Below are 60,948 nucleotides of genomic sequence, written 5' to 3'. Positions count from 1 at the left end.
AGAACACAGTCTGTAGTGCTGCTGGTGTATAATGTACATCTTTAAGTCTGGAAACATTCAATAGTTACAAACTATTCCGTTCATAAGAACACTGCAGCAAGAGTTCTGTTGTGTGACAGAAGTGAAGCTGAAGAAGATGTTTCTCTCACCTCTACACCCATCACCCTGCATGCACACACACAAGCACACGAGCGTGATGGCTCTCTGAGTTTATATACATTCATATACAGAGTAAAGCTCTCACATCTGAATGACTTCGGTCATCTCCTGATTTATCATCTTGCTCCACATGTCCAACGCTTACAGCTCTGAGAACATGAAACAGAACCAATAACCTACTCATTATCATGCTAACTGTACACATGCTAAGCTAATGTTCAGCCTGTACTAGTAAAGCCGCTATGATCAATATTTTTCCATCAACACGACTACTTGGGTTGGCTCGCGGTGATGAGCCTCCTCTCAGCTCTACAGAGCTTTATGGCCTTTTATTTGATGACAGTACGTCTTCAAACTGTTTGTGTGGTTTAACAGCCCACTATTCAAATGTGCCGTTGACGTTCCCTCTCATCCGTGTTGTTCTCAGTCGTGAGCTGAGCACGGCCGGTCATGACGACACGTTCCCTTTCGACAGCATTGAAGAGCCAAACATGTCGGAAAGATGAACACCTGAACATAAATCAGCGTGAGAAACCATCTTTGGGAAGAATGTATATCTCTTAGCTCGGCCCCTGACCCATCCGCTATGAGGGAGGGGGCTCCAGGGGACGATCAAGATGTTTTCGGCTTCACTTTTGGAGAGCTGTCATGTCGTCCATCTTTACAAATAGTCTTTGGCTGAGACCAAAAGCAGAGCCAAAAGAGAGTCATTATTCCATTCACCATGAGTCTACTGGATATTTAAATGGGAGGCTGTTTGCTAAAGACTGTGTGTGTAATAGTTGTTGTAGTCTCTTACTGATGAACACATCTTTTCAGAGTCACGTAATGGTTGATCTCAGCATGCTTTGGGCCAGAAAGCAGTGAGGTCATCTGTCCGTCACGAGGCCCGCCGAGTGTTGAAGAAGAAAAGTTTGTTTTGGACTGCACTGTTTAATCAGCCGTGACGTGTCAATAGCTGTTATTGAAAGCAAAACGCTTCCCACCCAGATGTGTATACGCTCTGTAAATGACAGCATGTGACCTTTAGACATGGAAAGCATCTTAACATGATTTATTCCAAACCAATCAGAGTCAGACAGATAATTAGATCATGAGACAAAGATGGCATTCAGAAGCATCCCAACCAGCGGAGAAGAAGACGGCGTCTCGGAATTTCACCCAATCGGATCCCTCGCTCTTCCTGAAGGCCGACGCCTTGTTTATGTTGGAGGGAGATGGAGCAGGCATGACCTCTCAACCCATTTCCTCTGTGGATTTGTTTTGTGCTTGAGGGAACATGCCCGACCCCCTGCCACACACACACGCACACACACACGCACACGCACACGCACACGCACACGCACACACGAAGAGGAAGCTAACTTGTCTCATGGTTAACAAGCAGAAGCAGAGCAATTTGTTTTTATTGGACAGAGGAACAGGAGCTGCTGTCTCTTAATTTGAGTGATATAATTATCTGGGGGGGGGGGGACACACAACATGAGACAACTCGAGCTCTGTAGGCTGTAACTGTTGGTTAAATTCAGTATATTCTATTCTACAGCAATCACTTGGGTATACAGCAACAATTTGATCAGGTCATTGAGTGTGAAAGTCAGATTTCCACTTGTTTCATTGTACGGATGCTGAAGTTCAACTGGAAGTTAACTTCACTGGTAACAACGTCACAAACGCATGTTACAGCACTGCACTCACGTTCATGGTGATCCTTTTCCCTGAATATAAAATCTGATATATAAACAACATATAAGATATCTAAAATATTCAAATTATTGAATACATTAGTGCAGCCATAAAACAACTCGAATGAAGTCACGGATTCAAAGACAAAACACGAAGCTCTGACTAATAGTGTTGGAATGAGCAGAAGGACAGAGTGTTGAAAGAGATTTCAAAAATACATTCAGATGAATTGGTTGAATCTAAAGTGGAGAATGTGAGTCAGTTATGAGGTTATGAACAAAATATCAGAGACGAGGGACATGAGTCACTCCTGTTGGTTGAAACTGAGTATTTCTTTTGAGATTCAATGCGACTTTAAACGAACTTGTTGGATGTGCATTCAGTTGATGGATTCATGATTTATGTGCCTTGCTTGTTGGCTGTCCTTTGACCACAAGGTGGCGGCATAATACAGCTCAATCCATCTCTCTGCAGCTTAACGAAGGTTCAGAAGCTTCTCCAGAGTTTGGATCACATTGAGTTATGTTGAGTGCATCGCCCCGTCATGACATATTCATCTTGACACATTGGAAGACATGCGGCATGTTTTCTTCTTCTTCCCTGAACCAAAATGTAGTGATGACACTGACAGTTAAAAGAGTCCCAAACTGTCACGCGATAATTGGACCACACACTGCCCGACCGTAATTACCTTTACGCACGACATTGAGCACGACGTCTCAGCCCGCAGTACAATGTCTGTCCCTCCTCACTGACGCCTTAATTATAAGCCTGAGGCATCTCTACATTGTAAAGAATCCTTCGTTAGAGTAACCTGAACGGTCCACTTGTACGTTTACAATAAGCATGCATTGCCATGTTTGTAGCAGACATTTGTGTTGAAATTTCAATTATTTGCTTGAGCGAAGTGTAACTCTTTCTGCTTAAGTCTCTTAAAATGATTGTAACAAGCTGATTAACACGGGAAAACACATATGAGCTGTTCTTCAGCTAGAACTGCCCACCTGTTCAAAAAAGGAAGACTTACAGACTTGAATTCTTCACTCAAAATGTGATGAGGATAAACGTGACACATTAAGCCTGGATCAGGGGTTTAACCGACAGACGTCAGGAGCTCATAAAGACTAAAGCGCAGGGGGCATAAACTGAGAGGAGCAGCTGTAGGCCCCTGTTGACATGCCGATGTTGTTCCCTTCCTCTCACAGCACGTGTATCTGCAACACCGAGGAGGTTTGATAAAGCTGTTATATCCCACGTTGTCCCAAAGGCAACGTTGAGTTCAACGTAAAATAATCTGTGAATGCCATACTCGGCCTTTACGCACAAATATATTAAGATTGAATCCGTTTGTGCATCAGACCACACTTAAAAAAACCATGCACAACAGACTTTAAACATCTTATTGTCAAAACTCACAACAATTCTTCGCGGGAATGACCAGGACGCACGAGGACAAATTTCAATAAAAGTTTGTTTTATTCTCAAAATAAAATTTTCTATCAAAGTGGAAATTATACATATTTACAATCTCGTAAATTTTCATATACAAATGTACAATATATGTACACCAATAATTATATAAATACACTTTACGCGCCAATGCAACCCGTATGAGACAGTATTAAGCATTGATTAATAATGTTGGTGTAAATCCGTCTTGCAGAGGTCATCCCAGCGATGACCTCATTTCACGCAGAGCAGTCCCATTGTGACGCTTATATGTTTAAGACACTGCGGTTCTTTACAGTAAGGAGAAGAGGAGCCTCACATACCATGTAACCTATCGACGAGGGGGATCTTGTCAGCTGCGCGCATTCAATTAAGCCCAGATAAGCCTCTGCATTCTCCCTGCAAAGGTACATTGTTCCGCTGCTGACAGTCTCATTATTTAAAGAGAAGCCATTAGGCGCTCATTAATGTGCTAATTACAACACGCTGATGGACAATCCCGACACAATTAGTCCCCCCCCCCCCATTCAAACCCATGGACGTCATTTGGATAAGGCAAGGAAGTGCTTTCCTTGAATCCAAACGGATCTTATAACCTTTAGAAGCAGAATGAAGCATAAATGACCACAATTGTTTCAAACAAAGTTCACATTAGGAGAGTGCTCGTGACCAAAGTTGTATCTCAGCTGGCTTTCAATAATTCACCAAATAAAACGTCATTTTTTCGCCACTTTGTCCCCCAAGAGAGCTGATATGCGCTGGTTTTTAAGTCTTTAGTGTCAAATAACATAAGATGCATTTGAGCGGATGACCCCCCCCCCCCCCCAGTTCAAACCCGGGACAGTGGCATCTGTTTGGGGCAGGAGACAGAGCTGGCAGTCCCGGACCTCCAAGTCAGCCCCGTGCTCACGTCACTGTACATGGAGCCCGCGGAGGCTTTACTGCCCCAGCAGCAGCGCGTGCAAAAAGTCCTCCAGGAGTCCAGGGTTTTCCCGGACCAGATCCAGGCCCCCGACGTGATGCCTACCAGGAGACACATGAAGTATTTCAGCATGAACACGGCGTAGTCCGGCCTTTGCCTGCTCGGGTCCGTCATGCACGTGCAGTTGTGCGTAATTTCCCACGTCTGTCTGTTATGCTGCTCGTAAAAGTAACACGCCACTATGACGGTGGCCGGGACGGTGTACAGAACCGTGAAAACCCCTATCCGGATCATCAGCCTCTCCAGTTTGTCCGTCTTGGTGCCCCCTTGCTTGATTACACTCCTGATCCTGAACAGGGAGACGAACCCGGCCAGCAGAAACATGGTGCCGATGAACAGGTAGATAACCAGCGGTGCCAACACAAAACCTCGCAGGTTATCCAAATTCTGGTTGCCCACGTAGCAGATCCCAGCCACGGAGTCCCCGTCCACGGAGCTCAAAGCCAGCACTGCTATGGACTTCATGCTGGGGATGAGCCAGGCGGCCAAATGAAAGTACTGTGCGTAACTGGCGATGGCCTCGTTCCCCCACTTCATGCCGGCGGCGAGAAACCAAGTGAGGGAGAGTATCACCCACCAGATCGAGCTGGCCATGCCGAAGAAGTAAATGAGCAGGAACACGATGGTGCAGAGCGCAGGACCCGTGGTCTCGTAGTGGATGTGCTCCGCGCCGTTTTCCCGGTTGCACGCCACTTCCTCGTGCCCGGCGATCAGCCTGACGATGTATCCAATGGACACGAACATGTAGCAGGCGGAGAGGAAGATGATGGGCCGCTCTGGGTACTTGAACCTCTCCATGTCGATTAGAAAGGTCGCCACGGTTGCGAAGGTGGAGATGAAACACAGGACGGACCACAGGCCGATCCAGAAGGCGGTGAAAGTCCTCTCCTCCTGGGTGAAGTAGGGGTTGTGGCACGGCATAGCGCAGTTCACGATCTGTCCTGTCTTGACGCGGTTGTGCAGCGGGTGACCGTCGCCGGTCACCGGTATCATGGGCGCGCGGCAGAAGCATCCCGGCTCACACGGGGACGCCGCCGGTTTGTGCTTCCCGGGGATGCCGCGACCGTAGCCGCTCTTCTTCCTGGGGTTGTACGGCTTCAGGGCTCGGTTGGTCGGCTTCGCCAACACGGGGGAAGCCGTGGTGGTCTGGCTCCGGTTGTAGTCCATGCACAGCATGTCATGGTTGCCTTGCTCGGGCAGCAGGTTGCACCTCATCCGGTCCGGCCACGGGAACCCGTACTGCCTCATGAGCGGAGCGCAGCCAGCTTTGGCCCGCTCACACACGCTCCTGCATGGTGGCAGCGGCTTCTTGTAGTCTTCCAGGCAGATCGGCGTGTACATGCTGCAGAGGAAGAAGCGCAAGTCCGGGGAGCACTTGATCTCCACCAGCGGCCAAAACTGGTGCACCTCCAGGCCGGCTTCGTCCTGCGTGTCGTGGTTGAACTGGTTGGGCATGTAGGTGTAGTTGTAGCCGATCCCCTTGCACAGAGGCACGGAGATCTCCTGGCACTGGAGTTCCTTGGCCGCCATGCAGCCCGTGCCGTGCAGGACGAGGGCCACCAGCGCGCACCATCCCGGGATGCTCCTCTCCATCGCTGTTTCCCGTGCGCGTTTTCCGTCCTCGACAAAAGTGCCAGCGAACTTGCTTTTTAGCAAGTCGGCTGCGAGTGCGATTAATCCAGGGATGCTGCAGAAGTCATGCTAGAGACAGCAGCGATAGTTTGTGAAGGTCTGCAGCGTCTGGAATATCCAAAAACAAGCGCTTTACTTTCACACAGTCTGGGACACCGCCAGTCTCCTCTCTCTCTCTTTGTCTCGGTGTTGCACAGCGGCTGTCTTTGCATGCTCTGCCGCTGGTGGGTGCGTTGGGTTTTATACGGGAGGAGCGAGGACACTCCCCCAGCATGGCAGGGAGGGGGGAGAAGGGGGGAGAACAAGTCAATCAAGCGCTCCTTCTATTTGTTTAAAATGTTCACCCTGGAGGAAGGGTTATAATCACTTTGTCTTTGTTAACACACACACACACACACACACACACACACACACACACACACACACACACACACACACACACACACACACACACACACACACACACACACACACACACACCTTTAAAAACAACAAGGAGAGGGGTAGTTATCATACAATAGATACATTAGGGAGAATTATCATACAGACAGTGGCGAGTAAACTAGCATTAAGTCTACCGCACTCCTTATTAGTGTGCACGATATACAGGATGTACCTGAATGCATCGTAGCATCATGATGCAAATTAAAATAATAAATGCACTCCTGACTGCTCTGCTTTTCCTTCATCTAAATGGTTTGCTAACAACTAGAGGTCATACTTCACCATTTACCACCACATACTTGACATTAAATATTTCTCTGTCCTCCAACACATTTGTGTTCAACTGTTTCAAGAATATCCATTTCCAATCATGCAACTGTAACATGCTAAACATTGAATCTCTGCACTCCAGTCTGTCTGGATATAAGCATTGGTTACATTTCTTAACGTTCAACGCAAAATACTGCAGCTTGTGTCTGAAGTTTACTTGAAATATGTCAAAAAACAAACTCGTGCTTTGCTCTGTTTAAGAGAGACACTGTTTGAAGTTCCTCATGTCCTTTGTTTGTCTTCTTTGAGTTGATCTGGTGGTTTATTCTCTTCAAATGATCTTTAACGCTGATGCAGGTCGTTCAACATTTCACCCCGCAAAGAAAGCAAGATGCAATAAGGATACGTGTCATTGTTACGGTGTACAGTCCAGATCCTTATCTGGTTGTACGTCGTAGTGAGCAAAACATCTTGTTCTGCCACTCAGTCCTTAAAGCGGTGGCCAAACTCTTTTGATTGTGAGTAAATGTTTCGTTTTCAGCCAGTAGCACTGCAACAAAACCAGTGTTTCTACCAGGCAGAGAAAATGAATGTTCTCTCAAAACATTTGACATTAGAGTAGTTTATTGGTGTGCACGTATTACAGAAAGTCTTTCTCTAAATGTAATTCAATGTATTCAATACTTTTAAACTCTAATACAGTACATGGCCTCTGTGCCCACATACATATTATCATGTCATGTGTAAAACTGTAAATAAGTGAAGTTACAACAGGAAGACATTTACAGATATTGGCTTCTGTTCCTTACGCCCACTGGAAATATTGTGATGCTTGTAAACGTTCGATTTAATCTGTCCAACAGACAAATGTAACAAACAGAAAAGGCAGAAATGGTAAGACAGAGATAATGTCACTGAATTTAGTCGACAACAAGTGTTTAAACCATGTGCAATACAGTGTAAACTATTACGTTCAAGCCACATTCTTCTTTATTTTTGAAAAGAAATCACTGTAGGCCATTTTAAGAAAAGTATTTTTGGCTGATGGTTAAATTTGCTGTGACGTTTATGAAAAGCCAGCGGATCAATTGTTCATCTGTAAATGGTCCTGACAGCCACGAGGGAGCACTGGTCTGGTACTGCCCGTCATCCACGGCCCAGTGCAGCAAATGACTTCCCGTCTCCTCCGAATCCGCCTCAGAGCTGGATGTGAAGGAACGAGAGACAAAAGTCATGCGTCTCTGCATGCTTGTGTGTGCAGCATGAGAATATGTCTGTTTGCATGCAGGGGGAATAGAGGGAGGATGTGTGTGTGTGTGTGTGTGTGTGTGGTAAGGGAGGTTAATGTGGTCTTGTTAGCTCACAGCGGGGGGTCGTCTTGGTCTAAAGGGAGGGAGGGGCTGTTTGTGTAAACGCTGGTGCCAATGTTTCACTCAGAGCATGCTGGGCCGGCGATTACTGCGATGCACCACTGGGCCCCACAAACAGGACGGAGTGTGTGTGTGTGTGTGTGTGTCAACACGTTCAGAGCTCAGCCTAAAGAACATAAGCCAGATACAGCATTGTGATAGCACTAATTAAAGTCATTCGCACGTCTTATTGGATTCATCGGCTTCAAATGGAGCTGAGACTGTTTGTCAGACGGGTGGCGTGTTTCCAATGCGCAGGTTTTTAAATCAGAACTAATTAGCCCCAAACTCCAATATTGGCTGAAGGATGCTTGTTTGAGCTCGGTTTGGGGTCTCATGGTGGGTGGGGGTGTTTTGTGAAAAGATCATTTTGAGGGTGCTGGTTAAGCTGGTAATCACAATAAAACCTTTCCAGATGAATTGCGTTTCAGATACTTTCTTGTAACTTCTTTGCACTCATTCTCCTGTTTGGCAGACAATTCTCATCAGGCTGAATAAAAGGCCAGACAACACAATCACAAACACGTTTTGTATCCATTAACGAACAGACCTGAAGTCCCTTTCCATCTGGATTAACCCCCCCCCCCCCCCCACTAACATCTGGCTTTTGTCTTTCGTGGGAAAGGTTACGATCGTCATTCATTCCCAGGTCAAATGACTCTGCAGCAGTCACAGGTGTTTATCGGCTCCAGCTCGATCGGCAGTGATGGAAACAAGACACCCGAGTGGATTTTGCATTTTCACCCCAATTTTTAGGTTGCAAAGCTGTGACGCACGTTGAAGTGTCGCATACAATACATCAAATCAACAGCGATACAAACAATTACAATGAACATGCTCTTCTGAAAGACGCCATCGACAGAAATGTAATTTGAACCTCACCGATCATCTGAAACTTCATACAAAATAAAACTCATCTTTGTTTGTCTTTCCAACAATCATCAGCTCTGGTTTGAGAGTTTGAAAAAGTACCAGACTTAAAAAAGAACTAACATTTTCACTGTTTACTAACAGTGCTTGTGACACACCAGGGAAAAATCCCCCACAAAGGTCAGTGCAACCACATGGCCTCCTGGCAGAGGGAGAGGAGCGAAACCTATTTCTTTTACAGGTTTTCATGCGTTTAAAAAACCTCCATACACTCTAATTTGGGTTGAAAAAAGTGTGTATGCAGCCAGGAGTCACACATTTATCTCAGAGGGCTGTACGGTCTATGTGCATTATACAACCCACAGTTCAGATCAGGGAAAAATACACACAAGATTCCTTTAATGTGCCAATCAGTGCCACCTTCAGTGCACTTCAGTCAGAGATTGAACCAGCATCCTGTTAACGAGTCCACATGGCAACCACCGCACCAAACCACCAACCAAGACCCTAAGCTGAAGCCAGTGTGTATAATTCTCCATCAGGGTGTTCTGACATCCCTCTCTGGCTCCAGTGTAGGAACCGACTGCACCAGTGTGGACTGTGTGGATGCCAACATCTGCCCATGCAACAGGTGCCTCCTCCTCCTCCTCCTCCTCCTCCTCTTCCTCCCCCCCCCCCCCCCCCCATCGGGGCGCACAGAATAGCAGGCCGAGCATCGGTTACAGCGATCGCTGTCTGTCAGAGTGGAACCCGTATTGATTAACAAGGCTGATAGACTTGGCGGCCCCAGCCACCAACTGTCGACTACGCCTCCCGCCTTCTGTGTGCAACGGCGATAGCGGGTCTAGGGTTACGCGCTGGCCCCCTGCATACCAAATGTAAAGGGGTGGAAATGGAATTACTGCATCTGTTTAGAAGTCAATTTCTGCATTCTCCGGGCTGCCCACCCCGCCGCTCCTTCATCTGACCTCCCTTCTTGCCTCTCTCTTCTCCCCACGACTCTCCCAGGGCTCTCAAAGTTCACCACGGCAAAGGAAAAGGCGAGGGAGGAGAGGGGGGGGGGTTCTCAGAGAGCTACTGAGGCGTGCTGTGAAGCTGTTTGTCTTTGTAACCGCCTCATGGGAAGTTTGAACTCTCAAACTCTCACCCGCCCTAAAATATAATGTGCTAAACTTGAGTAACGTTGATGAACGTGAGCTTGGGCCATCGTGGGCGACACACAACCCCAAATACATCCCGCCTCTACGGCTGCCAGCCAATGAGAGCAGTTGGTAAGAAGGTAAGTGAAGCTCATGCGTGGTTGTCAGTCATTTTAAACAGGGCGCTGCAGGGACACTCAGCAGACACTGGCCAGCGACCAGCGTTTCTTGATGCGTGTCATTGCTGTTGGTCCGAGCGGCCCTTCCCAGTTTGGAGCGACCCTCCTTTTTGTCGGCATCTGTTTCATTGTCATGGTGAATGTGATGAACTGGGACTCGTGTTCCAGCTCATGGGCTCGTCTGTGCCGGTCTTGTTTTGATTCAGTGCAGCGGTGACGCGCTCGTACAATCTGAGGAGACAAGACGTAAAGTGTCTTCAGATTCTCTTCATACCTGGAGAAAACTGTATTGGTATTGCTGCCGGTTTTCTTTGTTTCTTAGAATGGTTTGTTTGAGCCAGGAGGTGTGTGTGTGGCGCTTAAGTGTTGTTTGCTGGCTGTTAGAAGTGCAACCATCCTCTCATCTTCCCCACAGTGACTCACCTGCTGGAGGTTAATGGAAGATACTGTCGGAGATCCTGCTCCATTCAGCTTGTTGCCCAATTTTGTACCACTTTACAAAAATGAACCCCTGAAGAGATTTTTAAGCGAGTACATTCCAAACGTGCCACATGTTCCTGCACACACACGGAACAGAACGTTGTCTTTATCTTCCCAGCGTCTCATTCTGCATTTGCTAACAATCAACCTGACCCAGTTCCATTGAACCCCACAACTGCTCCTGAATGTCTCTTTGACGCTGGCAATGAAAAACATTCTTAAATAAAGAGTGGGCTCGCTCCCCTGGGTGATATACTTGATTTGAAGCTTCATGCGTGTATCGGAGGAGAGGCCTGAGTGTAATTAGATCTGATGTATGACTCTGAGATAAGATGCCGAGCCCCCCCCCCCCCACCAGACTTCTGAAGATGTTTACTTTCTTTAAGTTTGGACGCAGTCTTTTCGACGCCACTCTTGATCTCCGAGGGAACGTCGCTGTCACGGAGTTCTCACCGGCCGGATAAATAATCAGTGTATAAATAACGACCACGGGTTTCAGAAAAAGCTTCCATTTGGGAAAATAAATACGATTCCTTATAAAGATGACCCAGACATTGGAAAACGTCATTTGGTCGAATGATAACTCACGTAACACAGCTTGTAACGACTACACTGAGTTATTCGTATTTTTCTGCTGATATTTCCAAGAAACTTCATTTTCTTTAAAAACCAGAAGACACTGAAGGAGAAACTCAGGCTTTTTTATTCATTCATCTATTTAAACTTTTGAGTGTGTTTTTATTGAGTGGAAGTCTTTAATTTGCCGGCGACCAGAGGAAATTGAAGTTCCCGGTCATGTGTGTCCATTTCGCCGCTGCTGGTCAATGATGGATGAAGGATTCCTCCCTTCCTTCCTTCCACAGGTTAGATTCCTCCGCAGTTTACTCAAAGACCCGACGACTAATCAGCCTGAGGTGGGATGTTAGGCTTAAAGCAGTCACCCTTGACAGCATGCACGCACACACACACACGCGCACGCACACACACACACCCCTCTGACAGTGTCCCTCTGTTGACAGAGTGTGTGTGTTGTATTGGCTCACCTTCCTTCCGCTCATTAACCAGAGCAAACAGTGACACAAAACCCTCCCATCCAATCAGTCTATACTGCTGGGCAGGATCATGACAGCCAGGTCCGTTAACCAACCTCCTGAGACCAGACACACACACACACACACACACACACACACACACACTCACTAAGCTGATAGATAAGAGCTAAGATATAAAATAGGCTTATATGTTCTGAAGATCCCTCAGAACTAACACCAACAGCCAGTTTCACACATATTAGTTGAAGGGAGAGACACTCTCTGGTTCATTCGACCAAAGGAGAGGAAGACAACACTACACTGTGTATCGGCTGCAGTCCAGTGAAACAGGCAGGAGATAAGACGAGAGGAAGGTAATATGAGGCCTGACACGTTTGTTGCTGAATGAAAAATGTAGCCTGGAGATCAAAGGGCCCCGAGAAACATTTTCAAGGCTATTAGATCATTTAAGGAATATATATTTCTGTAACGCAAAAAACTATTTTCCTGAATTTGCTGAAGTGTGCAGATGAAAGTGAGAAAGCAGTTAGAGTGAGGTTGATTTCTGCCTTCAGCTCTTCCTCATAGATCAGGTTATTAACTAAAAACACTGCCACCCCCCCTCTGCAGCAACAGACCAGTGACGGGCATTTTACCTGCTCAGCCTCACCTGAACTGGAAGCGACCACCTCCTCAGGTGTGACTTATAAAAGGTGCAAGCCTTCAAAGAATACACAAATAAAACAATGTAAAGGGGAATTCCAGTTTCACATCATTGGGGTCATACTGTTGTAGTTTAGGCCGTCATTTCTGTCACAGCACAGACAATCATTTCAACAAACACCTGGTGAGCCAAACCGATTTGGAGTTCACGTTTCATTTCCCCCAAAATCAAACGGTTGCAAAAAGTTTGTGAAACCAAATCAAATACGAATAAAACCTAAAGTTCAAAGGAGACACGTAACGAGCGGAGACTCTACTTTTCCTGTGAACACAAACATCTATTGTGGAAAGACGATTTGCATGAAACGAGGGGAAACCGACACAACGTCTCCGTCACTTTTACAACTGACGCTAGAGGGTACCTGGAGCCTCAGGGTGTGAAGCGTGGGGCCAATCAAGTGGTATATGATATTGTATATATGGTATCATGATATGGAAGAGTTGGCCTGTCGTGAGTTCAGGGAGAATTATTGATTCAACACAACAAAGGGCCGATAATGTTGGAAACAGGGCCTCATAGAGAGGGAAGGTAGCCGTGTGGCGAGTTATCGTATTAAAGTGTTTTCTTTTCTCAAGGGGTGACACCAGCTGCCAAAGTCTGACCATTTGTCTGCACAATCCCTCCGTGCTGTAGTTTAAAGGAGGCGGGTGACAGCCCTGCGTTGAGGGTGTTACAGCGCAGCGCCTCGGAATTGCCACTTGTTCCGCTGGCGTCATTAAGACCCCGGAGCGACAGGAGGCCCGTTCTTCCATCGCTGCCCCTGTTTATAATTACACTCTTTCTTCAGGAGTCAATGACGTCTTCTCCGCGGTGGACGCGCTCACTCGGGCTGCTCCAGCTCTGCACAGACCCGAGGATTCATTAAAGAGCTGCGACGACTGCCTCGCAGCTCGGTTTACTCTCAAAAGTCGTTGGCCGCGTTTTATGAGGCGCTCTCACCTCAGAGGGAGCTCGTCACCGAGGCCGCTCGGAGGGCAGAAACAGTGAGGAGGTGGGAAGTGGAGCCATGTTGAAAGGCATTGGTGTTCCATTGGTGTTTGCAGTGAGCTGTGGCAAACAGCGCACACACTGCAGCTCTGCACATCTCACTGCTGGGCCATGTGTGTCACAGGTCATTGAAAACAAACTGTTTACGATTGAGCAGCATGTAATTACACAAAATGAAAGTTGCTTTGCAGTCTTTGGTAATTGACAATATGTCCTTTACAACATCGCAATAAACTTCATAACACCATCAGCATTACGCTTTCATGATCTATTGTTTTACTCAACCGAACCAGGTTTGTGTTGCTTGAAACGAAATGGAATTTAAAAATGCAGTTTTGAAATTCCAAAAGTGCCGTGAGTCGTAAAAACATTATAACATCGATACGCACGCATGTAGAAACAAACAGAAACATATAGTTGGTTCAGAAACACGCATTATGTTGACATGAAGCATGTTTTGGGTCCATGAATGGAGATTGAACGTATCAAGAATGACGTAGTTTACAGATATGTACAATGCCAACGTTTTATTCCGGTGACTAAGTTATTTGGTTGTTCGCTAGTATCGCTGTATTCTCCACAGATAGTTTGGAGGCAGCTAATCAAATGAAGAGCCAGAAGAGCTGACATCACATGCACAAGATATAAAACGCTTTGACTGAAAATGAAGGTAATTTTCCTTTTACGCAGCTCTGAATTAGAGATGTGCTCGAAGCCTTGGAGGTTTATCTGTGCACCTCTTTGTTACATTTACCCCGGATGCCTTGAAAACATCCACCTTCCACCACTTCATCAAATGGAGCCTTGAACATTTGGGAAGATCAACTTCCGTGAAGTGCTGAAGCCGTGAGTGTAAATGTTTGAAGAAGAGATAAGTAGCCTAGCATCTCTGTAGTGCCTGGGCCTCGTCCCCTCAGGGAATTGGGGATTTGGCAGGTTTCCCTCATCTTAGTGGAGCTGGCCTTGTCTTTTCTCTTTTTTTTCTTTTCTTTATACCGCTGGTAAACCTGTTGGCCCCTTTTTACCGCTGTCCTTCTACCTCAGAGTACTCAGAGCAGTGAAGCTGGAAAAGCCATTTAGGACGGATATCAGATGATGTGTAATTTGGGCTTAAAATAACATGTACGCAGCGTGTGAGTCTGAAGGCTTGACTGATTTCCTGCAGGGTTTAAGTGGCCTCGTTTCAATCATTTGGTAAAAATCATGACGAACATACACATTTGTACAGACAGGTTAATAAACACTCAGACACACACACACACACACACACTCAGGAAGACGCACACTCAGAAAGACATCCCACAAATACACACATCTGCAGAGAGGGTAAACATTCTCTCTCTCCCTCTCTCTCTCTCTCTCTCCCCCCCTCTCTCCCTCTCTCTCTCTCTCTCTCCCCCTCTCTCTCTCTGCTAATATTTACCCATGTTAGCCCCCTAACAGCTTCTCCTGCATTCACTCAGACTGTGACGTGTGTGCTCAGATACACAAATGCAACCACATTTATGATAATTGACAATTTAAGACCTTTGCGCGTGATTGTTTGTATGTGGTCTTGTAGATTATATGCAGGTGTTTCTGTAGAAAGAGTGAAAATATGCACAGTATTAAAAAATATCGTTGCTATATCTACGAATTAACTTTACTGAAAATGTAACTCACAAGGTAATTAGCAACGTATCCTCATGCAATAGTTCGTACATCTCAAAAATGTGTCCTCATTTTTGATGCGCTGTCCTCCAAATGTCCAGCAACACGTATCAATTTACGCTCGTTACGTGAATACAGGCTTTTCAAAATAAACTTTCGTCTTCACAGGAAACAAAAATACTTTGTACGGTTCAGGAAAACGACGGCGGTTTGGGTTTTAGTAAGTACAGAAGCTACGTGACAAATAAGCACATTTCTGGATTGAAATAACGACTGAAGCGGTGGTACTGGAGCACATATGTTACGTGACAAATAACTCAACATTGACTTCTGGCTTCACAGGGGACACGAACAGCAATCTTCTGGGTGAAAGTCCTGTGTTTTTGGACCCCCCCCCCTCTACGCTGAAGTGGAAATCGCAGTGCATCACTGCTCGTAGGTAGATCTACGAGCAGTGCACGAGAGCAGCTTGACCCTGAACATTTCTTTGTCGATGTTTCTGTGTCAGCGTAACATATAATATTCGATTTTGTGAATTTCTTCCATTCCACCGTCAACATATGCGAGGGTGTTGTCTGCTTTGTGAAGGCAGTGTACATACATGCGTTTGTACCTGCAGGATCGACACATTCCACACAAAGGTGATGAGGCAACCTTGACCCAGACGAAGCCCGGCAACAGCCTCCACCCACCCAGTCGACCCCCCACGCCCATTGTCAACCCAAATCCTTCAGTCCACACACGCACACGGTAAACTGAGAGCGGCCAGAGAACAGACAGACGTGAATTATTGGGGTGAATGTGGGTCGATGTGGGAGTGAGGGAGGAGGAGGCGGTTGGACAGTCTAAAGATAAAAAGGTGGGTGTGAGAAGGGAGAAGAAGAACAGAGACAGAGGGGTGAAATCAGTGATAGACCGACAGTCAGTCAGACATAAACAAGAAAATAATCCGTTTGATTTCCTAAGCGGAAGTGGCATTACACATGATTCAGTGTATGTTGTCAGTAAAACCTGGAGCAACAGTGAACTACCGCTTTTGATGGTGTTGGTATTATGTGTACTGTATATTATATTATATTCATTGTGGCTGATTTAGATTGTTTATGTGCTTTTATCTTTCAGAAATTAAGTTGAAAAAATACATTGTTTTAAGTTAAAAAAGCACTGAAATAAGTCAGTCAAAGTATAATACCTAGCCTCATGGACTGGAATTTATTTTTGCATTTTATGTTTCTGCAAACCATGGATACGGTGAATGTTGATGTTTTTCCTATACATCAATAATATGTAGCACTACAATGCCTGCACTTCTACGACATCTGTATTTAACTGGATGCTACTGTCTCACAGTAAATGATGATATCACAAGTGAAGACGAAGCATGCTTTTTACAACAGTTCACTTATCTCTGGAACAGCTCGACACCCACTGAATGGCATTCCTGATGCGCTGGAAGTGCAGCCCCCGTACAAACTCCAGGTATGTCACTCAGCGATGATAAAGCACCCAGCGGAGCGAAATTAACCTGATCTCACCTCAAATATAGGTCTGACAACAGGTGCGTTCAGTGCGGTGGTGGACATGGATTGCAGCTGCAAGAGCCCTCATTTGCGAGATAGTGCTGTCAAAGGCTAACCAATCAGAGGAGAGATGGCTGTGAATGTTCAGACACCCATAAAAATGTCAATCTGAACGGCCGACTAATGGCATTTAGTCTGCAAATGAGGGCGGTAGTGTTATCTGTTTTCAGGTCCTGCTTTAAACTAACTCCTGCTTTAAACTTGCCTTGTAAAGACGAGACAAATTGAGTGTTTAAATTCATTGAACGGTGTGATTTCGCCAGAAATGGTGCATTTTTCCAATCCTGTCACCAGAATAACATTTTGGCCACTGGATGTTTCTGCAAAATACCGAACACGTTGAACCCCTACGTTTCATATCACCATTTCTACATACGTGTATATCAACGTGCCACTGTTTGTTTAGTAAACAAAACTTCTCGGTGAGGTTTAGTATCTTTTGGGTTAAAATAAGTAATCTATCCCGCTTTCGCTTTCACACGGGACACGAACATTGGCGTCCCGGGTCAAAGTTTTATGCAGACTCTAAATTTGATGAAACACGTCAAATACAAATGTAATCTGGGCGAAAACATGTTCCCTTAAAACATAGTTGAAGTCGTAGTTTTGTTGTCTGGGAATGGAATTTTTAGGAGACCAGGCGGATTTTTACCAAAGTGAATGGAATGAATTAACTGTCGAGAATGTGGTGTCTTTCTATCAGTTGCCAAGATTGAGCAAAGACGCCGTCAGCAGGGATTCATTCCCAGTCAATCACCTGCAGCACACTGCCGATGGCTCTGTTCCGAGTGGAAGCTTGATGTATTGGTCTCAACTGTTTTTCTACAAACGTTCTGCTCCTTGTTGGTGGACTTTTTGTTGTTGTTGTTGTTGTTGCAGTGTGAAGAACAGAATTCGGCCCCTGAACTCCACTCCGACAGGTCACAGACGTTGACGCAGCGAGACACTCCTTCCCTTTCTGTCAAAGAGCCTCGAGCGCTTATGGCACAGACGCTCCAAATTTAGAGACACAACCCGAAATACGGAAATCTTTTTAAACCGCACGGCGCGCAAACATCTCGTGCTGTCCAGACAACAGCCCACTAATCTCGGCAGAGCTGAAGGTAACTGTCTCGTTACCATGGTAAGGCTGTGTGTTGTGGCGGCATTAAGACTGTAAGGATTTAAATAACTGTTTACATTGCAGGAAATAGATGAGTAGTATTTGACACGGGCCGTTAAAATGATGTCGGCTCAGAGCCTTCTGGGCCCTTCACGGACGACAGACGCTGCAGAAGCCGTCTGGGAGGTGAACTGACCATTGCACGGTATGTTCTCATGGTGAGCCGTAGAGCAAGAGATTACTCTTCTGCTCGCTGAGCGCCAGCTTTTGCATCCGTCGCTGAACGCACAATTGAAGGCAGCACCATGTCTTCTGTGCCTTTGCCAGCAATGCAGTGGGCTTAAAAAATACACACATTTCACTTCTGCAGGCAAGTGCTTACATTTTTTCCAATGACTCTGACTCTTTGCTTTCTTTCAAGCAAAAGATTGATGAGAATAGTTTTATGATGCCTTATCAAAAGTATGACTCCCAAAATAGATTTTGGTACATTTCCAATCAAAGAGTTTAAAATGTGGTTGCATGTGCCGCACAGCTCTGATTTGTACCGCTTACTCTTATTATTTGGATTATTTCCATTTTCCAACAGCAGCAGAGGCTCATCGGTATCCAAAGATTTGAAACCATCTGCTATACCCAACAGAAAGGAGGTGAAACAATGTTGAAGTCAAACTGACGGCCGTAACGTAACCCTTTGAATTGTTCAGTAGACACTGAGGGAATAACGCTGAAAGTCAGACGAAAAGACTGCTTTGTGGTAAAGACTCAAGTTCGGCATTTTGTCCGTCACCATCTTGGTTTTGTGGAACCTGAAGTGACACAAGAGGGTTTAGCTATAAGAACAACCGAACGCTGAACTCCCAGACCAGACAAGGCTGTGGTAGAGACCTGTCAATCACTGTGTAGCCCCGCCCTAAAGCAAACCCTGCTTTATGATCTGTTTGACTCTAAATGGGATCATCATTTACTGAATGAACATCATGCTCTATTGAAAAACACTTTTCAGAACCAGAGGTTGCCGCCTGATCTGCACTGTAAATGTGAAGCCTCAGTCCAAAGCTGGTTAGCTTAGCTTAGCTTAGCACAAAGACTGGAAACAGGCTCTGCCCAAACGCAACAAAATCTCCAAACGAACACTTCGAAAGAACTTTAATCACCACATTTGATCGAAGTTATTTAATCCAAAACCTGAGTGTAAAAACAACAGGTTGTATTTTGTCACAGGGTTAGTAGCTGGAATATTTCTTGGCCAGGTGCAGTGACTTGCTGAAGTGATGTTGTTGTTGTCAGGTTGACAGGCAAGGAAATCAAAAGACAACTTTTATGTTGTAAAAATACTTCATGGAATACACAACTAATCTTTGAGACACTTGTTTGTGGTCTCTCCACATTATCGGGGGACTTGTAGGTAAATGTAGGATTGTAGGTGGACTTTTCAGTGGCTTTGTAGTAATCCCACTGGCTAGCTGCCGTGGCTCTGGCGTGGAGCTTGGGGCGCGGCGTTGGGTTTCGCCGGCGGGTCTTTTTGACCGGGCTCACTGGGGATGAGTGGAGATCCTGAGCGCTGCAGAGGCACTTATGAAGGACGCACATTGTTGCCAGCCCTCGGGAGAAAACTGAGCAGTCTGGCAACACAGGCGGAATTTCCTACTGCGATGTTATCTCACACAAGACATTTAGCTTCAGCCAAAGGAAGGAGGGGGACAGGGAGGGAGGGAGGGAGGGAGGGGGAGGGGAAAGATGTAGGGGGGAGAAAGATGAACAACTGAGGGAGATGCAGAAGAGAGGATGAGGATGATGGGAAAAAGGAAATAGGTGTGAATGAGTGAAATTGTATAGAGTCATGCAAGTTATCGGAGGTAAAATCATTAATTTAGTTCCCTTATAACTAAGAACCGTTTTGTTATCCTGTGCAACACTTGAAGGAATTACAAACACAACACTGCGCTGTGGGCCTCATACCTAAATGATACATTAAATCTCCAATAACTCCAATAAAGGAGTTCTGAGAAGATGTCCACTGTGGCATCAACACTCTATGGGAGGACCTTTGAACCAGTATTAGAGGGTTAACAACGCTTTACTCCTCTGACCTCCGTACTGTTAGATTTCATCAGGCGAGTCTATTGGCTCGAAGCAGTTTGAATCTCGTGTACTTCAGTTAACGATTGAATGCGTATGTGTGATAAAATCCAACATGTTTTCAAAGTGGAGCACTTTACCGAATGTGAGGTTTTTCTTCCAGTAAATGACAGCGGACGATCCAGCAGATCACAGATTTAAATACCACAGCATCATTATGAGCTGCTGAGACTACAGTGTGTTAGCAGCCAAAGGTGGTGTTAATATAACATTCACTGATTCAAGATTAACTCAGTTTTGCAATGTGGTTTGAATTGTAAGCGACGTGTTAGACATGTGACTGAACCTGCTCCGAGGCAGAACCATGTGTCTGAAGGTGTAAACTACAATGAACCCACGTTTACGAGGGAATATTTGTTCCCCGACAGTCAATTATAGAGTGTGAATATGTCTGCCGAGAACTCAGGTTTATTATAACAAACAACGTTGTCATTGTTATGAATTCCTCTTTTAGTTTTAGAATGAACTTCGATGTAGACATTTATGCAAAGTAGTCGATGTTTATACTAACGGCTTATATGAGCTCAATGTTGCATTGCGGATGTAGAAATGATAATGAAAAAACACCTCATAAAAGCACTCTGAACACAGCGTCATAAAAACGACCACAGGATTCAAATATTATCCGTCTTATCTTTCAGCTTGCGAAAGAAAAGTGTCAATGCCACATAATAAAGTGTCTGGACTGCGTGGATTGCAGGAGACACGGGTTAGACTGGTAAATGTTTGACTCTTGTTGAACATCTGTGAAGCTATAATAGCTGATCGCTCGCTGGGATTTAAAGATTTAAAATGCTGGATAATGATTACCAAAGGGCAATCTGTCCTGAACTCTTTCAGACTTGGCTTGAAGTCAGGAGATTGTTTCCTTCGTGTTAGTGTTTCTATCGTGGATGGAATCCAATCTCAAGCGAGGCGATCGTCGTCGGAAAAACACTCGACTGCCCGTTGCAAAGATTAGATTTGTTCTTCGATGTTTTGTTTTGTAAGATAAAGTGTCAGTCACGCTTTTCAGCTGGTGAACGCTACATTTTGGAAGTGTTCACTGTGCTCCTGTTGTGAAGAGGCTGCTGGAGCCAAAGTGACAGTGAGTGATGTGTGACAGTCACATTGTGTGATGTGGAGGCCTACTGCATCTGTCTGCTTAAAGGACATCACTCTCAGTCAGAGGGAAGATTGATCCTCAGACTTCCCCAGGCCCCTTCTTCGCTGCTGTCAGATCAAAACTTCCGTGTCCCCGTGAAGCTGAGCAAGGGGAAATCATGAAACGCACTCTTATTTTATTAAATTGACTGTCTGATTGTTGAAAGTGCATCAGAGGGTTTGCACGGGGTTCGTGGTTCAGCTGCACAGGATCAATCAGTTTGCACGAAGTAAAAAAACATACAAACTCATCACCAGAATAACATAATTCATCTGACAGCCGACACCCATGGATGGATGACTGAAAAGGCCTACTGGGCACAGGCCTAGGGGCCCGTAGTGGCCCATAGTGTATTATAAGTTGTTTTAATTGTTTTGTTCTGTCGTACTGTTTTATCTGTCTTAAAACTTTGCCTTGGTTTAGACTTGCTTGTGTCTGGTCTTGCTATTTGGCCTTCTGTTGTTATATTGTCTTGTATTCTGCTTTGCTTTGTCTGTCAAAGCACTTTGTAAACCTGTTTCAGGGTGCTGTATAAATAGGTCATTCTTATTATTAGTAGTATTAATACAAAGACACACACAGGGTCATAACGACTATGAAAACGGGAAACGACTCAAATCAACTTCAAAAAGACTCAAATGACTAAAAAGAGACACAAAACAACCACAAAGAGACACAAAACAACCACAAAGAGACACACAATGTCATGCAGACTTGTTAATACCAGTACATACAGGAATCCATAAATTGGAGTTCTGATCCATCCAGGGAGGAAATTTCAAAAGGCCAGGCAGATTGTTGTGTCTGTTGAAAACCATACATTTTGTTTTGGTCGCGTTGAAGAGAAGGTGAAGAGTTGGAGAAAGCGTGTTGGACAGTATTGAAGCTGTGCTGCAGGGCAGTCGGGCGGTGTTCAGGGAGGAGCTAGAAGTGTACAAGATGGTGTCGTTGGCATACAGATGGATGTGAGAGCCCCCTGCAGCATGAGGGGGTTAATGTAGATTTTGAATAAGGTTGGACCTAGAATGGACCCCTGAGGAACACCCTTGGACAAGGACAGTGGGTCAGATGGAGGGTTTTAACACTTGGCGCTGAGTCAGCAGGGTTGAAGATAGGAGAAGGCGTAGCAGCTACAGAGGCACGACCAGTAGTGTTTGTTGAGATAGTTTACCTTTCTGGCTTCATCTGAAATAACGATGTCGTCTGCTTTGATTGCAGTCGGTTTGAGGTGCAACTTCACAAATATGAGCTTCTATTTACACACATTTTGCTGTCCAAGGATGTGTGGACTCTTGTCTTCCAGCTGCAGATGTGAACTCAAGCCTGAGGGTTTAACATTGAAGCTGGTGTTAGAAGCTCACTGTAGTTTGAATCAGAATACGTGAGTGGAGTAGCAGCAACCTCCAGCACTCCCACTCCACTCCTCTCTACACACTTTCACTTTGTTGTCAGTTATTATCATCATCTCTCTGATAATATTGTTTATGTTTTTTTTCAGGAAACATTTAATTTACAAAATCACAAACGGCATCATAAAACAGAACTAAAGTCAAGTAGCAGAATAACGCTGCTTTAATGCATGAAATGTAGAATTAATAAGTGCAAAAATACAATCAAATCAAACACTTAGCTGTAGGTAAATCTATGCATGAACCATAATGTAGACAAATATGAATTTGTTTGTTTCCCGTCTGGTGTTTGACTCCTTTGTAGCCGCTCTGCGCTCCTAGGTGAATATGTAGAGCTGAATGAGGGAAATCAGGGCAATGAAAAAGCACAAGGGAATCTTTCCTCCTGGATTAATAAGGGAAGGTTGAAAAGCACCTCCAGGAAATATGCGCTGCTTTGTCAAACATCCGCGTTTGACACATGACCTGTCAATGTAAGTCACAGGTGGACCTGATTAAGCTGATGAAACCAACAGAGAGCCACTTGAACCTGCCAGAGACGCATTCCACTTTGTACGTGTCAGACGCTGTTGTTCCAGCAGCAACAGGCTGACAGTGATATGAAGGCAGACTCCAAAAATAAACTCATCTCAACAGGTCTTTGATACGCGCGCTTTTAAAAAAAAGAAATCTGTCAATGAGGTGAGATGAGTTCACTTCTTTCCAGTGCAAATGAACTTAAATCGAGAATGGTGTTGCATCTTGTGGCGTCACCTTGACACCCGAGCACCTGATCTGAATATTTCTGACATTTGTAGGAGGGGAAACTATTTATATTTTTAAACAAACATGATTCATTTGGTTGAACTGATTAGTTGTAACATGTGCGTCATTCTCAAACCCAAGTACTGTGCTTATTAATGACATATTACATTACAATGAACTAAATCGCTACAAAACACACATGACATTAGGAATACATTCATTCTTTCACATTTATAAATGTAATGATGAATTCTCAACCTGTCCAACTCCTTTTGTCTAAATTGGGTAAAACGGAAATTCAGGGAAAACATACAAAAATGTGGAAATTAAGTTTAAATCAACATTCTCAGTAAAGGGAATACAACCATTGCTTTAGCTTTTGTTGAAGCCTACAACTTGCTTGTTGCGTCTTTTTTTAATTGTTTCCGAATGAATGCTGACTCATGGAACGGCATGAACCATTCTTTAGGTCAGGATAACGCATTCATTTTGTACTGGCTGCGTACATCGCAGTCCGTACAGACCACATGGCGTGAAAAGCAAGAAAGGCGTTATTATTGTACGCTAAATGACTTCATATTGCATTTGATGAGAGCGGGCTGGTTTAAATCAATGAAACAACAAATCCAAAAGCTCAAGTGTTGCACTAGTTTGCCTCCAGGCCTTGTGTTCAGATCATAACTACGGTTGTTATCGTCGTAAAGCTCAGGGCATCGAGCAACAGACACCAAATCAGAGTTGATGCCGCCTTTTCCTCCGGACGCCCCTCTGGTTGCTCATAATTCGGGTGATCTAGTCATTTCAGCTTAAACTCTGCTGCAGCACTCATTGCAACGTGAATGGATACTTGTTGCCGTGTGTCTGAGTGAAGAGGCCCAGTCCTGGTCGACTTAGCCGTGTGACACGCGATAGGGTCCAAATCCAAAGTGGAATGGCTGCAGGCTTCAACCTGCGCTTAAGAGGGTCACTGCCGAACAAAGGGGGTTCAGTCAGTAGCTGAGAGGCTGCACACTACTGAAAGGAACACGGGGCCAAGGCAGTGTGTGTGTGTGTGTGTGAGCATGTTGGAGTTTCAATTCAACAAACGTTTCAAGGAGAGAAATGTGTGTCTCATTTGTCTTAAATGACTCACTTCCTCTACTTCTTTTCCTCACGTCTCACATCCTCCATCCTCAGACGTTAGGAAGCGATGTGAGGAAAGAGGAATCCAGCAAATACGTGTTGAGTGAACCGAGCCGTCCTTCCCTCTGAAGCGCCGTCAGAGGCGACGTGACTGACGGCTGCACCGCTGACTTCAGCGTCCTTTTGACATACTGCAGAAAGTAATAACGTAATAATGTAATAATATTTACAAGAAAGCCATGTGACAACAACCAAAATCTAAAGGTTGCATTTTCAGACCAATGTGTTTTTGTTTTCTGAGAAAAAATCTTAATCTGAAAAATTGGAAGAAGAAGAAGAGTTGTTTCTGTGACAGGACTTGCTTTGTAGTTGTCTGTTTCACAGTACACTCCAGATCTAAATTGCTGTCATAAATTGCCTGTGCACGGTCAGATTTATTTGTCAACATAATTACTGTGATTGGACAAAAAACGTCCTGCTTCAAATGCAACGAATAACTTGACTCACAAAACATGGTGAAGGGGTGGAATGGAGTTGAATAAAGAGTTTGTTTGTGCTCATAGAAAACAAAGGAACATTCACACACATGGAATTCAGATCTGCAATGCCTTTAGATTATTTTAAGACATTTTCTCACAGTACACTTATAAATACACACAAATACAGTATACAAAAGGTGAAGGCAGAAGAATCTGGTGTCTGGTGTTGGTTCTGCCTCGCCCTACCACGGTCGTGGTCTAGACCTGGTCCCGGTTTAGGTGGTTTTGACGATAAAACTGGTTCCTAGTTTGTCAAAATGATTTTGTGCATACATGAGACATCCTTTACTTTAATCTGACTGCATTCAGCTCAGGCGTGTCGATGGTGATGTGTAAATGCGACCGGACAGACCTTGTAAGGCTGCGGTTGTGTCTTCTACCTGAACGTGGCTGACAGCAGCAGGTTTGATCAGCGGGATGTGCTGCTCTCTGCGGGGAGTGACAGTGTGTGGGCTTACATTTTGACAACAGGCGCAGGTGTTGTGAAGCACATCATACGCTGGCTGCTAAAGAATGACAATCAAGAAAATACGACATCAAATCAGATGCAACCATTGCGCTCTTATATTTTGCATTTGTAAATGCAGCCTCAATGCTGCATTCACTGTCAATCTGGTTCTTTTGTCCTTCATTTTTTACACAGAAATTCACTTAAAAAAAACAAATTCTACTCCTCACAAACTATTAATTCTGGGCCATTATAGTGTTGAAAGTTAGTGTGTGTGTGTGTGTGTTTTCTGTGTGTGTGTGTGTGTGACATTGTAGTCTGCTTGTTTAACCAGGAGCAAGAAGTGTGACTGAGACTTTCATCGATAAAATTCTTGCGGAAAGACAAAGATTGTTGTTATGCGCTGCTTTCTGTCCACGAGTGCGTCTTCAGAAAATCAATTCAGAAACCCTCACAAGCCTTTCTATCGTTCTTATTTATTCTGTCTGTCGGGTCACACCTGCCGCCTCTCCTGCTGGGTGAGCATTGTACCGGCCCGCACACTGAATTCCTTTCAAGAGTGCAGCGTTTCTCAAGAGAACTGATTGACGGGTCGTCTTTTATTGGGTTTTGTAATATCTGTTGTCTCAGATATTTCTTGTGAGCATCACACCGAGGCTCAGCTTTCGTAGTAAACTCCCCTTTTCCATGTGAACGCCTCAGAATCCCCCAGACATGACGGCTCGAAACAATATCTGTATTATTCTCGAGGAATAATACAGTAAATGTCCCGGTACAGTCGAGGGCTGTCTGCAAATGGTGCCTTTCTCCTCCTTCTATTGCAGCTCTTTCCAAATCCAAACTCTTGTAGTCCCTGTTATGTGGCTTCCCACGCAAGTTTTGGCAGAAAGGCTCGTCAAATCGAGCAATATTTCACCTCTTGAAGCCAAACGTGAAGTGCCAAACCTGCGAAACACAGCGGGACTGCCTCGGCTTTTCGCTCCGCACTGGCAGACATCATTCAATGTCAGGCCGTTTCCCACGCCAAACAGCCTTAGAAAGCGAAAAAGAAAGTCCTGGCAAGATTTTCCACTTGGGTTTGTTCTGTTTTTCTTTCTGCTTCTGTGTTTTTTCACCCCGGTATCTATTTGTCCCCTCTTCTCTTCTCCTTTTCCCTCCTCCTCCTCCTCCTCCTCTCTCCTCCCTCTTTGCACGTCTAACATGTCATTCTTCGTCTTTTGTACCTACAGGCCTTTTTTCCCCATTGAACCCCCGCCCCCTCCACTCCGTTGGCTCTCCCTTTCCCTCTCAAGGGCCTAATTATGAGCCGGCATTAAATAAAAACATTTATATTTCTCCAAAAAAAGGGCTTCTCTCTGCTTTTCCTGGACAATGAGGACTTGTGATCCCCCCCCCCCCCTCTCTGTCTCTTTTTCCGCTGAGTGGCCATTCACTGGGGGTCTTTGTCTCTCTTTGTGATTGGCTCGCTGCAGGACTCCTAGGGGGCAGTAATTGTGTCTCATTAAGTCTTACAGTAGTCGTGAGGGGAGTGTAGCGGGGTGGGAAGTGAGGGGGGGAGTTCGCCACACAAGGCCCCCGCAATTAGAAATCCCAGAGAGCTTGAATGGGAGCCCTAATCAGACCACAATGGCTGGGGCTCCCTGCCTATTAGGCCAAAAAGGAAGTGTTGCCATTGTCCAAACACACACACACACACACACACACACACACACACACACACACACACACACACACACACACACACACACACACACACACACACGGAATGCATGCAGCCCAGCGGGGATGGATGTAGCTGTGTGGTGGCGTCATCCCAGAGGCCAATTTGGAAAGATTGGCCGACTTAAGAGAGCTTTTCACTGTCTCAGTCACGACACAAACACATTCATGCACTCAAAGTCATGCACACACACACACACACACACACACACACACACACACACTTTTTTTCCATCCATATTGAAGCAAAAAACGTGTTCTCATTAGCGATGTTGAGGACAAGCCGGGAGTTTTCTCTCTGTTTGCTCATTTGTCGCCCTGTGATTCCTCCCGCCGCACGCCGCAATTTCACCATTTTTGTGGTGTCAAGAAGAGTTGAGCCCACAGAGCTGCCTCGAAAACATGCATACACGATCAGGGGAAGGTCAGGATATAAAAAGCATATAATCAGAAATCAATAGTTAAAGTGTAATCTAAAGATAAAGTGTATGATCGTTACATAACAAATGTTTAATACATAGAGTGATTTAACAAATGTAAACCTGATAATAATAATATGTGTATCTGAGTATAGTGCAGTCTGAGTGTAGAAAGTACGGAGAAAGAGGAAGTAAGCAGGGTGTTGGCTTCAAGGGATGGGGAAATAATGATGGTTGAGAAGAGAAGACACAAAGCACAATAATGATGAAGGATGAGATCAATAATCATTTTATAAGCACATGTGTACTAACCAAACCGATTTAACAAATGTAAAAACTGATTAACAAATGTCTTGTGTAAACGGAGCTGCGATAAAAGTGCTAGTCAGGATGACTTGCAGAAAATAGGGACAGACTGTCGCAAGAGATGAGTCATAGAGGCATGATACAGGATGAAGCCTGGACATGTCCGGACATGTTCGAACCCAACGCCCTTTCCAGAGGGTGGGGGGGATGAGATCATGTATTGAACAGGAGGGGGCTAACAGCCCAAATGATGAATAAAAGAAGTGGTTTGCTTGCTGCAAGCTGGGATTTCAACACGCGTGCTGTCCAAATGCACCAGATGAGAAGATACTGAAGCCTGCAGCTGATGTATTGAGGGCTTCGTCTCTGTTCACGGAAAAGAGACCTCTGTTCGTGGACAAGAAGATTTAAAGACGGAGGTTTTCCTCTCCCCACTGCTCGACTCTTAAACATCTGGACAACAGAGAAGATGCAGCAGCCCGAGAAAGACTTTGTACTGAGTTTTGTGGACTGTTGGACGAACTCCGTTGCAGAGCAGGAGGAGACCGAGGGTCTGGCCGGACCTTCGCTCCTAACAACTCCAAAAGAACCTTTTCATCGCACCATTGAACATCCAGCTCCAACCGAGCCGTCTCGGCAACTAAAACTAATGAGTATAATCAGAGAAGAAAATTAACGTAACGAATCAAGTATAGTGACATTTTATGTGAGCTGTAGCTTTAACCCTTGCAAACTAACCAAATATAACCTGCAATAAATATCTAATCTGCATTTAAAGTAAATTTCTCAAGTGCATTCATTTGCTCAAGTAGTAAAAAGTTCCTCGTGGCAGTAAAAAGTTAAAGCCATTGTATGTCTAACAACTGAGTTCTGAAAGGTTATCCTAGAGACTGAATCCACTTAACAATCCCTTACGGTTTTAGCAAGAAGTAATCCTAGCCGTTAAAACCTAACCTGGCATTTACCAAGAGCACGGATCCATAAGAGGGAAGCTGCCATAACCGACGCGACTGGTAGGAGCGCCCGGGGTCAGGGTGGCCCCTCGACCGAGTGCACTCAGACCGGAGGAAGCAGGGTAGACGTCGGGAGTAACGGCAGTTAGAAGAGCCAGGCGAGTTCCCTCGCCAGAACACCAGCTCGAGAATCTTTTAATAGAGAGCTGAGTCAGTAATTAGCCCCGTATCGGGCCAGAAGTACCCAGGATCTAACATGTGGCGCCCATAACGTGGGGCTCGACGGAAAAGGAGTACGTTGAGTCCAAAAGAAGAACCCCGGCAGCCAAGAGAGGCTGTCGTTCGTGTACGAAAAGACCTGAGGTGAGGCGTTGGGGTAGAAAGTAAAGCTGCCCAAGCCTCGAAGAAGTCCGATGGCGAGACATCCACGCATCGAAGCTGTGTGTGGTATTTACAAGCCAGCACAGGAGAAGCCGCAGGCGACGGGGAGCATCGACCAGACTCGCCCGACCTGTAGAGGGGCCAGAGCCTGATCCCATCCCTTCCTCAACGCGCGACGAGAGGCTTTGGGAGGAAGGCGACTCGAGACAACAAAGACAAAGTCCAAGATGCAAGTGCAGCAGAACGGACCAGATGTTCCAGGGACCGGCCGGCAGACAGAGGCGACCCAGCGGGACGAGCCAGCGGCCCAGATGAAGGAATCGCCACCGGACGGCAGAGAGGACCCGATGGCGACGAAGGCAGCCCGCAGACGACGACGACTCAGCAGGACGTGCCAGCGACATCGACCCAGGACCCGGCAGCAGACGGCAGCGCGGACCAGGAGGAGGACGGCGCTGGAGCTCGAAGTGGTGCACCAGAGGGCCCACACGCGAGAAGAAATTCACTGGCAAGGAAACGAAGAAGTGGATCGTTTCGTCCAGATGACACAAATTGTCTTTGTTGGGATCGAGAAGTGGGAAGAATTGCCCAAAGGAAGGGTAGTCCCAGAAGAGAGCGTGGAGGAGGTGGTGCAGGCAGTGCATGGCGCACTAGGATTTGCAGTCACCGTTCCAACGCAAAGGGAACTGGAAAAGCAGCGACTCTGGATTCCTGAAAAAGAAGTCCGCAGAATCCTAAAAAAACTGTGAGTTGTGTGGTCGATACAACGCAGGAAGGAGAGGACAAAGGGAGGGGAGGACTCACCATTAAGAAAAGAGGAATCCAAGGAGTGGGGCAGCTGAAGCCGGTTCCGCATTAGGAGAAAACCAGGAACTCAAGAATGGCCACCAACATACAAGATTTACCACCCTACGTCAGAGTGGCCAATGTCAAAGGGGTGGTTAACATGAGAAGGAGCACTACGGGGCTCTGGGCAGGAAGAGCCCTGAGGAAGTTGGGTTATGCAAGAAGTGATTTCTCTCCGGAGAAAAAAGAAGTGTTGCAATGGAGAGAAATTAAGAATGACTGTGTGGTCTGCCTGCTGCCGACCACCCTAGCCGTTGCATGGCAGGGACCCGGAGACCAGAAACCACTCCGGGTCACAGGAAAAAGAAAAGTGTTTAACCGCATGCGCCATAAACCGGTGAAGGTTATGGATGCATGCATATGCGGTACATGCCGTGTGGAGAAGTTAACAAGGTTAACCTTCATCACCGAGTGGTGATCGACAGCTGGGAGCAGGCATCAGGACCGTCTTCACCAGAGGACGACGTGCTCGTCATCACTGCCCTGGCCGACGAAAACTTCCTGTGAGATTCCTACTAGCTAAGGCGAGGCAGCCTGTGACCTCAAGAAGGGGATGTCAAGAAGAGTTGAGCCCACAGAGCTGCCTCGAAAACATGCATACACGATCAGGGGAAGGTCAGGATATAAAAAGCATATAATCAGAAATCAATAGTTAAAGTGTAATCTAAAGATAAAGTGTATGATCGTTACATAACAAATGTTTAATACATAGAGTGATTTAACAAATGTAAACCTGATAATAATAATATGTGTATCTGAGTATAGTGCAGTCTGAGTGTAGAAAGTACGGAGAAAGAGGAAGTAAGCAGGGTGTTGGCTTCAAGGGATGGGGAAATAATGATGGTTGAGAAGAGAAGACACAAAGCACAATAATGATGAAGGATGAGATCAATAATCATTTTATAAGCACATGTGTACTAACCAAACCGATTTAACAAATGTAAAAACTGATTAACAAATGTCTTGTGTAAACGGAGCTGCGATAAAAGTGCTAGTCAGGATGACTTGCAGAAAATAGGGACAGACTGTCGCAAGAGATGAGTCATAGAGGCATGATACAGGATGAAGCCTGGACATGTCCGGACATGTTCGAACCCAACGCCCTTTCCAGAGGGTGGGGGGGATGAGATCATGTATTGAACAGGAGGGGGCTAACAGCCCAAATGATGAATAAAAGAAGTGGTTTGCTTGCTGCAAGCTGGGATTTCAACACGCGTGCTGTCCAAATGCACCAGATGAGAAGATACTGAAGCCTGCAGCTGATGTATTGAGGGCTTCGTCTCTGTTCACGGAAAAGAGACCTCTGTTCGTGGACAAGAAGATTTAAAGACGGAGGTTTTCCTCTCCCCACTGCTCGACTCTTAAACATCTGGACAACAGAGAAGATGCAGCAGCCCGAGAAAGACTTTGTACTGAGTTTTGTGGACTGTTGGACGAACTCCGTTGCAGAGCAGGAGGACCGAGGGTCTGGCCGGACCTTCGCTCCTAACAACTCCAAAAGAACCTTTTCATCGCACCATTGAACATCCAGCTCCAACCGAGCCGTCTCGGCGACTAAAACTAATGAGTATAATCAGAGAAGAAAATTAAATTAACGAATCAAGTGTAGTGACATTTTATGTGAGCTGTAGCTTTAACCCTTGCAAACTAACCAAATATAACCTGCAATAAATATCTAATCTGCATTTAAAGTGAATTTCTCAAGTGCATTCATTTGCTCAAGTAGTAAAAAGTTCCTCGTGACAGTAAAAAGTTAAAGCTATTGTATGTCTAACAACTGAGTTCTGAAAGGTTATCCTAGAGACTGAATCCACTTAACAATCCCTTACGGTTTTAGCAAGAAGTAATCCTAGCCGTTAAAACCTAACCTGGCATTTACCAAGAGCACGGATCCATAAGAGGGAAGCTGCCATAACCGACGCGACTGGTAGGAGCGCCCGGGGTCAGGGTGGCCCCTCGACCGAGTGCACTCAGACCGGAGGAAGCAGGGTAGACGTCGGGAGTAACGGCAGTTAGAAGAGCCAGGCGAGTTCCCTCGCAAGAACACCAGCTCGAGAATCTTTTAATAGAGAGCTGAGTCAGTAATTAGCCCCGTATCGGGCCAGAAGTACCCAGGATCTAACAGTGGGTAAAAAAACAAACATTTTCCTGCAAGAAACGTATCCCAGTTCCTCGGTGAAGCAGCAGCAGGGTGTAGCAATCAGCATCTGTGGCGGGTACATAAATAACCCATGCAACTCGTCTCTGAGGAAATTCAGTAAACTCTGTGAAATAAATAAAAAAAAACATACAAATAATGATATTCCACCATCATCTGTCTCTAAAAGGGAAATGCATTGAAAAGCGAAAACTTTGCAAAGCCTTCCTCTTTTTTATCTCATAACAGGAGCAGAAAGTGGGTCTCTTTTCCTCCGTTTATCTGTGCAGCGTTCCCAGGAGAAACAGTGGCTACCCCTCCTTATCTTTGTTACCGCCGAGTGCTGCAGTGGATTATGAAGTGGATTATGCAAATGGCTCACAATATATTCATATTAACAAAGGTTGAGGTTCATGCGCCCGTGCCCGGAATTTATGAATACGCATATAATAAAAAAAAAGAAAAAAACCTGAATTGGCTGGAATGTTTTATCATTTAATGGAAATGAACTCGGTTCACAGTATTGTGCCGTGTTTTGGCTCATTTGTTAATTTGTTGAATTAGCTGCATCTATAAAGCAGAGTGATATCCAATTCAGCCCATTGTTTGAATCATATTTTGGGGTGTTTTAGTGGAGCTGAATAACTGATATGCCTGTAGGTAGTATGAGTGTATAATTGTGTCATTTTCCCCTGCTCTTTACTCTATTGTGACAGAAGAATGGATTCTCTGTTGCATTGTTTGATATCGATCCACATGTGGAATCATCTCCAATTCATTATTTTTACCACTTTTAACTGCAGGGATCAAAGTATGCATGGCCACGAAATCCCACCTTTCCTTCTTTTGTTTTGTTGCTGCGTTGCTCGTGAAACATCCTGTCAAGCTGAAAGGAAAAGCCTTCAAACATCCACGTTTTGCCTGGGAGCTGCTCTGGATCCACTCAATGCTCAGCCGTACAGGGAGCGTGCACCGGGTGGTTCCTTGACTGAAGGAAAGAAAAATGAAGGTCGTAGAACAACTAATCTGTTTTACATTCAGCATATGCAAACTCAATTTGCAGCTCATCTTCTCGACGGACTACCTGGAAAGATTGGCAGCACATGTGAGCCTTGATTTGCAAGTCAAAAGATGTCGGGATGTTAAAACTGGACTGAGTTTGTCTAAAAAGTGAACGTTTTTGAGACGTTTTGGTTCCATATGATCTGTTTTCGACAACAGTTTTTCAACATGCAGTAGAGCCGGCTTCAAATTGAGATAAACAACATCTGCATGTAACTGTAATATGTAATATTTGATGTTTTGACCGGAGAATAACTAAATCAATATTCAGCCAGAGTGAAGTTTTGCAAACGTTTCAGTTCTCTCGATACAAAAGCATTGGCGTTGCTGGCCAGTTATGAATGACAACATAATAAGTGGCCAAGATCATAGAGGTGTGTCAGAAACAATAAGAAAACTGACTCACACATAGTGATGCAATCAAGAACATTCCAGTTAACCCAGTCATGATTCACCCGAGCACCGATCAGCAAAACCAAGTTATCCAGAAGAAACATGAGGCAATATGAGATACAATAGTAAACTGCATGTACTGTCGAATGCTGAGATTACAAACATCAACGTCATCTGTGCTTCTGGATCAAAGTAGTTCATCACAACTCCGACACTCGTAAAGATAAAGGCTGCAGGTTAAAGTTCGAACTGCAGACTGGCCACGAAAATCTGGGCGTGGAAAGACAACAGGAAATGGCGTCTCGTCCTTCAGGGGGAGTGGCTGTTGCAATGTTTCAGCAAGGCCTCCTAATACCAGCCAAGCAACACATAAAAAGGCTAAAGCTGTAGAACTGTACATGACGGCAGCAAGACGTAACTTTAAAGCTGCTTTTATCAACATTTTTGTACATATTAACGACAGATCAAAGGATGTGTAATGTGCAGAGGGTAGTGTGAATGTCAGAATATTCCAGTCATACAACCCTTAGAAGACTCTTACGTAATGTACATAACAAACATAAACTCAACGTTTATTTTTGGTTTCACACGATACACGGAACGTGGGATTCTGGGTGAAAGTCCTGTGTTTGCTTGACCCACCATTAGTGAACTTTCTTGCTTGTTATGTTGTCATGAATGGTCGCTCCATATACGATGTAACTTGCTCTGCACATCGCCAGTTGTTCTACGTCGCCTGTATTGAACGAATGCATAAGTGTCGACATTCCCCGTATCCTTGGTTTGCGGAAACGTATAATGCAAAAGAAGAAACATTCCCGGCGACTGTCGGCTGAAGTTCGAGCAGGTTGTTCCCTCACGAGTTGGTGGAGACCAAAACAGAGCTTCGAGCAGGGTGACCATGTGACTTACATTCTCAATGTACTCGACACTAACCAACTTCAAATCAATGCTCATGTTGCTCGTTGTGCGCTGGATGTGTGGAAACCTACTTTAAATGTCAGTGACACAGAAATATATTAAACACATCAAAAGTTTGCTAACTAACGCCACCATTGAACTGTTGATCACACCAGACCAAGTAAGGGTGTTGTGGTAAAACTCCTCAGTGCATTGGGTCAATTGTATTCCACTTTAATTTGGGAAAAAATAGAATGCGTTATCCTTTAAAGGTGATGTGTTCTCACTTTAAAGGCGACTGGACCTGTTGAGCACAGCCTGCTTCACATTCTGCTTCACAAATGTGGCCATTTTACTGGCACTCCCATTCAGAGAATGAACTCTGTGCACTCGTATCTCCTGCGAAGGCGTGCACGTTTATTAGCACCTACACACAGGTGATGCTTTGACTTCTCTTCAGTCCTTGTGTTTGGGTTTTTAATCCTGCACCTGTTGTTGTTGAGATGTGTGTTTTTGCTCTTTTCTGCCGTCTTATCTGAGGGCATTCCTTTACTGAGCAGAAGTTTGCTGTCAAGGACACTTTAGCTACTTAACAACACACACTGGCCTTTTCAAATGCGACGTCACGTGTACTCTCAGTGGTCGTCCGCAAACTCCGTTTTGCTGGCAGGCTCGCTATCAGTGCCGGTCCCTCTGTATCGTTTTCCACGCTGAGAGCGATTCGCCCACAAATTTCATGACCTCATGTCAGATTACATTCCAGCTCTGCGCGCTTCAGTGTGCTGGAGCCGAATGGCCGGCCGGCTGAACCAGTGTGGCTGGGCACTCTGTGTATTGGGGGAAGCGTGGTGAGTTTCATCCTCCTCTTTGGGTGGCAGCAGGGACGCATCTAGCGGCTAATTGGTGTTGTCGGCATTTTAAACACAGTTAATGAGAGTTCCTCCTCTTTCTGCTGACCCAATTGTCTGTGATAATTATTATTTGGGACCTAATTTACACAAATAATTAACAGATGTATGCTGACAAATCGGCCGACTTGTTTCTCTGCAAATCCCTGCGCCATTGTGTTGTTAATTGGGCCGAATGTAAGCAGATACTCTAACGTGTTTTCCCCCTCCTCACCGAATACAATCCTAATCTTCTGAATCAACAGCCTCAACTTCAGGAGGTGTGTTCCTCCTAAAGCCCAGATGGAGTTTCACATTGTTCGTCTCGTTCGGTGAAGTTAACAAAAAAAAGAAAATGGATGGACAGTTTGTTTAATGAAGGCTTGCGTCAAAGCGCAACGATCCAACACAGAACATTAGAACAAAACATGTAAGGACAATAAACTGCTTCTTTAAAAAACTTAAGTGCGGAAATTACGGGACAAATAAATCAACATTGACTTCTGGTTTCACACAAACAGCGGGTGAAACTACAGAACATACTAATTAGATTTTGAGGTCAATATATGAATTACAGTTCATTACCGTGAGCAGGTATACTGTAGCTATGATCAACGCATACACAGTTTCATTTAAATAAAGAACAACAGTCTCGTGTCAGTTGACGCTTCAGTGCTTATATATCAAGTCTTTTCCCACGAGTGTAGATTGTGTTTTGTAGCTGCAGAAAAATACGAAGAGATAATCACACGAAACACACCGTCAGTACTTCTGACAGCACACGACATTATGACGTCTCAGTCCGAGCCATCTTTCCACTGAGCAGATTCCCAAGTCATGATGAAGGCATGAGTCATGATGAAGGCATGAATCATGATGAAGGCGTGAATCACGCTGGCGACGGCTATTTGTAAGGGGTTTCCCAGCCTGCCACACAAAGGGGGCTGCGCTGAGAGGCAGCGTGTTCTCAGGCATTGTCTCTCGGTCGGGACCACCCGTTCCCCCGCGCTGTCACTCAAACAATACAACGCTGCAACTCCTGCTTTGCTCACCAACCCCCATCCTATTTACTCAGCCGGCCCCTCCCTGCTCCCACCACCCACACTCCGGACGCCCGGCACTGGTGACATGGTGTTTGTTTCGTGGTGAATGTGGACTATTCGTCAACAGCTGGGCCTCGATCCATTCAGAGGGTAAGTCAAGTCAAGTCAAGTCACGACACGGCGGCTTTGCACGAGCACGCTGCAACAGAGGGCAAAGGACATGGATGTGGAACAAGACATTTTTACTTCAGCAGACGTCACACAAAAAGCTGCAAAAGCTTCATTATTTGTGACGAAAACTTTCTGTGTGTTGATAAACAATTTCAGTTTTAAATTTCCCCTTTATCTTTGTATTTTTTTTTAAATATTCACGTTGTGAAGATGTCTAAAGGGGACGTCTCGAGATCAACTTGTTGAGATTGAGATTAAACACAGCAGAAATACTCATATAGTCGTGTACACCGGTCTTCTACAGGTCAGTGGGTAGTGAGGAGGTTTATGTCGGGGAACTCTCACAGAGACTGTGCTCAAACCTGCACTTGTGTTGGCATGCATCCACCTTACAAAGTTTTTCCTGGGTGTCAGCGAGGAATTGCGTCATTACTTCAACCAGGCATGTAAGTGAAGTGAGTAATGTGCTGTAAATACAGAATGAAAGCTAGACCCAGGCTACAGCTGTTATATTGCTTGTATTTGACCGAGTAAGCAGAGAGAACTTCCAATCAGTAAACTGGTGTTATAAATGTTTTATAAGCAGCATCTTTATATGTTGATACGACGTCTGTTCTGTGTTTTGTCAGATATGTTACTGTCTTATAGTTTCCACAATCAGTGCTAGAAAGGAAGCCTTGTGATTGCTCAGCTGGCTGAGTGGAGGACTGTAGGAGAACAGAGCTGGGCCGTTCTTCAGGTTGCTGGTTTAACTCCGGCTCGAAGGACGAGAGTGTTGACGCCGTTGTAGATGTCATGCGTCATGCGGGGTAATCAAGCTAAAATACTCACTCTGGCAAACATCCACCTCGCACAGAATTCCATCTGGGAGTCGAGCATCTCAGCATCATTCCAACAATGCATTTGAATGAAGTGGGTCATTTACTGACAGACCTGGTGTTTTATTTCGTAATCTGTTAATGAATGTGCAAAACCCTTTTCTGTGCATGTATATGATGTTTACATTGTTTTACAACCAAACTGTCAGCTCGGGTTGCAGCTGTGTATTTGAATCAATCGATATGAAATCAGTATTCAGAAACAGCAGCTGATGGGGTTATCGAGAGCACGAGCGAGGTACACAGCCTCGTGGGTCCCCCGGGGGCCTCGTCTGAGTTTTTGGCCCCGGTCTCGTCCAATCAGACGCGCGCCCTGACTTTGTTGACTGCTGTCTCTCTGCAGGCTCAGGCATTAGCTGGCTGGAATAGCGCCTGGGGCTATGTTGACCGCTCGTCAGGCAGGAGTCAATATGGCTCCAGGCTAAAGCATCTGGGCAGAAAGCTACAGCTAGCTAGCCCAGCAGACTTCTTCCGTTGCATGTGAGGATTTAAGCCGCCGCTCTTTTCCAGAGCAACTTAATAATGAGTGACGCAGAACTTAAATCCCCAGATCATTCACCGGACAGGCAGCAAAAGAGTCCAAGTAGTCCACGCACCAAGCCATAAATGATCATAGATGACAGATACGTGCCACAACAGGGAGCAGGAGCTGAGGTGCAAAGATGACGCTCATTTTGTGTGACTGGCTTTGGCGTCACTTACTCAACGAGGGAATAGCTGTCCTGACAGTGACCCGGTATGCAGAACTACTGTGCATAGAAGTATTTATTTGGCATACTGTATATTCCGATTGACGAGGCTGAAAATGTTTTGTCACATTGTTATTCAACAGTGAGCAACCTGTTGGTGGGAGGAAGGTCACGAGGAGGGTGTCTGCTGGGAGTTTGTAGTGCAGCGTCTTTCAAAAACGCCAGAGTTGGACGTCTGTCTGCGCAGCCGGAAGGAGCTCACATCACCTGAATAGTGATATATACACCTCAGACAATGAGTAGCGACACTTCCACTTCTCCGTCCATCACAAATCCCAAAAGTGACAGGATGTAGCCTTGTGAAACAGCAAATTCATTCGATGTGTGACTCCCTGAACTGAGCAACAAATGTACCGGAATCTCCCCCCAGTGAGCGTTGGCAGGATTAAAAACACCTCGAAGCTTCAACAGCATTTCAATGACTGTCATTAAACGTGTAAAGACTTGCAACACACCTGCAACTCATTGGAAGAGGAGTTATTTGTAACCTGTGTCTGCGCGATGACATGCAAAGATGCAAATAGACGCAAATTTGCGACACAAATACGCAGAATTTGAAAACAAACATTTTAAAAGTTGTTTGCTTGTCGTCTTGCGGACAGACCTGACAAAGCATGAATTCAGACTTTTTTACCAACGGGCATCATGAAGTAGTTATTCCGGCATCATTTGCTGCATTTATTGCAATTAAATCAGAGCAGAATCTCTTTAGTTTGGGTTCATACCTCAACAGTAAAGCAGGTGAATTTAGCCGACGTGCGGCTTGCTCGTTTCGGTGTATGCAGTCTGGGGAAATTCATCAGCTGTGTGCGCCTCCGGATGATGAACCCAGACACAACAGCGTATCTTCAACTTCCACAACATGTGCAATGCAGCAAAAGTGGCTGTTTTGGCGGTCGTTGACGACATTTCGTCGGTATCCATGGAGGCAAATGGAGCGAGTAATGCAAGGAAAATCTGTGAACGCAGCATTAGACGTAATCTAAACCAAATTTAAAGTTGGTGCAGAGACATCCTTTGACAAGCAAATCACCACGACCAACCTCTCTGGGCCTCTTTTTCAAATCCCACCAACATGTCTTCAGCAAACGAAAACTAAATTAAAAACAATACCGTCAAGACAGCTGCGTGGACACATTTCTGAAGGTTTTTATGTTTAGAGAATTGTGGAACTATTCATTGGTGCATGCATTTTTAACACGAAACCTTTGGAGGAATAACTCACTGAAGAAGGAGATATTAAAAGATGTATTAAAAAGTAAAGCCATGCCCATGTTGTAATCAAACAGTGTATTTTAGGGTCAGACATGGAGACGTGGTGGCTGCTCCTCACTCACATCCCGGTAGTTTGGTGCGGTGGAACGCTAATGACGGTGAATCACAGGTCTCCGGTCGAGGCGCTGCAGGGTGTGAGGAAGTCGGGAGACCACCCAGATCTCCTCCCTGTCTCCCTCTGACACACTCAGCGGTGTAATTATATGGGATGGACGGCAAAACACTCTCTGTGCAAATATGGATTAAGTCCCAGACAGACGCTTGGTGTCTGTGTGCTACGCATCTTACTTTCCTCCAATCATCACAAGAAGTTACGTCAAAATGAAGAGGGTAGTTTGTACGAGTGTTAAAAAACGGTGTACTCGGGACGAAGTCATTCGTTATCCTTTATGCCTGAAGTTAGTCACGCTGTAGCTGATGAGATGTTGTTAATTCTCCTCGACTGAAATAGATTTATTCCCTTCACTAAAACACTCCTGTAAACTCAGCATGTCTCTCTTTGGGAATGATCCTGCAGATTCAGAGACATGTTGCCCTGTCCGATGATCGAACAAGTCGCCATGCTGCACTTTGTTTAATGAGTATGGAACCAGCAGATGCAGCAATTTCAAAAACAAATGCCAACTGATATTTACTGATCCATAGTGCAGAAGAGAAGTACAAATGTTTCTGAAAATGCCTCCACTCTGTGCAGGTTGATTGATCCTCACAGCTCCACCTCTTTGGGATCAGGTGCCAACGGTTGGAACCAATCAAGGACTGCCATGGATGTGTTTCAGATAAAGAATATTAAAAAGCTAAAGCAAACCAGGAATAGCTGCGGTGCACGTTTAGCCACACGAGGGCGTAGTCACGCCTGATTGATCGTATTTTTCTGTTAATTGTAGCCTACAACATGCTAACTAATATGAACGGCTAACATTCGTTCTGTTTGGTCTCATTTAAACAAGTGCATATGTTTTTAATAGAGGTGGGAATCGCCAGAGATCTCTCGATACCATATTATGGCGCTACTTCGATATTATCACGATACTTTCACGATACTGCAATATTCTGAGTATTGTGAGAACATATATTGAAAACAACATGTTTTATCTGAGTTCTTTCTCTGATGTCTCCATCTTTGTTTCGACCAACTTCCGACCAATCACGCACGCAGACCCGGCACCTCTGCTGACCTCACCAGAAAACAACTCGGCACCATCTAGTGGACTGAAAAAGCAATTGATTTGATTTTAAAAAAAATAATAGTTTATATAATAAAGTATCGATACTTGGCGTCCGTGTGTCAATATAATATCGCCACGCAAAATATCGCGATATTATGCGGTTTCAATTTTTTCCCCCACCCCTAGTTTTTAATACATTTGCATAAAAGTTGTGATTTATCAAACGTATATCTCTTTGAAATGGCTGGTTCATCTCTAAGATAACATACGCTGATGCGTAAATTGCAGTAAACACACTCAGGGAAATTTATTTGTGCAACAATTCGCTCTTCTCACGATTGATAGATCTCCTCGTTGAGGACTTGCTGTCTAAATCTGTATTACTATAATATATATCCATTACAGTGAACTGTGACAGAAATTAGTTTTTCAGTGTAGTTTGTACAATTTGAACTCCACTTTTTGTTAAATGCTACGTTTCCCGAGTTCACGGTTTACTTTTTATTGACCGCTAAATGACTGCAGGTGTGTGCGGTGTGTGCATGTTTGATTAGAAACATGCTGAGTGTAATGTACTCATAACTTTGATATTAGCCCTTTGCATTTTTAAGGAAATCATTTTGATTAGAATTTTATTGGATGTCTTATTTTAGAAGGAAACAGAAAGCTGACAGCTCATGAACAACTCTGCTGCTGCGGTTCACCTCACCGCTCCTTCTCCGTCCATGAAACCTTATATCTGTGTTTAGTTGATGGGATAAACATCTGTATGTGCAGCAGCACAGATCCCACAGCCCGCTGTGAGACGCTCCAGTGTTCTCGGTTTAGAAAGAAACAAACACGGCGTTCAGAAGTGTAGACAATGCCGGGGCGGCTGCACATTCCTGTCCACTTGAGCTAATATTCTGGGAGATTCTCTTCTTAACGCAATTACTGGGGAAATGACGGTCTCCCATGCGCAGAAGGGAGTTGGTGACTGACTGCAGGGATGGACTCTTAACACTCCGAAATTCACTCTGTTACTGTGGGAGTGTACTGCTTAATGCATTTCCCAGAATTCCAAAGCTCAAGTTTGACTTGGACCAAATTTCCAGAGACGTTTCACCTCCGAGGCATTCGGCTCACCAGCCGGACCGCTTTCTGCTAAACAGAAAAGGAAAACTCCTGCAGAGATATTCATTTATGAATTTTCCAGTGACGAACTATTAAAGCGGGAGCTCAGTGGCTGCAGAGGGGCGAGCGCAGCTGTAAAACAGATGTGGGGGAAGCCATTTTTGAAAGGAATGAACAAGTTTCCAATCGGCTTCCGAGGGAGTTGAACAGTGATACGCATCAAGGAAGACCACGCGTTTGGAATGTGAGCATTTTCTCTTTAGGACAGACACGTGACTGATCTGTTGATACAATGTCTGCACTTTGCTGCACTCTATATGACAAAAAGCAATGCGTGCATGTGAGGCACTTCATTTTTCAAACTATTCTGTGAACCTTTCCCTCTGTTGTACTAGTGGACCAAAATAATTTATAGGAGAGTAATTAGGAAAATGCTAAGTGCGTCACTGAGACCTCTTAATTTGACCTCTTTCCACCGTGATCCGAGATTGAGGTGAACTGGGCCTGCTTGATGGTTGTTCAGTGCTTAATTCTAGCATGCGGTGTACCCACATGGAAGCATTGTCTGTTATGTTTATGCACTCCATTTCTTTTTCTTCATGTTTTCTCTTTAATTTGTCACCTGTAAACTGTTGCTCTGTGATGATGCACAAACACCGAAGGCGGGGGGGAAACCGATCAAACGGCTCCGGAACTGTGTCTCGTACGTTAGCGATCAAGCAAGCCAGTCGTCAGGAAGAACACATGTTGGCATCGTACATGTCTGCATGGAGCGTGGACGTTTCATGAATATGTGTCTGCCTCACGCTTGCACAACGCCACGTTGATTACGTTGTGAAACGATAGGTCATAATGGAACGACATGAACTAGCCTGACCGTTACTGCACAAAGAACAGAGCTTTGTTACATTCTTGGTATTTTGCAAAAGGCAACATTGGAGGCCGTTGTGGAGATTCATTTTTATCAGTCATCTGCCTCGACAAAGTGTCCTTCACTGACACACACACACACACACACACACACACACACACACACACACACACACACACACACACACACACACACACACACACACACACACACACACACACACACACACACACACACACCCTCCTCCCTGCTCAGCAGTTGTTCTGGATGAGAACATGAGATAAAAGTGTTGCTTTTTCACTGCCACAAGTACCACAAACTCCTGAGAAGTGATGGAGGAAGAGAGCTGTGATGGCTGAGAGGTCAAGGTGCTGGACTTTACATCCAATGAGGAATACCCGCGCAGGTTCAAATGGCTCTCAGCGACCCGTATGAGGCAAAGTGTCCGGGCCCAAGAACATAAAGGTTTACATTGAAACAGACCTCAGTAAAGTGCCAGCAGGTCAAAGTCTTCACTTATCATTTGAATCTTCATGACTCCGGTGGTCCTCTGATATGATTTCCCTCTAGCGCCACCATGAGGTCCATGAGGTTGACTTTTGTGTTTCTGCGTGAAATGTCTCGACAGCAGCAATTCTTCACTGTTGGACGGCGTGGCGCAACATTTGCACCACAATTGAAATGTAATTACTTTGGTGACGCCGTGACTTTTCATTTAGTGCCCAAATTCCAACTTGTGAACATGGTAAACATCCTACCTGCTCAACATCAGCACGTTAGCACGTTAGCATTTAGTTCAAAGTATCACCGTCTCAGTCGTGTCATTCTCTGTATCTGATCTGTTCTTTCATGATTCCGGTTCACCAAATGTGCTCAGAATTTGAATCTGGACGTTGGCTCTGCGCTCACTAAAAAAAGAGCAAATGATTTTAGTATATGATGATTGTAATATTAATATTAAATACTCCGGAAAAGTAATTTACCTCACTGTTTAACTACACTTCCCAAAATGAGCAGTTGTCCCTCAAAGGCATGACTAGACTTCCTGTCCTAGAAACGATCAGGAGAGTAAACAGCAGCGATGGCCAGTAGCCAGTCCCAGCCTTCCCAGTCGCTCCATGCGAAGGACAGAAACTAAATAACCAGCGCAGTCACTGCACACTGTAAACTAAACAGTGGAAGTGTGTTATTTTTGGTTCTGGCTGTACCTTGACCTGTCAGTGGAGGCCAAATGCAGTCTCCTCACACTCAGACGGGAGACATTTGATCCGGAGTCGACACATGTGTCTTTTCTGACTCGCCCGCACATTCCGGGCACATCTGTGGACTGGAAGACATGCTGTATTTAGCGTGGGTGTGTGCATGTGTTCCGGTTTGCTCCAGAGCTGCAGACCTGCGACTCCAACAAACCAGGCATAAGACTTCAAAAACATCCAGTTTGTGTACATTTTGCACGAGCACGGCGTGACGGTCCCCTTCGATAGCTTCAGCTCATCTGGTAGAATGGACGACTGTAGAACCAAAGTGAACATAAAACACAGGTGGACTCAAACACATATCTTCCCTCAGAGCATGGTGTACTGACAGAGTTCACTGCTAATACTCGACACCACACCTTCTTCGATCCAGCCAGCACGAAGTAAGTGCAACTTTTCATGTGCTTTACTGTTCATACGCTGCAGCACAAAATAGCAACTTCTTCCCAAAGTCTTTGAAAACTCTCGACCTTTTCTTTTCTGACAAACGTAACCAAACTAAGATGAAGTTGAACCTCAGAACCTTGTACCTCCGTCCTAGTAGAGTGGATGTGCAAGTACAAACACACAGGCACTGACATGCACTCATCACATTTAGGAAATAAATCTGTTTTATGATGGAAGGCATGTGACAAGGATAAAGGTATGGTTGATCTTTTTGTATGGGGACTGCATGATTGTAATGAAACAGTAAAAATGATTCGGTTATTCAGGTTTTAACATATTGGTTCAAGCTGATATTTTGTTACTACGACTGCGGGAGGCCTTCCCACTTCCACATAACCACACGTTCTTTTGGGGAACTTACTGAAACAGCAGATGGTGGAGGACAGCCACTAATAATTCTGATGTGTTATTTCAAGGACAATGTGGCCGACAGGATTATGAGAAATTAGTTTCACCCATCCACCTGAAGTCCCGCCCAATGAAAACCTGTCAGTGATGGAAGTGTTTTACATAACAGCCGAGGCAGTGAGCTGACACGCATCCCGAGTGACGCTCAGTGAGTGAGAAGTCATTTTCAATTTGTAGATGACCAGAAATAGATAAATAAAAACATTAAATAAACAAGTACAAGCCAAGTACAGCTGTCGGGCCTTTTGTGACCATAGAAAGATTATTAAAGAGCGAAATACTGGAATAAAAAGCAGAATAAGACTTAATTTAAGAGACCGTTGGGATAAAGTACAGCATCATCTTTAACTACTTTGTATAACATGTATACGCAAACTGACATTCAGGTCAGTACATGCGTCTTCCATCTAATTTCGATACATTTATTTTTACTTTGTTTTCAATGTCCAGGTGTTTGTTCAGGGATGTATACGAGCGTTCTTCCCCCAGCGGCGGGGCTCGGTGGTTGTGTTCGGCCTCAGGTGGAGGGGAAGTGTCTGGACAGGTTAGCATCGCTGAGCGCCACCGTCAGCCAGCTGTCTTCTGCTGCCAAACAAACACCTCGCGGGGCAAACTGTGCCAAAAACGCTGCAGTCAGCGTGAAAACTGCATACCTGCAACATGTACTTTAGGTTTTAATGACCCATACCAACTGCCATTTCCACTTCGATGTCATAGCTCTTGATTCTGGAAGGTTAAACTTGATGATTAACATTCGGACGCAAACACAAGGCACCAAAATCCTCCATTTGCTCTGTGTTGAGACACATACACATCAGAGTATATTCAATTTACGGGCATTCACCTGAAAAATATTTCTAATTAAATTCATGTGAAAGAAAATGTCACATACATCCTGCCAGTGACACAAATGTGTGTTCTCCCAAACCAGACACACAGGTATGCTGAAAGAAAGTATTTGAAAAAAGTATAGGTGTGCTGGTAAATAAATAAGCTCCAAATTATCCCCAAATCCTTTAGTCATGTGATCCCAGACATGATGAATAGTCCCTTTGCAGGACTGGAGACAGGCACCAAAGATGTGGGTAAATGTGATTTGTGATCATATGACGGGGGTCTGAATAAACCAGACTGACACATGTGGTTTTGTTCTTATGTGAGCAGTGTTTCTTTTGGTGAATTTGTTTTATTGAAGTGCACAGCACATCACTGAATACTCCTTTATAATATGAAACCTATATCACAAATACCACAACGTCTGCCTTTATCTTATTGTCTACGCCAGGAGATCATGCATTTGGTTGTTTGTGCGTGCATGCGCATCTCCGTGACGATAAACAGTGATGCAATCTCTTTACCTGGAGCTCGTAAAATCTGTCTCTGCATAAATCACGGCTCAGAATGTGCTTTGCTGACAGGTGTGTTTTTTTTGTTTGGAACTTGTTTTTCTTTCATGAGATCCAGTTTAATGCAATTTTTTGTTCCATCTCATTGTCTAATATTTATTCAAATCAGCTCAACTTCAATCTCGTGCATGTTTTATCTGTGCGACACTGAAAACTAAGTTCTGAAACAAGTCCAAAGCCTCTCAGCAGCAGTGGAAGTTACGGAGAGACTTTGGATTCAGAGACACACTTGTGTTTACAGACGGGAGGCCAAAGACCCACCGGCCACATTTCAACTGTGATGTTTTGTGTTCTTCCTCCCGGGGTCACCAGGTCAGACAGCACCTAAGGGCGGAGAAAGGACTTGACTTGTGGGTCTAAATGATGTTTCATACATGTCTCTTGGGGAACTTAAAACAATGTTGGTTAATAAACTGAGCTTCAGGCAACAACAATGATGTTCTGCTCTGCTTTGCTTTATCGCAATAAAGTAATCACATGTATCCTCTAAAATACATCCATGACAGATGAATATATGAGAAAAGTAATGAATTTCAATAATGTGTCACAAATCAACTCACACACTTAATTCTGTAATCAAAACAGGCAAAAACAAAGATTATTTCTTTAGAATGACACTTTTAATCACACACAAACAGACAGACGATCCATAAACAGTCGGAGAAAAAGCCTTCATCTCAGACCGTTGTGTCTCCAATATTTGCCTTCCTAACACACATGCTTCCCTCACGCGCACACACACACACACACACACACACACACACACACACACACACACACACACACACACACACACACACACACACACAGTGTATCCTCTCTTTCTGGACACCGTCCTCCTAACTGTCAGCAAAACACTTTTTTTGAACGAATGCTGTGGTTCTTTTGTAAACTGGTGATTTGTTTGGCTGCAGGCTGGCTGTCTTTCTTTAAAGAAAATGATGCAACATTGAATTCTGTTGGACTTCTTCAGGCTCCTCCGGAGCGCAGTTATTTCCACGTCTTTGTTCGGGTATGCATAAATCAGAACGCGCTGTAAAAACGCATCCTTCGTTCAGAGTGAATGAAGCTGCTGTTGCAAATGTCATCAAGGAGCCAATTATCGGGCACACAAACGTAATCCAATCAACTTTGAGAAACAACAGCATATCTCAGTAATAATAACCTCCACCACATGCACACAGCGGCGCGCGTGTTTGCGTCTTTTGTGTGCATTGTACCGTCGGACTAACTCTCTCTGTTTACGGTTCGTTAGCGACGCAAAGGGGGAGACTAAATGCAGCTCGGGGGGAGAACAGCAAATTGGGGATTAGTCCATTTGCCGATTAGGGAAGTTACAGTTGCACTAAAAGACAGGCCGACGACTGAAGCAAACACGCACACAATCAACGCTGCCACCGGCGCACACTCGCATGCACCGCAGCAGCGAACAGCGTCCTGTTGCCTAGTTTAGTTGGTTTGAAGCTGCAGGTCAGAGCTGTGGATACAATCGAACCAGAAAACCCCGTTAGTTACTGCAACGCATTCTCACTTCCTACTCGTCAAAGACTGACGCTTGCTCAGTGGCCGTACGCTTTAACCGAGGACGCTCTCCGCGTCAGTTTTGGACGCGTCAGTTTTGGACGCGTCAGTTTCCGCTCGTTATGCGCAAACAGTGTCTGGGTCAGATTAAAATCCAATGTAGGTTTAATTATTTTCAGGTTGACTTCGTTAGGTTTTGGCAACAAAACTAACTGGTCAGGTTTAGGCTCGTGGTGTAATAATAACTTTTATTTGTTTAACACCTTTAAAAACTTCTTTGACTGAAAAAAGCGGCAAACAAAGCTCAACAGTGAGGCCCAACAAATGAGGATGAACTAAGGTAAAGTTAAACCCTGATATAACAGCAGAACAGATGAAACATACAAAAATCTATACGATAAAAATAAACTAAGAAATAAAATGATTAAAATGATATTATCAATGATAAAATCAAGCAGTAAAGCGACGACCAGTCTGTAAAAATGGGTTCAAAGAAGTTATTTAAAAGACGTTACTTACGTTTAATCCATCATAGTGTGAAGAATTCACTCAAAACATGCGATTGGGAGATCGGCATTAATGCTCATAATGTTACATCGATCGACAAATCAGTGTCGAAGTCAACAGGAGGACGGGTAGTGCCGTGACCAGCACCGGAGCTAACGGCTAACGGCTAACGGTCAGATAAGTACAGTTGTTACTCAGTCAGGTTCACTTCATTTCATCCTGAAAATAACCAAATGCTTTTGGCTAAATAAATGAATACCAACCAATCAAGGTGCTTCATCATATTGATGCAGTAAGCCACAACATATTCATTCGTCATTAATTTGCAAAATGATCGTTGAAGTTGGATTTTTGATCTTGTGTGCAGAGTTCGACACTCGAAGGCTTTTTTTCTTCAGTGTAAAGAAACACGATTTCGTGAAGTAGTTTCGAAGCCATTTTTGGTCTGATATGAAACTTCAGTAAGGTACACAAAGCATATCGTGTGTAGTATTGAAATAAATAGAAATTATACGGAGAATATGTCGGATGTTATTTCAAGAATGACATTTGTTTTTATCACATTTAGTGTGTGTGCTGTCTGCCCCTTTCCTTTCCCCTGCTAATCATCCACATCTCGGTTTGTCACTGTCCTCTCCGATGTCCCTCCCTTTGTTTGTCCCTCACACACACACACACACACACACACACACACACACTCACACACACACACACACACACACACACGGTCCACATGTGGTTGAGTGCCTTGCCTCCGTTTCCCCGTCTCGTCTGAGAGCTGAGCCCTCGGGCAGCGGTTTCTAATGAGCCGCTGGCTGCTCGGCGTCTGTCCCGTCGGAGCAGAGGAAGAAAACGACTTTGCTGCTCACGCTGCAGCCACTTGATCTCTGTGGGGAAGCTAGCCGGAGCTGCAGCATCTTTTAAAAGGATTTAGAGCAGCTGAGCGCAAAATCCCAATCTCTCATGGTGGATATCCTTATTTAAACAGATGTTCCAACAAGCACAACCACCTGGCAGCAAAGGGCGCATGATCACCTGGAGGCTCATCTGTCTGTCTGGTTATTGTTGACTGTTGATTGCATGTAAAGTCATACATTCAGCCTGCAATGTACCTGCAGCGCGTACACACAATGAGATGTGTTTTTCTGTGTCTTCGCACTGGATCCCGGATCAGCGATTGTCCTTGTGCAACATGTATCAGCTGGACATGTTACACGTTTCACCTCTTTTTTATATTCACACAAAAACTTATTTACAGAGAAACTGAAAATAGTTTGTTTTGTTTTTCATCTGACAAAAAGCTCAAACTGTTTCTGGGTCATGGATACAAAAGAAAAAAGAGAAACATCGTTTTTCGTGCAGCTTTCACAAGATAAACATCAAAGCAAGCGACATGTTTTCTGGATTCAGCAGCATTTTGCAGATCGCACAAGAACAAAGTGGGCAGCATTTCCAATCGTTTTTCATCAATATTCATCAATATTTTCTGACCTGAAGTTGTTCTTACTCTCGAGATTAAATTCAGACCTCAGACGAAGGCCCGGCAGTCGTAGAAAATGCAAAGACACACCTTTTACCACAGTATATTAAAACCACAGTCATTCAAAAATATTTGACAGACAACAATATTTAAAACTGTTCATTTACTATTGCATTCTCGAAATGTATTAAAATCCTCATCAATTACTTTCATCATTAAAATATTCAACGATAAAAACGTGGTGTCGCAGTAGCTTACAATATGAGTTGATAATAGTAGTAATGTTTTTATTGACTTGGCCTTTGATGCTGGTGATTTCAGTGCCATGGAATTGTGCGTCTGTAGCCACGGTTCAGGCATGACATTCTGTTGCTCTTTTGGCTTTAGGGGCCATGCTCCTCTCCTCCTGCACGCTTCCTCCATGATGCAACGCGAGGCAAACCTCTTACCTCATATAGAGAAATGGAGGCGTGGCCGTATGCTGATATCTGTAATGATTCTTATTCACTGACACGCACACGGTGGTAAGAACAAATGGCCGGTGCACAGAAGTCATGCATCCTACCGTGGTTCTGTTTGAGCACTTATTCTGTGCACAAAGTAAGAGCATTTCTTATAAATGTATGTTTCACTGGCTGCGACTGGTCACCACTTCACTCAGAGTATATGATGCAGCCAGCTAGTTGTATTGATTGCCACAGAATTGTTTCTGCACCTTCCCACTGGACACAAGGACGTGATCAGACACATCACTGAGGAGACTGTAAAGGAATGAGTCCCAAAGATGTTCTACCCATCCATTGCACTGTGTTAGCATCATGCATTAGAACATAAATCAAATGCATCATTGTAAAAACACAGACACAAGAGCACATATTGATAAAAGCCCGGAGCATGTAGGAGGTCTGCTGCAGTCGGGATGAAACAGGAAGCAGAGGGAAGGAAGCCGTGACACAGACATCAGCGTGTTGCTGTCAACGCTCTGCGGCGTGTGTCGGCTCAGTGCCGAGGGAGAGGGGAACCCCGCTGAGAGGAAAGTCCACTGAACAGCTCACCACACACACACACACACACACACACACACACACAGTCACACACACACAGTCACACACACACACACACACACACACACACACACACACGTGACTGTGTGTGTGTGAGAGAGAGAGAAAGACAGAAAGAAGGGAATTAGAGAACTGCTGCTGCTATAATTGATCACAGCTCTTCACGATGTACTCCGACACACTGCGTCTCTCTGTGGGTTTGATGTTCGTATGCACTCAGTTGTCCTTGCTGCTGAGTGATTGTAGGCATCAGTTACAATACATGACTACCTCTTATACTGAAGTTTCACTTGTTTACAATACAAATCAACAGGTTTGAAGAATTTTTCTTGAAACGGGTAAATTCAGAGAGGGAGAACGATCCCCTGCTTGTCATTTTCACACCAATTTATGATTTATCTTGAGAAATGACGGCAGTACATTCCTTCAATCTTCATTCTTTTGTTATTTTGAGTCACAGTAGAATAAACAGAAGGGTAAAAGGGAAAATTCAATAGTTTTTATATGTTAGCAAATGCAGTCCAGTAGCCAGGATTTTCCTTTGGCATAGAAGCCACAGACAGTTTTTTGTTGTTGTTTTCTTTACGTATACGTTTTTGCATTTGGGCAGAGCAAGTGACGAAGGATATGGAGCAACAGTTATTAAAAGTTACGTGGTATATTAACAAGTACAAAGAGCGAGAAAGTCCACTGCTGTTATTATTTTAACATCATTTTAGAACTTAACTAAGTAGTTGTGTCTCCTCAACCCAACCCATCATCTCATGAAGGTGACATGGCATCGTGTGTTTCTGCGAGCGTGATACGAGGCAGATATGAAACATATCCCAAGGTAACCTCCTCCTCCTCCTCCTCCTCCTCCCCTTCCTCCTCCTCCTCCTCCTCCTCCTCCTCCTCCTCCTCCTCCTCCTCCTCCAAACCAGAACCCTAAACTTCAGCGTCCCAAGGCTTTTTCCTTCGTTCGTCTCCTTCCTCCCTTCTCTCCTCTCCTCCCTCCTCCCTTCTCTCCTCCCTGCCTTCACGTCTTACTTCCTCTTATTGCTGAATGAAGGTTAAATGCATGCACACTTATCTGAGTTGTAGCAGGACATTACATTATCTTCTTATCAATCTTCCCCCATTTTTTCTTATCTTGACGGACGATCGGAATTTCAACTTCGGTGGCGCTCCCGCTTCTCTGATGCAATTTAGATTGCCCCCCCCCCCCCCAGGTGGAGGAATGTTGCCTCAGCAGGTTAAGGCAAAAACCCGCAGCTCGTGAGCTTCACTCTCTCTCCATCCCATCATTCCTGTCCTTCTCCAACACACTCCAACACACTTCAAGTACTGCTTCCAAGTACTGACATGGATTCAATCTCCAGACAAGACTGAGATTTCCAAATCCTGCTTATCTCTGATCAGCTGGTTTTTGTTTTACTTTAAACTCTTAATGAGCAGTTTTATCTGCTCTACTCACCACTATCTGTCACACATCAGTCATGAGAGGAGGAGGAGGAGGAGGAGGAGGAGACTTAAGTCACTCATATTTATCTCTCCGTGTTGCAGCGCTGAATTATTTGCCGTCGTCGAATGAGAGAATGACGAAGCCGTTTTGGGTTAATTAGGGACTTGACCCCGTTGGGAACGGGCTACCCGATTAATCTCCCGCTCTAACAAGCGTGCGGCTAACGGCCGTTTAAAACACCACCTATTTACATTTAGAGTGAATCTTATGGCCCCGGCAACCCTCGACAGGAACTTCATGACTCGCAGTTAAAAAGAAACAAATGCGTTTAAGTGCCGGCTTTTAAAAAAAAAGTAATTAACCCATTTGTTCAAATGTCACGGTTCGTGAGTATTTTGTATTATTATTTTATTTTTGCACCGAGTGAAGGTTTGATTAGACTCGCCGTTGGTTTGTTATCCACTTAAGAATCTCTGTCCATTTCATCTCGCCGCCGTGTCCGGAGGCAAATTGCTATTTCTGCTGCTCGATTGGTGTGAATCAGAAAGTTAACGTCACATCGCAAGCTGTGTTTAACTTGACGCTTCCTATTTAGAAATGACTCAAGTTGGCCTCTGGCATCTCTCCGACTCGCCAATCTAATTGTCGCTACTTCACACGCAGTTTTTATGGCGACAGTTGTGGCCCGTCAGTCTCTCGCCCACACTCTAATATTTATGCTCTCATGCCTCCTTTGTCCTGCAAACACAGACATGCAAATGCATTCACTCGACAACTCGCCTTGTAACTCTATTTGCACATCATCTGGAGCAAGCTCCTCAGAGTTGAAGGTTTACGATGCCACTGATGACCGAGACCTCCTGGAGCCCCCGAGTCTATAACTTCACATGTATGAAACATGTGACTGCTCACTGTGTGTGCGCCCACAAGACCCCTTAAACCAATCAAACCTTTCCATGTTCACCGATGAATACAAAAGAAAAGAAGAAGTGTTTGTGGCTGTCTCTGGCTCTGTAAACCACTTTGCACATAATTTCCTCAATGCAGTGAATCACTCATTGTTCCCAGTGTGTGCATGTGGCATAAAACACGCACACGCACACGCACACACACACACACACACACACACACACACACACACACACACACACACACACACACACAGTGATGGGGGAGAGTGGGATGTCTGCCGGTTGCATGATTGATCCATCAGGCCGCTGACATTTTGCTCACCAGGTTGTTTGAGGGCAGCAGCAATTTCAGGATTTTCCTTTGAAGTCATATTTTCCACGAGTAGCCGACACGTAGCAGAGACACGTGTCCCCAAAATCAAGTTTCAAGAGAAATGTAATTTATTCTGGATTACGGACGCAGTTTTGTGGTAAATTTAAACAAAGCAAAACAAAAATGCAACAAAACTACTTGGTTAGGTTGTTAAAAATAAGTGGGTTTCTTACGTTATTTAAGTTGCGGACAAAAATTGAAACAAGTCAATGTTGACTTTTGGTCGCACACAGGACACGGACAGCGGTCTCCTGTGTGATAGTCCAGAGTCTGTTCATCCACGACCACCAACGGACTGATAAGAAACGTATTGTATGCGTCTAATACAGCACAAACAAGAAATTGTTTAAATCGAATTGACAATAAGAACCTCATTTTTAGGAGACCATGCCGATTGCCTACATTTGTTGCTGACCTTTCGTCGGTTAATGTGACAAATTGCTTTGTTGCGCTTCTAATACCACAAGAGCAATAGTAAAAAAACAATACAACACGTTTGAAAAATGATCTGGATGTCCCAGAATCAATGGAGAATGGGACTGAAATAATGAAGGGCAACATGATGGTGTCACATATGTGAGCAGCAACAAGTGGAATGTGACCCTGTTGTGAAATCAGGACCACTGGTATGAATCCAAACTCTATCACCCTCCCTTCAGATGGTTTCCCTCGTCTTCTCTGTCCTTGCAAAGATCATTTTGTGCCCAGATGTGCCATACTTTCATTGAAGTGAATAAACAGAAGAAAACAACCTCATACCCCTGAAACCTGTTGCAACACACGCAGTCCGTCAGCTCTCTGCAGCACAGCTGTGCGCCGCTGACGCAATGGCAGGTCTCTCTCGCCGAAGGGCTCGCCCGCTCCGCTCGGAACACAAGCAAACCATTGTGGGTGCGCTGAGCGCTGGCAACAGCTGGACCACACGGCGGTTATCTTGGCCCCCGACCCCGCGGCGATGACAGGATCAGCTTTAGCCAAAAAAAGCTGCCTTATCCACGCTCGGCACATGAAGCATGATGGATGAACGCGCGGACAGGCCGGAGGAGCGAGCTGGCACACGGTGACGATTGCCGTCCTTTTACTGGGTGGCGCTTTTAAGCGGCTTGTTCTGGACTTTGAAGCATGCGTTGATGAACATGTTGTGTGTTGAAAGTACAGGGTGAGCTGCTTTATGCAGGATGTGTGTGTGTGTGTGTGTGCAAATCAAAGAGGGTTTGCAGCAGTGTCTGTAGATGTATTTACCGATTCAAAACAACCTTTTTTTTGTACACATCACAAATTTGCCATTTTAACTGTCATCGTGACAAACAGACATTGGAACTTTTGGGCTCGCTCAGATTCAAGTGTAGTTTTCATTTCTGACTTTTGAAGGTCTCATGTCTTCACTGGCTGCTGTCGATCTGTAGCCGCAAACAGTGAAAGTGGAAGAAGACCTCGATGAAGAAAGTCAAACATCAACATTATGGAACAGATTTTCGGCAGGTTGAGTTCTACTTATGTTGTCATGTAAAGAATGGACCAGTGTGTGGGGAGAATCATATTGTTTCAAATACTTTTATACACAAAAGATGATATTAATGTGTTGCATCCACAGAACACCCCCCCCCCCCTGTAACCCCACGCAGATGTCAGGATTCCGGTGAGGTGTGTATATTTATGAGAGGATTATGATTGGACCTCTGCTTCCTGCGACCTTTGACCCGAGTTTATCCCTTATATGTTATTGGCTCATGAGTGATGTTCAGGCTCTCCTTTGATATTCGCAGTGCATATATATATATATATATATATATATATATATATATATATATATATATATATATATATATATATATATATATATATATTCATCGGAACAAAGACGTTTTCATGAAAGCAAACACAGGTTGGATTTTATTCTTTACGCCCACTGCTGACGAAGGTGTCCCTTGGCCACACACACACACACACACACACACACACACACACACACACACACACACACACACACACACACACACACACACACACACACACACACACACACACGAGATGAAAGGCACAGACATGTACGCAAAAGCTATCACATAAACCCAAAACTAATTTTCCAGGAGGTGCAAGTTACATATATCCACCTTCAGATAGCAAAAAGGAAAAAAAAAGAAAAAGTCTCCGCTTGTATTAATCAGAACGTAACAAGATGATGCAACGCTTGCAGCTTTGAGTTGTAAGTCAGATGTAACACCTGTCTGAGTTCGGCTGAAATATGTCTCAGTCTGAGATTCTCCTGTCAAATGTTTGACACAAAATGGTCATTTTGTCATCTGGCGAAGAAGAAATATTAGAAACCAGATGCTAGTACGTATGTAAGAAGCTTAAGGATGAACGTCTAGAATCCTGACAAACGTGTTCCCTGTGTGACTTCGGCCTGACTTCATTGAAGAGAAGAGCAAACGCATTCAAAAGGAGTGACATCCACTTTCAAAATCCTAATTATGAAAAGAACAGAAGAAGGAAGGGAGAGATGTTTGTGTCTGAGAGATAACCTTGCTCTGGCTCTGAGTCAAATCATTCCCCGCACCGGCTGATGTTCCCATCAGGAGCACGCAAATGAGACCTGGGAGTAAATCCCGTCAGATCCCATATTCTCGCCATACTCGGTTTTTTTTTTGTGTCTCGACTTCCACTTTCGCCACATCGAGCAAACATGTCAGGAAATAAATGTTGCTTTTGAGTTGGTGAAGACGGTCTTGGTTTTTCTCGTACCGAACTCCACATCCAACAGCTTTCTCGGCCACATTGGTGCCAGACCAGACAGCGGCTTCCACTCCAACTCCTCACAATGTAGAAGCTCTCACGGACTGTGATTAAGTGGAGGGTCCCATTTCATTATTCTGTCAATGTTTTAAGGGAGAGGAGAGACAGTCCAGTGTTTACATCACATGTCAGAGTATTACTGTGTGTGAATCCCAGTGTCTGGCCGGCAGCGTGTGGGACGTGCAGGGCAGATGCAGCAGGTATGGGTAGAAACAGTAATATATAATGTATAATGAATGAACAGCTGAGCCGCTGGAGAATGAGAATCCTTTTTCTTCTTCTTGACATATCACATGCTAGTATGTCATGCATATTTCATTGGGCATGTCTGGTTGGGCTGCTGCTTGGGAGTCAGGCAGATGTTGCATTTGCCTTCGTCTGTGTGTGTGTGTGTGTGTGTTTGTCAGGAGATACAAATAAAGCATCAGAAATGTGTATGTGGGTGTGTACCTGACTGTGAGGCTGAGGCATTGATCTAAAATCTGTCTGCACAGGTGGATGGAGTGCAGCATGCTCTACCCAGACAAGAGCTACACGACATATATTTATATATATATTTCACTTTACAGGTTGAAATAGTGGCCGAAAGCACAATTAGATAAACAGATAATATGAGTTATGACAGGATCGTGCGTCACATGAGGAATTTTGTATTTATTTCAACATCAAAAAGGAAACTTATTTGCTTCAACTTGTCATTATGAGGTAAATGTTGATTGCACAATATAATGACGATAGAACAATGACACCATCTGATTGGTTCCCTGTGAGCTTCGCTTTCACTCCGCAATGTTGTCCGGACGTCTGACTGGACGTAATGTCACTTGGAAAGCATGATGGGGAGGAGGACTGAAAAGTCATCTGCTGCCATTCATGTCATTTCCTGATAGTCAGCCAGGTGGATCATGCGATCGGACGCATGTGTGCGTGCGTCTGTGAGTGGGTGTGCTCCCCCGTGTCTGTCCACAGCTTATCTTCAATTCCACCGCAGCAAACTGCATAACATTGTGGGTGGCCATGTGCTTGCTGCATGTTCAAAGACCTCGTGTAGTTGCGGTGACTCAAACTTTCTCAAAAACACTTTTCATTGTCTGTTATATCCTGCCACTGACTGGCCCCCCGCCTGTAGGGGACACTATGATGACACAGCTGAAGTTTCGAGTTTGGCAGGATTGTATGAAATGTCGTACACGACGACTTTGAGCCGATTGCCTGCATACATTGCTGCTGGTTTTTGAGTTTGATTGAAGCCTAACAGCCCGTTGTCCAGACATTGGGTGAGCCAATCACGGGTTGCATTTATTATACAATCGTTAATGATGTTTCTGGAGGTGATTTCAAAATGAGTGAAGTAAAAATCATTGGAGACAAAAACAATAAATATTCGACAGTAATATTTAGTTCCTTCGCTGGGTTCAAACTGGAGTTTCAGAAAACGTTGCCGTGGCTTAAAAGAGAGGTTTTCTGTAGAACGATCGTTTGATTTGGCACATCAACTGATTGACACCTTTTTTTTAACAGCCTGTCACAACACAAGTTTTGGTTTTCTTTATTTCAGTTTCTCTGAGGTTAGGTTGGTGCTAAGGTGACTTGGGTCTATTTAGCTTTTCTTTGCATTAGAGGTACTTTGACATCACAGCAGCCTGTACGAATACATGAATCCTGAGTCAAACAGCTGCTCGGATTTAAAGACCAATGGTGAATATTTCATTTACGCTTTAAACCCATTATTGAGAAGCATGAAGTGAGCAACTTGGGCGGGAAATTGTCTAATTAACTGGCAATAAAAGACACCAGTACTCAGAAGTGAGAGGTGAAATCCACAGTGCACAAACTAAAGGCATATATTCTCATGTCAGTACAACATTATCTGCTTTACTGATAAAAAACATGTTTCATTGATGAATAGAGCAGAGACCCACAAAGACAAGCATTCAGATGACAGCAATCAACTTAAAAATGAGCTACTGAGGCAATAAAACGTAGGCTTGTTTTCATGTTGAAGCTTGATTTTGCTTCCATTCCTCTTAGAAATAACTCGGTGCTGACTCAATGGTATTCATTTTTTAAATGTTTTTGTTTCCCAGTGACAGACTGATGTACAGGCTTCCACAAAATGCGTCGGGCTTTTATGTTTCTCAAAAGTATGAATTGAGCTGTGATTTGGTTGTCACTATGCTTAGATTATGTAAATAATCCCAGGAGATGATGTATTGCGCTGTAGCTCCTCTTCAAACACTCATCCTCGTCTTGTTGCTCCTCATGCATCATGCATGGATATCGTTTGATGCCATTTTCAATTCAGAGTCCATTTGTTTGGCAGTGCTGTTCATCAAAATCACACTAATCCGAAAGCCTTCCGCACAATCGATATTATTCAACTCCTCCTGAGACTCAAGAAGTGCTGGAGTGTCAGAGTGCACTGTGCTGCTTTGATGAATCGTATTCTTCCTGTGCAAATGTATGTTTCATAAGAAACACCTGCGCTGTTTATACAATACGACATAAAAGGTAAATCAAACAAAGAAAGTTTTCCATGAGCTAAACTGCCGAGTTGATATATTTGCAGGGTTCTCCGTCAGCCCGCATTCAGTTTCGTAACTTTTATACATTGTGCATGTTGAAAGATATATCACTCACTCCCCTTGAAGGCCTGAGCACCTTGTCATGAATGAATGAATGACTGTTTGCCGCCTCTTGCATGGTTTAACACATTGCTCAATTTAATTGTTAGCATTGGAGAGCGGCCAAGGTTTCATTGTGGCCGTACTGCTTTTGGCTGTTTGCAGGTCTCTGGGAATTGTTTTTTCTAGACTTGGAGAGTCCTCCCCTCCCACCCCCAACCTCCTGAAGTCTGAGCCCGGCCGAGAACGGAGCCCTGGGGTACTCCTCCTTTCCTGTGAACACACACACACACACACACACACACGGCCAACGCCGGAACGCGCCATACACACACCGATCACGTACATGCCACGCTCCAGCCCTCGTCCCATAAGAATTACGTTCATGCGCAGCTATTCTGCGTTAGCGAGTTACAGTGAGTTTAGAGTTAAAGCCGGAAATGGTGTGTAAAGATGGGGAGGCCATGGTGGTGAATGGAACTAGAGGTGAATTGCTGTAATGCTGCTGTCCTAGGTTCACATCCTGCCTCGCACTAGACAGTGTGATCGTGACCACAAATATCCACTTCCATGAACCTTCAACAAGAGGTTTTGGTCCTGAACCTATACTTTGGCCCCAGTCAGTGACAATGGCCTCACCCTGACTGCACCTTAACCATGAACACACATCATGGTCTGCTTACCAGCCACAGTTTACAGAAGCCATGGGCCAGACATACCTGGACACTGATAGCCACAGATGTATTCGGAGAACTGGAGACCATGTTCCAAGATGGTACCCCTTAATTCTATTGCAAACACTTGTTTGGGCCCATGAGCACGTGTTGCCTTCACAAGCTAAGATTTAGTCTGTTTTGGCGGTTCTGAATGCAGTAATCATACTCTGGTGCAGACCCAAAAACACAGACCCGAGACCGGTTGCGAGAGGTGGTCTTGCACCTTTTCTAAATGAACCCTACTGCAGTTTGTTTGCAGTGAGAACATAATCCGACCCAATCGCATGAAGTGAAACCAATCGCAGGCTGCTTGCGAAGAAGCCCGACGTTTGCCGGACATCTGGGCCAAAGAGAACATACAGAATATGCCAAATAAAGTTCATAAAAATAGTGACATTTATGAAGTTATTTGAGATAAACTGGAGGAGAAGGGATTAACGTGCACAGCAGATCAGCGCTGAGTCAATGACAGGAATATTTCGAAGTCTGCGACTTCCCTGCACAGATGTGGAAATTCTCGAGACAAAAAAGATAAATTTGCTCCTTCGTACGCGGCACTTAGCAAATCATTTTTTTATTTGGTCCACTTTAATATGTGCACTGTGAAACCGAGCCAGAATAAATATAAAACTAACCAAACCAAAAGTATCAATTTCACTCTGATGCGGACGAGCCAAACGAACTATGGCTTGTGAAAGTGCACCAAGAATCATGGAAAGCACAAAAGGTCTCGTTTGAGACTTTTTACTGGCTTAATAGCAGAGAGTGACGTGCATGTGACATCGCATGAGACTGTGGCCACTAGGACACATGTTCTCCACAGCCCTGAGCTGTCCTTCCAACTTCGGCAGGTTCAGTTTGGGGACCGACAGTTTAGCTGCTCTGGCTTACACACACACACACACACACACACACACACACGCTTTGTGTCTTTTTGAGAAAACACACTTAAAACATTCTTTTTGACACAGACGTGTCTGAGCCCTCCACATCAAACTATCAGGGAGCAAACTGGGCTGCAACGTTCGTGGCGAAAGCTCCGTATGAACGTCATTGGAAGAAGCTGCGTGGTTAACCCACTCACATTCAGCACATCCACGTGGAGGAACTCAAAGCTGTCGCTGACCACATTTGGTGTTGTGCGCACCATCAATGGTTGAACAACCCCATCGTGACCGACTGGAATCCGGCACCAAAGCAAACAGATATTTAGAAGTCAGTACAGAATCCCTGTAAAAATATGTGGGTTTTCACAGCGGCCATGCCAGCTCAATGAACATATATGTTTATTATAGCATTACACTTGGCCACTGATATAATATGGCTCATGTTTTTGTCGACTTCAAATTCTCAATTTAGTTTTTAACCTTTTTCTCATTTGCAAATGTGAAAATCACACGAA

The 60,948-nt window shown here is 44.6% G+C and overlaps 1 protein-coding gene across 1 annotated transcript; it reads right to left on the bottom strand.

The window, feature by feature from the left end:
* Nucleotides 1–4,123: 4,123 nt before the first annotated feature.
* Nucleotides 4,124–6,083, bottom strand: LOC306788981 (frizzled-8-like; the record flags this gene model as incomplete). Its single annotated transcript, XM_079284724.1, has 1 exon — nt 4,124–6,083. Exon 1 carries the CDS (start codon nt 5,867–5,869, stop codon nt 4,124–4,126), a length of 1,746 nt encoding a protein of 581 aa, XP_079140850.1. The 5' UTR covers nt 5,870–6,083.
* Nucleotides 6,084–60,948: the final 54,865 nt, after the last annotated feature.

Source organism: Melanostigma gelatinosum, assembly GCF_949748355.1.
Source record: "Melanostigma gelatinosum genome assembly, chromosome: 15".
NCBI classification, from domain to species: Eukaryota; Metazoa; Chordata; class Actinopteri; order Perciformes; family Zoarcidae; genus Melanostigma; species Melanostigma gelatinosum.
Note: the sequence above shows the minus strand (reverse complement) of the source record. Positions and strands in the feature narration are given on the sequence as shown.